General features: G+C 43.2%; 1 protein-coding gene across 1 annotated transcript; it reads right to left on the bottom strand.

The window, feature by feature from the left end:
* Positions 1–14281: 14281 nt before the first annotated feature.
* Positions 14282–71040, bottom strand: KIT (KIT proto-oncogene, receptor tyrosine kinase). Its single transcript, XM_087736256.1, has 21 exons — positions 70881–71040; positions 51919–52158; positions 48068–48346; positions 44486–44622; positions 41631–41790; positions 38582–38771; positions 37750–37865; positions 32232–32346; positions 30834–31027; positions 29639–29745; positions 29420–29546; positions 29056–29160; positions 28858–28968; positions 27144–27294; positions 25234–25322; positions 24758–24885; positions 21410–21532; positions 18579–18690; positions 18379–18478; positions 17614–17719; positions 14282–16462 (listed from the first exon to the last, which is right to left on the bottom strand). Exons 1-21 carry the CDS (start codon positions 70945–70947, stop codon positions 16337–16339), a joined length of 2883 nt encoding a protein of 960 aa, XP_087592382.1. The 5' UTR covers positions 70948–71040; the 3' UTR covers positions 14282–16336.
* Between the last annotated feature and the right edge of the window lie 1049 nt (positions 71041–72089).

The raw sequence follows: 72089 nt of genomic DNA, 5'->3' as shown, positions 1-72089 counted from the left end.
TGTAGGCTTGAGTGATTCATCCTGTCACAGGATAAGCACCCAAGACAGGTGAAACAGTCTTGCTGTCGACTGCAGAAATAAACTGGCATGGGGGGAGCTTGGCCAGGAGGCCTAACTTTCAGACAGCCAAAATTAACTGAAATTAATCCCACTTTAATAGCTTTTGAAGATGAGAGTTAGTTTACAAAGTCACTGCAGCCCAGAACATCCAAGGTCAGTGAGCACCTCACTTGGACTCTTTTCCCAGTTCTGAAAACGTTCTCTCTGCATCACGTGAAACTCTGGTGCTCGGTGAAGAATGCCTGCCTGGTTGTATATCTGAACTTGTGAATACAATATCCTGTATATAGCACAGTGCGCTATACTGTTTGCACTCATTAAATCCTTTTCCACTGGAAAATTGGCTCTCCAGCTTGGGATATGCATGACACATAGGAAGGATGTCTGTAACCACTTACACAAATGTCCGTATCCTTCTGTTCTTCCTGCTCCCTCCTTACTGTCTGTCATGCCCAACCAAACTGCATCTTAAACTGGGAAATGGCAAGCCATGAAGTATTTTCAATCAGTTAGAATTACGTTTGGGTCTTGAGTATCATAAAGGCAGAAAAACTGCATTTACTAAAACCTTTTTCTCTGAAAATGTATTAATAATGTATGATCATACTTCGTAGATAATGCAATAATTGCTTGCTTGATTATGTAGCCAAAATAATCATTTTCAGAGATGTTTGATTTTTGCCTGGTGACTACATTTTGTATCATTTTCAGGGCAACAGATGCTCATCTATTTGTTCTGGTTCAAAAAACAGCTCTAAATTGAAAATGGATTACTGTAAACCTTCCACAAGCATCTAATTTTATTTTAAAAATACATTCAGCCTAAATGGTCTTATACTCAGGAGGGGAAAATCCACACACAAAGTCTGTGTTCAGAGAACTCAGCACACTGCAATTAGCATCACACTCTGACAAAATGGACAAATTACGCACCCAGAGAATATGCATTCACACACACACGTGCGAAAACATGTGCTGTCTTTCAAATCTGGTTTTTAAATGTTGATTCTGCTTCTTTGCCCTGGCATGACAGTATTTTATGTAAGATTTTTAAGTACATGCCTATTTCACTAAATAAATAAAAGTATAAATAAGTAAATAAATGAATAAATAAATAAAGGTAAATAAATGAATACAAGTAAATAGATCTAAGTCATAAATATAAGTAAATAAATAACTAAATAAAAGTTAATAAACATAAGTTGTGATCTTGACTAGGCTGAATTGTATTTGAAAACCTATTTGGGCAATGATTTGAAAAGTAATGGGCTACACAAAACCTGACCTCCAAAATGAGACTGATCCAAACATACATCTAGGGATAAAAAAGTACTAAAAAAAAGAGAGAAAAATTTATTATTTTTCCCTAAAGAAAAGGGAAAAATCCAACAGTAGAAAGCAGGACAAGGCTGCAGCTGGTAAGCTTATCTGCTTCGATTTTTGGGTTGTTACAAAGATACCCTGCCTAAGGTTTTCAAAAGCCATCACCTTTGAACTGACTGTTTCCACCTACTTCAGCACCATCATGACCAAGGCTTGGTGAAGGCCCCAGTTTACAACCTTGTCCAGACCAGCTTTCTTTTTAAGTGTGTAAGTGTGTTTTTGCTGCTGAAAATCAAAGGTGAAGCTCTCTGCAGAAGAGGCTTTCCCACTCCTGGTCTGATGCCGTGCAGCAAGAGCATCAAGGAGAGCACGCTGCCGGTGGGCGAAGTCCAGCCAGCGAGGACATCCACCCTCACATCAAGCGCCAGCATGGCCGGTATATCACCTGGTGAAGCTGAGCCTCCCACTACCGGCATCGCTGCCCCAAGGAGGAGGCTGTTTGGAAATCAGATTGCACCATGGACTGCTGATTTTTTCTTGAATTCTGACAACTCCTGCTTGGTTTTGCCAGCTACTTTTTTTTAAACAATGGGCAAAGTGCTTTATTTTTTGCATAGATATGGGTACATTATTTTCTAATTGTCTTCTCCCTATTCAAGTGTATTTTCACCATGGCTGGGCCTGAGGTAGGAGGCAATTTAGGGCTTGGAAAGTTGTGACCAGATGTAGCCAGCAGTGTAAATGGGCTCCCTTCTACTCAACCCCACTTATTAGGTCCTCATTCAGGGTGCTGCAATTAGATGAAGTAATGTCTGAGACTAAAAGAGGAAGAATGATCTTCTTCTAGGATTTTTTTTTGTAAATAAAACATTGAAATGAAAACAAGGCAATGTTGCATTGGAGAGGAAAATGCAAGAAAGAAGTGGCCAGTCTGGTTAGTGAAAGGCTACTTAAAATCTGTTTCTAAACGGGAACTTGGGGTGGAAAAGGAGAAGAAAACAACCCAAAAGGTATGGTCGGTCATGGCATGCAGACTAAAGATAAGAGCATCCAAAAGAGAATCTGTGCAGGGCAGGTGGAAGAGGCCGTACATTTCAAGTGAGAGACGAGGAGGAGCTGCTCTCACCCCTGCTCCTGTGGACATCTCTCCCAGCCTGCCTGCACTGCGGTGCCTCCTCCTTGTGCTGCCTGAGACCCTGGGAAAGATTTCAATAAAAATGCTAAATCCTGGGAGACAAGATTAAAAAAAATTAAGAAAAAATAGAGGCAATCTATGCAGTTATTAACCACCTTATTTAAGAGGTGATTTTTGCAGTCATTATCCTCCTGGTTTCAAATCTTAGAATATAATGAAATATGGTTAAAAAAATTCCTGAAATGATCTGCCTCCAGTCGCAGCCACAGGTTGCTGTTCCCTGAACAACAGGCAAATGTAGGTTAGGAAACAAGGTGGGAGGCAAAAGCTTCTTGATTTCAGCTGGTTCTTCATACCAGGCAGGACAAAATCCTATCTGCTAAAGGACCAGATGTTAGTTTGTATCATGTCTAAGCATGAATTGAAACCTTCTTTAAACAAAATGTAACAGGAACTACCTCTGTTTCAATAAGGCCCTTAATGGAACAGCGTAGGCATCAGTATTAGGCCTGTTTTAATTTAATATATTTCATTATTCATGATCTAGAATTTTACAAAGGAGTCAATTAATTACAGTTGCAGAAAAAAAAAAAAAAAACCTGGAAGGTACATTACTACGCTGCTGCCAGTAGTTAAAGTCAACTGTTTCTTTGCCAGGAAGATTTTTTTTCCTTCCAGCCAAAATTAGCAGTGCAATTACCCCAAATTGCTCCGTCTCCTTGTCCCTGGAGCAACTCCTTCAGGTGGTGGAGCTGGGTGCCGTTGACCCCACCAGGTGCTTCCCAAGGGGGTTGTATGTTTGATGGCGATGCCTGTGCCAGGCTATCTCAGTAGCTGTGTGACACTGCTTCGAGCTTGCTTCTTCAGACTGCGCAGACAAAATAATACAGAATACACGCCTTTCGAGCCCCCAGCACATCTAGCTGATCTACTTTTATCCTTTCTATATACTTCTTCCCACATACTTCTGAGGCAGGCATGGAGAAGGGGAGCAGATGCTCAAGGGCTACAGGTGGGTGCTGGAAAGCACTGGTGGGGACGTAATGAAGAAGACGCTTTGGCAGGAGCCATCCTAGTAACAGCGAGCATCCTCAGAGGCAACCAGTTAGTTTAGCAAGTCGCATCTGTGGACAGTTGGTAAAACAGTTCTCTTGACGGACTTCTCAAAAATAATCACATCTTTTTTCACAACAAAAGGCCCCTGGACACTGGGATGAAAAATGTTGCACAAAGGCTAGGTGGAAGAATAATGTGAATTCTGAAGTATTTCTTCTTCTTGTAGAGTCTTCACAGTAAGTCTATCATGCATAGTCATGTCTTAATATGCATAATATGCATAAGTCATAACGCATAGACTTGTAGCTGGCTGTCATAACAGCCCTGTACAGCCCACTTTCTACACTTGGGTTAGAATGCTAAAATCTATTGCAAAAGGATTATATTGAGTGTGTCTGCTTGGAAGTGATAGACTTTCTGAAGCTGTACTGATGTTCAGGAATGATCTTTTCATTCAACAACTACTTAGCTGGGAGAGAAGATTTGGACATTATTAGTCAAAATGAACCGTATTCATATGGTGTTTATAAAATACATTTGGTTGTTATTTCCCATTGCAGCAGATGGTACCCAAAATAAGAAATGACCTGGAACCTCATTACCAACTGCATCAAGTCTGCACAAAACTGCTCAGGAAAGTAGGAAAGTATTTTACTCCTTTTCTTTTGAAGAAGGTTTTGCTTACTTTCAGTCTCTTAGAAAAGAAAGTTCATGGAAGATATTCATCACAAATACCCACCATGACACTGGGCACGATGGAACGTTACAAGAAATACCCAGCCTCGTGCTGCAGGGTACCAACCATCAGTCACTGCCCTGGGTTAAGAAGACACATCCCCACCATGAGGCAGCTGTTCCTGAGGTTCGTGTGATGGGCGACTTGTTTCCAACCTCCCCTGAAGGAGCTGATGGGGCTGTTGCCCAAGACCACAATGCTAAATGTCAGCATTCATTTTCCAGGGAAACAGCTGGAGTCTCAGATGTTGCTAGATAAGCATCCTGGTGTCATACGATGCTACCACCCCGCCTTCCCAGCCACAGGGGATGCAGATAAGGGTAATTATCCAAAGATCCAACACTCAAGAGGGTGCCCATCTCTAACACTTGCCTGTTTTTGGCAGCGTGTGCCATAGGTTGCTGGAGTCAGCAGCCAAATGCGCAATCTCCTGTTTCCATTAGTTTCTGCCACTGTCATGAGTTGAGCACAAAGCACAAAGCACAGGACAAGCATGGTGCCACGCCCAGTGCTAAGAGCAGTAGGATGCAGCCAGGGAAGGACCCTGAGCCCTTGCAGTGGCTTTTGAATCTGAAGCTCCTACTGACGATCTGCAGCTGTGTTTGGCCATATAAATGTCGAACGCAGCCTTGCGTGGTTTTGTTCATTTGCTTATGCTGGTTGACCCTTCAGCATGTCCACCCTGAAAGACAGTGGCTGCTGTCAGCAGGGGCTGAGCCAGCAGTGCCCAGGGCGTGGGAGCCCTGACTTTCTCCCAGACGCTGGGAAAGCCTTTTGCCTTCCCTCTGAGTTTGCTCCCCATCCTGTGCTCACTGTAACCTGTCTAGATAGATGATAAGCTTTGAGACTGGATCTCCCCATGTTTTGGGTCTTTGTTGGGTGTTGTGACACCACAGACCCCATTCTCAGTGCGGCTGTTACAACTCAGCCTTATTGCAGGGTTCTGTCACTCCTGCAAACTGCTGCTGTGGTGGCTTCCCCTTCCACATGAGTTTACAAAACATCTGCTCCCACTTCCCCACGGGTGGGAATGACCTTCAGCTGTATTTCACAGGAGGCACAACCGGTTGCCCCAGTACTGGCTGCTTGTGTGGCTGGCCAGCTGTCTGCCCCTTGCATAGGATCCCCAGTGCCCTCCTGGGGTGGCTCAGCCCAGCCCAGCTGCCGTGATTTAACCCCAGCCAGCAACTAAGCCCCACACTCACTCCCCCCTGGTGGGATGGGGGAGAGAATCGGAAGGGTAAAACTGAGAAAACTCGTGGGTTGAGATAAAGACAGTTTAATAGGTAAAGCAAAAGCCTCACACACAAGCAAAGCAAAACAAGGAATTCATTCACTGCTTCCCATCGGCAGGTGTTCAGCCATCTCCAGGAAAGCAGGGCTCCATCACGCCTAACGGTTACTTAGGAAGACAAATGCCATCACTCTGAACATCCCCTCTTCCTTCTTCTTCCCCCAGCTTTCTATGCTGAGTGTGATGTCATATGGTATGGAATATCCCTTTGGTCAGTTGGGGTCAGCTGTCACAGCTGTTTCCCCTCCCAACTTCTTGTGCACCCCCAGCCCACTCGCTGGTGGGGTGGTGTGAGAAGCAGAAAAGGCCTTGACTCTGTGTAAGCACTGCTCAGCAATAACAAAAACACCCCTGTGTTACCAACACTGTTTCCAGCACAAATCCAAAACACAGACCCATACTAGCTACTATGAAGAAAATTAACTCTATCCCAGCCAAAACCAGCACATTCTCCACCTCTTATTTCATACCATTTACGTCATGCTCAGGTCTCCCACTACCCAATACATTCTCATTACCCACCACCACCCTTCCCATCCTTTGATATAATACACAGATATCATTCCCTTAGTCTATGGACTACCCCTGTGAAATGTTTGTAAAATGTCCATAAATGACCACAAAATGTCCATTGAGTTCATTTAGTCCATGACTTGGGCTCCATCTGTGATGGTGGTCACTCAGGACAGGAGAGGTGGTGTGTTGCATGGAGTTATTGGGTACCAAAGCCAGCTCAGGTCAGGTCACTGCTGCACTTGCACTGCTTCTTGTGAGGCTTGTCCTCCATTGTTTCAGGTGCTTCCTGCTATAAGTAATTCCTATAACATGCAACTCAGATCCCGGGTTACAACAATTTAAAGGTATTTCCATTATAGTGTCTACCCCAGGTCCCTTTGGACCAGACCACAGCCTTTAACATTGCAATGAACTCCTCCCCTTGCCCCTTCTCTGTCTTGGACTTATCCACAGACTGCAGTCCCTTAGGGATGTACCGACTCCAAGCAGAGCCTTATCTATGAGCCATAGTCTCTCCAGGGGTATACCTGCTGCAGTATAGACTTATCCACAGCCACAGTCGCTTTGAGGTGCACCTACTCCAGCATGGCTTTCTCCATGGGCCACAATGCCTTCAGAGATATACCTGCTCCAGTGTGGCCTTACACACAGCCACAGTCCCTTCAGAAGTAAGCCTGCTCCAACATGACCTTACCCATGGCTGCAATCCCTCCAGGGGAGTACCTGCTCTGTCGTGGGTTTATCCATGGCTACATGCTTTGAGGTGCTCCAGCATGACCTGATGCACAGCCACTGATGCGTCAAGGTGTACCTGCTGCAGCACGGACTTATCCTTGGGCCACAATCCCTTCAGAGGTATACCTGCTGCAGCACAGATATAACCACGGCCACAGATGCTTTGAGATGTATGTGCTCTGGCATAGGCTTATCCACAGCCACAGATGCTTCAGGGTTTCCTGCTCCTGCATGGACTCATCCACAGGTCACAGTCCCTTCAACCTGAGTTCACACTGGAGCTCCAGTCTGTCCAGTACAGCAGCACAGAAATGGCAGCGACGCCCTGGCCATCTGCCAGCCCAGGCGCATCGCCATTGCTGTTATCAAAGTGTTCCCAGGCACAGCAGAATAAGATGATAAGCAGTTCAGCAGTACAGCAAGCAGCAAAAGCAAAAAGTGGCCACTAACACACCCTAGACTCTAATATACAGTAAAGCAAGCAAGCCCCATGGCATGCACAGAAGCCTGACAATTAATACTGTTTTCAGCACAAATCCAAAACTTAGCCTCATGCTAGCTACTTTGAAGAAAATTAACTCTATCCCAGCCAAAACCAGCACACCAGCCCAGCGAGTCAGCTCCAACGTTGCAAAGTTTGGCTTTTCTCCCACTTCTTGATGCGTTGCGCAATTTCATATTTTGATATGCATTCAAGCCTAGACAAATGTGGGCCAGTGTGCAATTCAAGTTTAATCTGTGACCAGAAAAATTACTCTTTTTAATTTAAAATAACCATCTATCTGATGGTTGAGCTCTTTAGTAGTTATAACTGGAGAAAGAGCCATCCCAGAGAATAATAACGCTTCAGTGTGGGGAAGCTGTTTTTAGCCTGTTTTCTAAAACTTCCACTGAGCCCCAGAGGCTGGTTTTTTGTCACGGAGAAGAAATAAAACAGTTTTTGTTCAAGTTCCTTGTGCAAAGGAGCAGAGACGTTTCCTTCTCCAGCTGATATGTTGTAGATCAGCTTTAACCATATTTGCAGGTATCGCTGTGGTTAGGCTTATACGTAACCACAGATTACAATTCGGGTGCCAAACAATCTAGAGAGCTCGTCATATGACTGTAACGATCTCACGGTGCATGCAAGTGGGGCCCACGGTTTTCTGTGCCATCTTCTTTGCTTTTGCACTGACCGCATGCAAATATAAAACTGCAACTTCTTTGTATCTGTTCTTCCACTGGAAGGAGAAGACTTGGGCGGGCAAGCAAGGTGCACTGATACTCATCCATAGTCCTAATTTGTGCATATCCGTGGGCTTGGGTGAAAATTAGGCTCTGCTCCAGAGAGGCTTTCTGTATCAGAAGAAGAAATCTTGAAAAGATGACAAATCCACACACGCTCTCTGGGCTGGTGACACCGGCTGTGTGTTGCTCTACAAAACTTGCAGGCATCAGGCCCAAAAATATCCTTGGTGATACTGTGATATTATTTCTGAAGATATTTCTCTTGTAATATAAGTGGCTTAAGATATTTCTCATGTAATATAAGTGGTTCCTTGGACTGTCCACACACTAAATGGTAAACGAAGGGGTTGAAATTCTTGCTTTCCAAGTGGTTAACAGGAATTTTCTTCATCATTTGTAATTACATTATTAACAGCCCTGCACTGTACAATGCAAAATAATTTGACCTTCTACCAGGACCCTCATTTTTCTGTCCCCAACTCTGAACTAAGGGTAGAGTATGAGAAAGCAGGTGTGATGTATTTAGGCCTAAATAATTTTCTGCCATGACAAAAAATGTTTTTCCTTCAGCCTTCCCCCTCCCTCCCCTCCTTCCCTTCAGGAACTGGTATTTTAAACACTCTTTGGTTTGAATAGATGACAAGAGCAGGTTCAAACCACCGTCACATGGTCATTCGCACAGGCATCGCTCGGGGCAGAGCCGACAGCGCCGGTCTGATCCCGAGGAGGTAGATCCATCTACTACTTGTGATTAGAAAAGGGCCGGGGTGGTGATCGGCACGCTTGACTATCACACGGCCTGGGGAGCCTGCATAATTGCAACAATAGCTTATGAAGATGGTTAAAGGGAGATTTGCCCCTAATGCCTTACCTTAACAAACACACACGCACATGCACACACACATGCACGCAACCAAAGGAGGGAGTCAGAGCATCCCCGCTGCTAGAGAGAGGCCTTGAGCACTTTGCCTAAAACCAGGATCTTCCCCAATGTTGTACTGCTAGGCCTTCATAGAAAAATCACAAATATTAAACACAGCAAGATCTGAGGCTGGTGAGGCAACTTTATTAAGCAACAATAAAAAAACAAATTAAAAAAGCAAAGAAGCATAGAAGCATAGAATCATAGAATCATAGAATCATAGAATGGCTTGGCCTGGCATTAAAGATCATAAATTTTTTTTCTTTCCCAGCTCTTTGGGACAGAGGCTGTAAGGAAGCCGGTAATAGGCTTCCTGCTGGGATTAACTGGCAGAGTAACTGAGGCTACCTGGGAGGCAAATCCTCTGGGTTAACTCCTATGCTCCTAGAGAAATTCCTGTCCCCTGTCACATGCTGGTGGTTTCTCTGCAAGGGGATGGTGAGATATAGTGCAGAAGTCCTCCTTGACCCTTGAAGTGCCATACGTGGCCCCAAAGAAAAGCTGACTGGGGAGACCAGGGCCAGCACTGCTGGAGATGCTGGTCCCCATGGGGGGTCCCAGCGCTCCTGCTGCCCCAGGTCCCGCCGATGCATCCCAGCAGAGTGCAGGCAGTGCAGTGCAACATGCAGTCACTGGAGGGATCTTGCAATAATATTTTTATGATAAAAAATCTTGTTTTGTTTTTCCACTTACGTGGCCAAAATCAGCTTGGCTCTTTTTGCTGCAACTTTACAAGTGAAACCCAAACAACTGCTGCCATTCAAAGGAGCCTGAGAGATCCCAGGAAATCTCTAACAAGCTGGCAGTTGATGGCCGGAGAGGATGCAGAAAGGCGTTGGTCAGCCGTAACCCAGGGCTCTACTTTTGCACGGTGGCTCCCCATCGCGAGGCTCAGGCACTCCCTAGTAATGCCCCAGGCCTCTCAAATCTCCAGTGGCTTAGCCATGAACTTTTGAAAAGTAATTATAATCCTGGGATTCTATTAATTTCCTTGGGGGGGGGGGGGGGGGTTACCAGTACTGCTCATATTTGTATACTTTCTCCATGCCCCGAAATGCCAGAAGCTCTAAAAGAAAAGAATAAAGCTTACAAAATGACTTATATAACTAATTGTAATGAAGCGATTTGATTTTATCCCACTTAATTAGTTTCATAAAGGTAGTCCAAAGGATGCTGACAAACATGCTCTACAAACATTTATTTCTATTATTAAAATAAAAGGTATTCTAAAACATACTTAATCCCCCCCCTCTTTAATGTCTTAGTTCTCTCAGATTTAATAGCGAAGATGTATTACACCAGTAATTTCCCTCCTGGGATGAGTGAGGACACCTTTGCAGGCCTGAACTGTGAGGGGATAAAGCCAGTGTTTCTTCCTCCACTGCTACTGGGCTTGGCCACATACTGGTATCCAGCACGAGAGGTTCGTCACGCTTCTGCTCTTAGCAATGCAGCAGATCCTTAGGCAAGCGGGGAGCTGTGCAACTACTTGCTGGTTTTGGTGGAGCAATTGCCATTTTTGATCTGTTGTTTCTAGTCCAAAGAGAAGTCTTTCTTTTGGTGCTTTGGTTCAGAGACATCCTGTCTACCAGAGTGAGTTGAAACCCAGAACATGTTGCACGAGAACTCTGGGAATTTCCAAATAACACTAATTTCTGGAACAACGTGACTAGCTAATGTTTGTTCCCAGAAAAAGAAGAAAAATGAAAAGAGCATTTGAATGAAAAGTGAGTGAAGGGGAAAATAGAAAAATGTTTTCATCTCATAAATGAGTTTGAATTGTTTTGCTCTTTTAACTCAAAAGAGGAAATGTCAAAAACGGCATTTGGGAGGTTGCTATTGCCCTTTTTAAATTTTCTTTCAATGTACTGAATGGGCTGGAGGCATGAGGAATGTCTTTGACTCCTTTCATCCCCAGCCCACCAGGCAGCTAGATCTGGGTCTGCTGCCCTGCTCAGCAGCCCTCCTCCCACCCTGAGCAGGCAAGTCAAATGTCACATGCTATTTCAGTCACCAAAAGTGTGTGCTCAGATGTACCACTAAGCCAACTTGTTTTTGAATGACCGCACCAAACCCCTGCACAACCACATAGTAAGAGCAAGGCCGCCTGCCTGGTAGCAATACTTAGATCAGCCAAAAGCACATGCAGTATAGTTCACAGAAGACATGCAGCCAGCCACTGGTGCTGGTGTTTCTCAAAATACACATATTTGGGGGAAGCCAGAGATTATTTTGCGCTTTCTGCAACTAGACAAAGTACGGGGGTAACTCGCACTACACACTGATATGTACTGATCTATAGGGGAAGCTACACGCTGTGCCTTCCCGTGTGGTGACCTGATGGTTGCATAGCGCTCAATCTGCCAAGTGAACCCCTTATCTGATGCTGCTGACATTGCTTAGCAAGGAGTGCAGGCTCAAAGCCCAACGGGCCCTTCAGGGTCAGCTGCTTTCTACTGCCTGTCACAATCTAGCTAAAATGATTTCCAGGGCACCAACAGAGAAATCAAGTCACTGGAGCTATCACTGCTAGTAAATAATCTCTGCTGCCTGGTTGGCAGCTGACAGATAACAATTCTCACCAAAAAGAGTGACTGATAATCAATTTATGAAATATGGACAATCTTTCAGAAAACATAGCCTCAGAGCAGTTTTTGGACATAAACTTCCTAGTTACAGTGTAACCTTTTAAGAAATTAGTGCTCAGGAAACATGGCAATTGAAGGTCATCTGTAACCCTTTTTCATAGTTACAGAAGTTTCTGGAAACCACAACAGAACTGCAGAGTAGGTTTTCGTATTTTTGTTATTGTTTCAGTTCTAAACCAGGGGCTAAAAAGTCTGTGCAACTGCTCCTCGTCCTGTGTTGAGACTCAGACCTCCCCACAGGAGAAGCAGGAAGTTTCCTAATCCACGTAGAGGAAGAGGGAAATGTTTCGCTCTCTCCGTTTCAGCCTACAACGCAGTAGAATTAAGGATGCTGTTGTCCAGCCTCTCCAGTGATCGCTGGGAACATTTCAGTCCAGGGTGTGACTGGTTGTCCCCTGGTGACTTGGCTGGGCGCATGGTGTCTCCATTTACAGATAACCTCCCCAAAGACCTATACAGCATACAGATGTGAAGGAGAACCAGAAACAAAAAAATCTGGTGGTGGTGATGTATATGATACTGGTCGCTAACTCCATGATACCGTAGTGTGTCCACAATCTTTCTTCTTCTGTCCCACAGAGCCTCCAATTTTCTTCTCTAGCTAGTAAAGAGAACAGAGGAAGAATCATTCTATAGTGTTCAGTACAAGGGTGGGATTTTCTTTTCTACTTCTGGCCAAGTGAATGTTACAGCTGAGATTCTCCAAAGTGCCCTTGCTGATTGCAGAATCACAGAAGGGTTGAGGTTGGAACCTCTGGAGGTCATCTGGTCCAATCCCCCTGCTCAAGCAGGTCCACCTAGAGCCAATTGTCCAGGACCGTGTCCAGATGGTTTCTGAGTATCTTCAAAGACGGAGACTCCACAACCTCTCTGGGCAACCTGTGCCAGAGCTCAGTCATCCTCACAGTAAAAAAAAGTGTTTCCTGACATTCAGAGGGAACCTCCTGTGTTTTACTTTGTGCCCACTGCCTCTGGTCCTGTCACTGGGCACCACTGAGAAGCGCCTGGCTCCATCCTATTTGCACCCTCCCTTCGGATATTTGGTCCATGATGCTCCATGGTCCTGATGGTCCATGTTGGTAACATGGTGCAGGTTTCTCTTTATATCTGGGTAGAATAATGCTTTGAAGGACAGATAAAATACATATTAAATGCCTTCCTGATGTGCTTTTCCATGTAAGCTATTGCTTAGAACCGGTACAAGAAAATAATTCAGGGGGAAATGGTCTGTGTGACCATGAAGAGGAAGAGAGGCGGTAATCATCGCAAGCTTTGTAATAAGAAAATAGGAGAAAGATTTTTTCAGAGAGCAGAGATGCTGTATTCTAGGTTGCTTCAGAAGGGGAAGCATTTCAGGAAAATAAAATTAATGACGTGCTAACCAAATAAATAGGTAAAATAGCTCCTTTGGCTATGCTAAATAAGAATTCACAAATTATTCGTACCAATTCAGCTACTGGGATGCCTCAGTATGAAGCCTACTTTGCTTGAATGGTGGGGTGGACAAGACAGGAGAAAAAAATGGTTCAAAATCAGCCATAATCTTGGTATCCTCTGAGGCATTATTAGAAAACAATGACAATGCTAATTCTGGCAAAGCTTGCACCTCCTGGCTCCTGACAAATTTAGTTTTTAATTTCCTTAATTAGTTTTAACAAATAGAGCCAAGACTTGGGTGGAAGCAAAAAAGGAAAAAAAAAAGGAAGCTGTTTTAAAAAGGAAACTCTGAAGGAGGGGAGCTCTTCAAGGAGGTCTGTTGACAGAACAGAAATGTTTAAGGACCAAAACAGTTGAGGTCTGTCTCTCATATGAGTTAGTAGGCGTTTTGGTAGGATAGTTCTAGAAAATTCTGCGTATATGCTCTGTACCTACTTTTAAACCACACACCAACCATGCTGATGCAAACCCTTATGCAGTAGAGGAACAAGTGTGAGCAGGTGAGTCAGATTCCAAACCTGGAGTAATTAAAGCAGAGGGTCTCCAACTAAGATGCAGCATACCTGCTCAGCAAGGGAAGCGTTACGTTTTCTCTTTATGACCCCCCCAACCCAAGCAGCACTGGGTATCTCATGCTGCCTCCCCCATGGCGTCGCATTCAGCCAGCCCAGCTCGCGCTCCAGTGCCAGCGTGCAAGAGGGGACCAGAGTGTGCGCGTGTACATTTGTTCGAGCGAAGGGGGAATATTCAGCATCGCTGCAGACTTTGAGTGGCTCCAGCAACCACACCTTTAATAACACTGAGATATTTTTGTTCAGTTTTAAATACTGACATATAGACTGCATCAACAGTCTACAGGATCAATCTTCTAGTTGTGAATTTTTCCAGAATAAAGCTGTATCCAAGTTTCCGAGTATTTGTCCCATATATTCACAGGTAAAGAACTTTCATAACAAATAAACATTACGGTTTTCTGGCACACATCTGCAAAAATGTTTCAGAATGCCAAACTTGACCTCTGTGTGGCCAGACACTGAGGTTTTGCTTCAACCCAAGAATTTATTGACTTACATGAAAATATTCCATCTCAACATAGTACACAGCAGTATTTGAATACATATTTACAGATTTATTTGAACTTTTCTGAACTGCAATTCTACAACCAAGCAACATATCCAGAAGTGTTTCATAAACTTTCAAACACTTACATATTTATACATATAGTTTTTGCATATATATATATATAAAAAAATATTTTTGAGACTCAAGGACTGAGGAGAGTCAAAAGGACATTATTGCTACATTTCCATATTTACAAAAAAAATGCATAAACCCATTCAAAACACCAAGCCATTGCAAAATAAGTTTCAAAAATCCCCAAATTATAAAAATATAAATTTCAAGAACAAAAAAAACCCAAACCTCTTTCAGCTAAGTGTCCGTAAAGTACCGAGACATCTATAATTATAACAACTAGTTTGTCTACAGTTGCTCTGAAAGCCAACACGTTACAAAAGAGCTTTTATAGCATTAAACTGAAAATGCTCAACAAGAAGTATGCATAAGAGTGCCTCCAAACAACTGGCTAACTTTGGAAAGGTGCAACAGCCTAAGTAAGTTCAGTGCAAATGGCTAACTTTTGACTTAACTCTGAAAGACAGATTCCTGTAAGAATAAACCAAATACACAGTCACAGAAGGAGCGTGGTATTCAACATAACCCAAAATATACTACCAGTGTGTGTATTTACAACTACCTTGCATTTGGGCAGTTAGTTACACATTTGAACTGCATGTAAACTCAACCAAAATCCTGATAAAGTATAAGTTATGGAGTGCTTAAGTGCATTGTAAATAAATAGGTACTTAACTAGTACTCTGCCTCTGACAAATGCTTCTCTCAATGCCTTTACTAATTTCTAGGGAACAGAAACAAAGGAAGAAAAGAACTAGCAGTGTTTCCAATGGGAAGAAAAGGGGTTAGAGGATACGTGAGCACAACCACAGATACTGACCCCAAAGCCTCACGTCTGTCAAATAAGACTAAAGGGATTCTTTCTTTTATCCAATTTATAAATTCAGCGCTTCCCAATTAGGGTCTTCTTCGTTATGATCTCTGGACTACTATAGAAAATGAAATGACACAGGGTGGGGGGAAATAGCCCTTTCCAGTTAGCACTATCCAAGCCTGCCTGTGGGAAAGATTCACCTGGGTAGGACAAGATAAAGAAAGGGCCCCCAGGAGAGAGTTTTTTGCCTCTGCTCTCGCTTAGATAAGATGACTCGTTAAACGGCCTCTCCTCCAGACACACAGTTTAGTGGAAGCAGCCCTCCTCCTCTATTTTGACCAACTTGGCAGGGCCCACCTATCTTTGGTGAACACTTTTGGACATGACTATTAGCAAAACAAGCATCAAGGCCCTTGGGCTCCCAAGGCAGGGGGGCGCAGGAGCAGTTCAGGCTCCGTGGTGGGGTGAGACCCAGTGATGGGCAGCTCTGTCCCTGGCGGGGAACAGGCCAGCGGGAAGTAGTGCATATACCCACAGAAACCTCACAACCTGTCTGCGAGGCTGACAGCGCAGGTGGGAAATAAAGATGAAGATCCACGCTCGTCTCCCCTCCTCTGGTTCAAGCCCCAGAGCTCCCAGGAGGGTTAGCTGCTGCGCAGACCAACTTTGGAAGGGGCTCAGTCCCTTCACCTCTCTTGCTCCGGTACATACAGCACCCTTGCTGGCCTCCAACCTACGACACCTGCCTGGGAAAGCTTCTCAGGCTTGACTGAATGTGAAAAGGGGTTTGCAAAGCCATTAGCTTCATATTCATTTATTTCTTAAATTCAGCAAAACAAGATCAACTAGAAAAATGACTGTATGCCTTCTAGGCACAGATCCAGAGAAGGATCACTGCAGATGTGGTCTGATCTGCAGTCATCTCATTCCACACCCTGGCTCAGGATTTCTTTTGTTGGTTGTTTTTTTTCTTCAGATCTGGCTCTCTACTGCAAATACACACAATATAGCAAAATATATACAGCTTCAGTTAACATTGCAATGATGCCTGTAACCGTGCTCAGCAGATTAAGCCTATGTGTAACAGTGTGTGGTAAAGGACAGTATTACAACAACGTTTCAGCTACACGGTGGTAGTAGTGAGTAAAAGTAAGAGAAATTATTGAAGTCATCCCTCTCTCACCCCCTGCACAATACAAACAGCTAATACATCTGGGCTCCTCTTCTTCCAGACGCCACTCAAACGTCTTCGCGTACCAGGAGAGGCTGAGTAGATGAAGCACTGCTACCCACCGAGTTAATCCTCACCGAGTGATCTGGAGCATTTCCTTGACTGGAAGGTGGAGTTGAGAAGTTTGCATAAACCTGCAGAAGCCAAAGACCGGTGTCAATACTCTGCAGACCGCTGCATTCAAGCATACTTGGAGACCTCTCCTTTCCTAGCCTTTTCTCACTGTGTAGCACACACTGCCGTGGAAGGATTCCAGCTCAGGTGTTTTTTTGCAAATCTAAAGAGAGTTTCAAAAGGTCTTGGGCTTAACTGCTCTTTTAAAGAGTCAAGAACCTCAATCTCAGTTACTAATAGGACTGCAGGTTCCAACTGCATGCCAAATTTCAACTGAGCTTGAAAAAACCGCAGCTCAGGTTATTGCTAAACTCCCCTAGAAACCTCACTAATATTTCCTTCGCATTCTTGCTTTTGTTTTAGTAATGCCTGCACCTGCCAAAAATACGCTACAGGATGCAATCGAACACCAGCAGCTTTCAGTTTCCTCTTTTCTCAAATTGTCAGGAAGCCATGTACTCTGTGCCAAAACAAGGCATCCAGAAGGCAAAAGGAAACTTTATTTTTAAACCAGGTTTTAAACTTACTTTTTTAAACCCCAATAACACACAATGTTATTGCGAGAGAAAATCCAAGTTTTCTGATGTGCCTCCAATTTTTCTTTGGACTGTTTTGCCCAGTTACCCTCCCAGAAAAAGCTTTTACTAGGGAATGGTCGAAAGAGCAGTGAATATAGTTTGTCACAACATACCTCCAAGGTTATATAAATAGAGCTACGGGAAGCAAGTGAGAAGAGACAGAAGAGCACCAAAAGCTCAACCCCTTCATCCAGAAAGCTTTTCTAATAAAATCTAAACATACTTCACTTCTGAGATGTTTCCCAGATTAATAAAACTTTTCATAGTTTAAGATAAGATGAATTTATGCAGTACCCTTGCATTTTGTAACATCAAAATTGTTGTGTCAGGTCTATTTTGAGTGAGAAACATCAAGCATGCAAGGAATCTTCTCCAGCTGGTACATTTTGGGTATGGGCTTAGACAGCTACTGTCTAATGGCACAACTAAGCAGAAGTGAGTAGCATTCCTACCACCCAAACTGACAGTGCAAAGCTACATAAATAATACTGGAAAATTAATGAAACATCCAGGCTCTTTGCTCCTCACAGCTCTCGCCTAACGTCTTGCTTGAAACTGCTTTGACTCCAGAAAACTGATGATCCATAACTTACCCGGGGGGCATTATCTGAAAGCTGCTGCTCTATCAGCTGTACAATTTGTTTAAATGTGGGTCTCTGTAAAGGATCAGCATCCCAGCAACTCTTCATTATGTCATACCTGCAAACATACTGAAATTAAGTACCGCTCATGAGGAAATCCTTAAAGCTCTTATGTCGCCTCCATTATTATTTGAAAGAAAAGTGTGACCCAATCCCCCAGTTTGCCTTCTTTAAATGACTTTTGAGAATAGAAATAGTGCTGCTAACACCTGTGCTTGTGACAACAAAGGACTCAATACTAAAGGGAGTTTCTGGACACAGTTTTCTTTGACAGCTTGCTAAGTGCCAATCCATTTAAAAAACAATGAATTAGGCATGGCATGGCTCATAAAGAAGATCAGTAGCCAGTCCTCTTGCTGTCAGGAAGTACAGCACAAATGCAGATGCTGTACAGTCTGGTGATACATCTCACTGACTACTTTATCTGAATTAAAAATGTTTAATTATGTTCTGTGATCTGTCAATAATTTATTGACACGGAGCAGATGCCATGACAAAGTGATCAGATGGTACAAGGCATGAGTGTATTTCATTGCTTGTAACAACACAGGCATGTGTTCCACTAGTTAAGAGTACATGAATTATTTAAAATGTGAAAAGAACTTAAAAAAAAAGACAACGGGTCAGCGCAATGAGCCTTAATGCAAGAATGAAAGCTTCCCTTCCTTTGCATCATTGCTGACGTTTGGTGATTAGAGGTGCTGGTTGCTCACTTACATTTCAGGCGGTGCACACTCAGGGCTGAACATCCTGTATCCCTCCTTGATCATTTTATAGAACTTGGAGTCCACGGGCATCCCTGGATAGGGGCTGCTTCCTGTTGAGAGAGCACATGAGCAACATGATTTCTGCATGTGCAGTAAAACCAAGATGAAACAGAAATCCCCTGTAGAAGTATAGATCTTGAAGGAGCTTACCTAAAGAAAAGAGCTCCCAAAGCAATATCCCGTAAGACCAGACATCACTCTCAAAGGTGTAGACGCAATTGAAAATACTTTCAGGTGCCATCCACTTCACAGGAAGACGAGCCTTTCCAGGGAAAAGGGAATAAATTAAGACAATGGATATAAGGCATACAAAATTTACAAGACAAAATTAACCTTTTTTACTTCTTATGTGCTTTAAATACTCATTAAATCAAGAAATAGAAGTACCCAATCAAAAATGGAAATCTCAGCATTTTAGAGTCTCTAAGTGCTGCATGGTTATTGATCCACCTTCCTGTGGGTCTACCAAACTCATGTAGTTACTTGCACTCTGATTTTCTGTATGCTGTGTGATTCCTTCTGTCTTGTTTATAAGGAATGGCAGGAAGTCAGAGCAAAATAGTATATATGACCATGGCATGGTTCCTTATGCAAACGTGCAAGTCTACTTCCATGGGCTAGCTACCATAGGCACACAGATGAGATTCACATAGTTGAGATGCTTCAAGGCTTTAATCAACAGTTAAGACATCTGCTTTAGCTCCTCAGTGTATCAGAAAAAAAAAAAAAAAGAAAATTCCCATGAAAGAAATATATATTGACATTTTTCGTTAAGTTTGTGTAGGGACAGACATCTCTCAGGACTGCTAACTGGAACAGAGGAAAGGGTACAGAAAGCCTTTGGATTTGCTTCCACCTTCCTCTCCCTACTTTGCCCTTTCCTTGTCTGACTGTAGGAGCCAGTCAGGCTTCTGTCCTAAGCACTTGCTCTGCTGTGGGAGAAACCAGACCTCTTCCTTTTAAGTGGTCTTGCAACAACATGTCCAAAGACCTATTTCAACCATACTATAGAGAAGAGCCTGGATGTCTTGTAGGAAAAGGACACCCAACAGAAAAGGAGGTAAATGGAAAGGAAAAGAAATGAGGTGGAGAAAAGGCAGTATTTGCCATGGGCTGGCTCACCAGAGAGGCAACCAGAGTTGTTTATTTCTTGAACAACACAGACAGCAAACACTCCTCCTGGTCAAGCCCCTAGCCGCTGTCAGCAGCACTGCCTCCCAGCAGTGTCCATGGCTAGCGATGCCCCAGCACTCCTGATCTGCTTTAAGATCAGGCCAGATGCAACCAGACGCCTCCCGCAGCCACTGCTTCCTCTCTCCCCAGGCAGCTACAGCCTATCCTCCTCTGACCCTTTCAGGCTACATAAAATCCTATTGTCAGGGAACTCAGGAAACTTAAAGGGTAGCCTAGACGTGTAGAACTTCATTACTTACTGTCCACTTCCCTCCTAAGCTGCTGGTCTGCACTTCCCACTCCCAGGAGCCAGCTCCTGTCCTGACCCTCAGCCTGAACGCAGCTTTCTTACATTAATGCCACTTAGTATTTTGCCAGGACAGCCATTCCTGAATTATTTCTGCTCCTGTTGTTCCCTAACCTCAACTTCTAGGCACTCAATGGCTGGTACCAAGACTGTTTTTGAAGACAAGCAATAAACCCTTCTGTCCCGCAGCCTAAAACAGGGGTGCTGTACTACATCAGTTCCCCATCAGGGCCTGCTGGGTGACAGCAAAGATCTCTCAGATACCTGAGGTGCCATGGACTGACTGAGGTTAACCAAGCATGGCAAAACACTTTGGTGAGAGATGCCCTGGTGTTGGATTTTCTCTCTTCATCAGCTTGCCCAAAGCCTGGATAGGCAACCTTTGGTTTGTGTCTTGTCAAGTCCCTAACTAACGACCAGCCTCTGACCATGCAGCACTCAGCAGGGCTGGGGAGGAGGGCTCCCTTGTTGAACGTAGATCTTCTCTCCTTTGAAAAATGGTGCAAGTGAAAACATGTGTGCTCTGAAGGCAGCGGATGGCTGCATGTACCTGACGCAGGCTTACAACATTAATCCAGGCAGCGCAAATCAGTTCGAGATGCAAAATATCTATACTCTGTATCACACTTCTCCAGTTTAACCACAGACAGACTCAATTTTCTTTTGTAGTAGGGCTCCTTTTACTGCACTAGCACTTTAAAGGGGACTTCCGAGTACTGCCAAGGTAATCCGCATCACTTCAAAGTGTCTTTGTATGCCTGCAGAGGTCTAGTACATACTAGTGTAATCGGTACTCTTCTACATAGGAGGTTTTAAACTTTTCTCATCAAAATATAGTGTCTTGTTCCAACCTTATTACAGGGTTTGAATTACAGCTGCAAGTTAAAGCTGTATGTTACACACACGAGGTTAAAATCTGTATATGGAATCAGATAAAACCAAGGCTTTTTTGCGTCCCATTATGCCCTAATAAATACACACTTCAGAACCCAGCTTATGTTGTCTGAGTGATGCTTTATAGCAACGAACAGGATGCAAACCCCTGATTATTCAGATATTTTAAAACTAAACTATTTCAGTAATGGACAAATGTAGCAATGCCCAGAGAAAAAGTTTCAAAACAATAATATTAAAGATTGGGCTACCAGAATATTCCAATAGCAAAACGTGCAATTACTCACAGAACTGTAATTTTTAGTACATTCAGATATAACAGAAAGACTGGGCGTTATACTGGTGCAGCAAAAACATCTCCTCCACTACAACACACATTCAGATACCAGCACGTTTTTTCCAGTATAACAACATGCATATACCAAGGGTTTTGTCAGCAAACACATCTATGTCAAGAATTGCCCCTCCTAACATTCCTGACCAGCATGGATATATACCAGAATTGGGAAATCTAGACTTCTGCCTAAGAAAGACTTCTCTTTGCAAGTCAAGACAACAGGAACTCCCCTAACTTAAAACAGTTGGATAAAGTATCATATATACTTACGTTTCCTTTGACCACATAATTTGAGTCATTCCTTATGTCTCTTGCCAGGCCAAAGTCACAGATTTTTGTTATCCGACCATGAGTTAGAAGAATATTTCTTGCGGCCAGATCCCGATGAATGCACTAAACAACAAACAGACAAACAAACAAAGCTATTTTATAATATCCTTAACAGGCTGTTGCTTGGTTACATGTTTACTTAGCTATATAACTTAATGCATTATGCATTTTATGGCAAGCTGAAAGTCATAATGAAGCCATTTATTAATAAGCTTACTCAGATGATTAAACATTCTGGTGCAGTATCTTTACTATCATGACATTGATCCACATGGTTAAGGTTGTTTATGCATTTATTTTAGAAAAGACCACTTGCAGTCACTTTGAATTTTCTTCCACATTTGCAGTTCAAGTTTAATGTACTTTTTCTCTGACTTTTTCTCAAAAAATCACTGGCTTGTTTCCTAACACAGGGCACATTAGAGGAAACTGTGGTTTTTTTCTAAAATAATTCCAACCTTTTATTAAGTAGCTATTGTGGTTGAGGGGAAAGTGCTGAAAAGCTGAAAATACGGAAAATTACGGTAACAACTTTAAAGTACACGAGTCAGGAAACTGAATCCCATTTCAAAAATACTCCTCTGGAAGACTTGAATTATTAAGTACCTAGGAGAGTTTTATAAGCAGGCCTGAGTATTTGAAAATACTGGAAATTTTCACATGCCAGTATCTTTCAATGAATAGTCATGCATTTAGTGACCTAGTTAGCTTATATTCCAGTTTTCACTTGAGAAGTGTGCATGTGTTTGTAACTGCAGCTCCAGGAGTGTGCCTGAGTTTCCCAGTGGTTGCGTTTTCTTTGTATGCAACTGTGGAGCCCACGTGCATTTGTTAAGAGAATGGAGGCAGTTCTCTAACCAAATGATCTATTTTTCCATCTGGAAAGGAGAGCGTTAAGTTCCCACTGTACTGACGGTATACAGTACACAGGCCACAGCTTTCCAAAAAATAGCTGAAGATGGTTCAATTTTTCTCTTCATTTTTTTCCTTGAAATACAAAACTTTAAGAGTTCCCTACAAAAAATTACTTAAAATATCAATAATTATGCAAATCAAACTCAGAAAATGGTAACTGCAGGTTGCATAAGCATAAGCAACTTAATCTCTGTCCCTTTTGCGTGCTTACATGAGGAACTATTATGACAACTACTGACTCTCCTTCACCTCCCAATCCAACATATTCTTCACTTTGCTTATGAAAATTACCACACTGAAGCAGTAAAGTGAAGGAATGGCCAAGCATCCAGCATGTCTCTGCCTTGTTCCTCCAGAATCAGTGCCGTTTGCACTGAATAAAGACTTTGTCCATTGGAGGAAGCCCTGTCTTGTGATTAAGGCACCATGTGCTTAATAAGGGAATTATCCCCCCAGGACAGGCTCCTACCCCAACTCCTGCACAGAGGCACTTTTATGCCTCTGAGCCTTGATACACAAACAAGTTGCAGAAGAGCAGCTGGGTACTCAGCACTGTTGGTCTGCATGGACCCTCCTTCCCCAAGGGTGTGAGGCAATCTGAAGCATCTTATCCATCAGTCCAGACTACTCTGCATTTACTAGCTGGAGCTAAGTGCATGTGTGTACACAATGACCAAAGAAGACCAAGCACAGTAATGTGTTAGCACAGTGCAACTTAATTCTGTGATAAAGCCGCTAATTCTGCACTGCCAAAGCGATACTGCACATTGCTTCCCCATCTCACAGCCAGGTGGTGTTACATTCATTGTTGCCTTTGCTACTCAATGCCACAGTGTCTGTTTGTATCAAGGGAAAGACTATACAGAAAATAGTCACCGGGAATGATGCATAGTGAATCCTGGGGCTATTCTACAGGAAAATAAGAAGAAATAAAGAATACGTGTCCTAAGCACTGGATGTTCTGAATAGTGAAGGATGCAGGAGCCTGGTGAAAACCATTAAAATCTGCAATATAATGTGTTTGCCTGTCAGACCTGTTTTGAAGCTGTTGATAGATGCAAAATAAACTAAAGGGTTTGGAAGGAGGAACAGTGGGGGAAAAAAACAAGTGCAAGAGCAAGTTTTAACGTGGATTTCCTTTGGAGCAGAATTAGAGTGACATTTCCCACTACTAACACAGGATGCCAGGATTACCTTATTTTCCCTAAATTGCCTAAGTTTGGTTTTGCACTTTATCCAAGGTGCACCTGTACTATCCTCTGTCTATACTAGTTACAATTTTTACATGTTAAATGGCATTATTCCAATAAAACATAAGAATAACCATAGGAAGATCATAATTATGCTGTGCTTAAGGCTTCTATTCTTTATAAATCCCTTTCTGTTATGCAATATCTATCCTATGAAACCCAGAGAAATGTCTATTATGCTCAGGGTAGGCCGTGAAGATTCTTTGTGGGTCTCTAGGCTGATTTTACCTTTCCAGAAAATTAAAAACCAAGACATATCCTGTGCATTAAGCCATACTACTAAAAAAAAAAAAAGCACACAATGTGATAGCTCCCCTGTTTAAGGCAGTATTCTGCATAAGAGAAGTAGCCAGTGCAGCATTGTTTAAAACTCATGAAAATAGATAGCTTTGCAGCTGTCTTCATACTGTTCTTTAGTTTGTAAACTTTCCAGCAGTGCCACAGAGAATAAACCTTAAACTCTTGAGATTTAATTGTTTTTGAAGGCATCCACATGTCGGGTTTCTGGTTCTTTCCTGAATTCCATTTCATTCCCATTACTAACTCCTCGGGGTTCCTGTGGGTTTCACTGCCTCCGAAGCCATCAGGAGTTCTCATGAAACTACCTGTGTGCTCCAGGAAGCAAAGGAAGGGATGAAGACCAAACCCGTAAGAGGCAGCACCCAAGCCAGGCAGGGTTCAGCTGTGCCTGCCGTCTCCCAGCACATGACATTGTTAATCCGTGGAGCCTCGGGGTGCAGCACACCTACTCTGCTGCAGTTCCTCTCTGTCTCTTCTCTTGACATTTCTATGACTCGTTTCTGTTCATGAGCAAGGCCACCAATTCTATCAGCCTGAACTGCAGATACGCAACAGCACTGCTTCTTGTTGACTACTGTGCACCCTGTATTCTGTTTTATGGGATATAAAGGACCACTTTTGGCCAATGAGCACAGTACGGAACTCCAACATTAGTCAAAGCTTTAGGTACGAGAAAGAGCATATCAATTTGCAGTGCTTGTTGAAAAGAACACAGAAATATTCAGCTTTTAAACATGTGGATCACACCAAAACACTGAAAATGATGCTAAAGGAAATCAGAAATCTGCTGATTCTGTCCAGCTCTGACAAATTCTTAGCTTACGTTTTTGGAGGCAAGGAAGCTCATGCCCTTTGCCACCTGGTAAGAAAAGCTTAGTAGATCTTCGACATCTAGAGCAAGTTCATCATCTTCCAACATAGAAAGGGTAACATCCTGATCGGTGTAGGATCCTACACAATATAAACAACAACAGCTTTTGAGTGGAGCAAGCGTAATCATTTAGAAACAGAGTTGTCTTAACGTTAAACAAAACAGTGATCTGAATAAGTACCAGACTAGAGTCATATAAATAGCCCACTGCCAAAAAGGAAAAAATAATCCTGATACTCCATTTAAGTGTGGAGAAATATAAGACACTGTAATTTAGCACACTGTTCTTTCTCAAGCCTTCTCATACCAATTAATGAGTTTTAATCATCCCATCCATGAGAGGAAAGTATGATAAAACTGAAAAAATTCCTGAAGCCCCTCTCTCTGCAATGCCACCAGCAAACAGAATTCCGTGTCACTGTACTCACCAGACTTCACTGGTCGTTTTTTATCAGCTTTTGGTGGGACTGCATATGACACTCCTGGTTTCATGTCCATGTACTCACTGGCAACATCGCTGTTGAGGCAGCAGATGAAATGAAACATAGTTTAGTGAAAAAGGTCTCAAAAGTAATCCAAACAAAAAGCCAAGGTTATGCCAACCTTCTAAATATAAAGGTATAATATAAATAATGCTTTAAAAATGAACAGTAGATTAGAAACTCATGGGTGTGTAAAAAAGATGAGGAAAGGCCTGTACAAAAAGAGAGGTTTGTCAGTACAGCTAACGATATATCTCAAAGTTTGGAGTTTGGCTCAGGTGAGCAAACAAAACTTTTCATACGTATACTGTTTATACAGACTTCACTCTATAAATTAACATCCAGATGTTTCACAGGATCTGCTAGTGCTTCCTCCTTCTGTTTAGGCCAACTTCTACCAGAATATTTCAGCAACTCAAGTGGCAATTGAAATGCAGAAGACAAATGGTAAAAAATGTTAAATTCAGAGTTTCCCAAGTTCCAAAGGGGATTCGTATGTATTTTGAAGAATCAGCCAAGGCTTGGGACAACCATCTGCTACATTTTTTAAGTTTAAGTTTTCTTATTGCTATATATAATTCAAATGTACAGATTTTCATACTATATGGTTTATAAATATACAGTTAGGCACCTTTAGAAATGATAGATGTACTTTGGCGTTTTTCACTTCATTGCCATTAGAACTCATATACATAGCCCTCCCTTAGACTGAAATATCTGTTTAGTTTATGAACAATAAATGCAGCCACACAGCTAACATGGAAAGGAGTAATGAGATCACCAATAGTTTTAGTCACCACCACAAACACATCTGACGCATTTAGCAGCTGCAACTTTACAGTAAATACTAATATGAGAATTTGGTAAATACTCCACCGTTAATACCTCAATTTACAAAATGTGCTAAAGCAGTGAGATTCCTGCACTGAAAAAAGGGCACAGCTCCAATGGCAAATCACAGATTTGTGTTCATCACCTCAGTGGTCCCAACCTCTCTGGGTTATCACCAGCTACCCATATATTGCCACAGCACAAACAGCTTCACCAGTACTATGTCTTGCTGCGACAAAGAACTTTACCACCTCCTAAGGGTCTGCCTGATTCTTTTGTGTCTGCTAACACAATTACTTTATTGCCCCATTGGGGCAATACCAGACTAAAAATAAAAATGGACAGGTATTGTAACAATTCCTACATTCTGCTAAGTTATGTCTCCCTCGCTTTGCAAAGGGAAGGAGCGAGCACAAAATCTGCTTGGAAACGTACTTGGAAAGAGCTCTGGGCTGGTATCTGAAACAGAGTGGTTAAAAATATACAGATGAAGTAACTGAAAAAAGCCAAAGTACAAGAGCAATCTCAGAATCGTGACACGGGTCGTGTCATCACAAAATCTAGCGAGCTACTGCTGGCAGCTTGCCTCTGATACCGTAAGGTGCTGGTTTGATTTTGTAAGAAGTCATTTCTGAAGGCAGGAACTTGGGAGAGCTCAGAGTATTAACACCCCAACACTGGGGGAATTGTCATTCAAGCTGCTAAATGAGCACTGCCAATGTTTAACAGGAACGATAAACACAAATACGTACAAAGACTGGAGCCAAGGGGTTGCATGAAATAACTACAGGAAATTTGATAAAGAAGTAAAACAGAGAGTGTATACAATCAATTGTGCTGTGTTAGAATAAACCACCCACTGTACAAATCGTCTCTTTACTTAAATTGTTTCCTTGCACAGCAAAGAATCTTCAGAGCCTGCTGCATGAAAGGTGTCTCCACATTTCTTATCCCTAATAAACTTTGATATCTCCTCCTTCCCAATCTTCTAAAAACACAAGTACATTTCAGCAAGTCATACTTACGCCGCAGGCTCTGCCTGATGCAAAAGGTTCTCGTAAACTGCTGTTTCTGCATGTTCTTCATGTTTTGGACAGATAAATGAATCTCGTTTCCGTCTCAGAAAATTTAAAAGATCACCATAGCAGCAATATTCTGTAATGACCAGAGTGGGCCCTGTAGATGTATGTGAGATTCAGAAAGCAGGTGAGTATCATTTTCATAGCAGAAAACCTTACATAAAGATAGCATTCAGCCAAGCACACAGGCTGGGCTATTAAAAATCACACTGCCTAGCACTGTCTAGACTTGAAAAGTTATAGAAAAGTAACCCGGCATCCTCCCTTTCACAGATCAGCACCTATTGTCCAGCTAAAGCTGTGTCGCTCCCAATTAATTTCCCCACCACCACCTCAATAGCATTGCATTGTACAAAAATTAAACAAATAAGTCCTTTTTCTCTTTCTTCATGTGATAATGTTTCTGGCCAGACACATCTGTTTGATTTTGCTCACTTCCTGAAGGAAGTTATTTGTTCCAAACGTTAGAGTAATTCAAGCTTCAAACATTAATCCTTTTGATTCACTTCTGTTTACAGTAGAGCTTCACACTCCTTCAGTAATGTTTTGGAAATGATGTAGAGTGTTATATTCTGCAGTATAATAGGAAAAATTATTCAAACAGAACAGCCTACTGCGACAGAAAACTACATTGCACAAGGTCTTAGAATATTAAAATGAAATCGGAAAGGAGAATCAAGTCATCTCCAGCACGGATGTTTATAGATCAAATATATGTTTTCTGAGTGAATGACTCCAGCTATGGCCCTTGAATATGTAATTGCACTGAGTGTTATTTCATCTGTAAGGTTATTCTCTACCATCGTTTCCTAACCTCACTAGTTTATTTCCATTTTTCTGCAGTTAAAAATTGCAGCTTTCGTAACAGCAAAAGCAGTGTTTGTGGTGGGATTTTCTTACAGATGCCACATTTTTTCAGCTGAGACACACATGCACTCAGGCCAGTGAGTCTACCTTGTCGACTGCTTAAACAAAATTGTTTCATCCTATTTTTAAATCACTACATGTGACATCTTTCATATTAAAATGCATATATATTAAAAATATAGGCCTGTATCACTCTGTATTGACACTTCAGCTGTTTTGTAGCTTTTACTATGTATGAAAACAGTTATTAAGTTAATATTAAATGTGAAACATTTGGGTTGTGCAATAGTTTATCTGGAAAATTCTTCTTCCCAACTTTCTGCGCTTAGAATTTGTAACTTCAGTGGTGCCTTAACAGATAGATTTACAGTTTAAACAGAAGGCTGGAAGACTATACAAGACAGGCCTGTTGACTTCACCTTGGATACCAACAAGGAACCAGTTCACGTATCTTTTCTCATTTGTGAGAAACACTGTGGTTGAGGAAAAATCTTATGCTGTGCAGTCTGTCATCTCTCAAGAAGAAAGCGCACAATGGCTCACATGAAAGAAAATAACAGCAACCTTCCTTTTTAGCTGCAGCTACAGTGGTCTCATTACTGCTTTTAGGATGAGGCTAAAAATCTAGATTCAGTAATTCGCAGGCGATAGTCACGATGATCTGCAACCTGCCTAAGCAAGAAATGTATTTAAGATTTCTATACTTAGTGGCACTGTATTCTTCTTCACAAGGTTCCTCCTTCTGGCAATAAAAAAGGAACAGAAATAATCAATAATCTGTTGATAACCCCACCTCCAATAGTGCAAGCTCCAAGCAGATTCACGATATTAATGTGGTTTCCAAGGTAACTCAGCACTTTAAGCTCTGACATCAAGGCTTCTCTTTCTGTTAAATGGGCACTTGCTGCAAGGCAAAGGACAATGTTCAGTACGTAACACACTGACCAGAAGGAAGTGAGAAAAAACTGTACAGTGTATTACAGTAACTTACGTTTCAACATCTTTACTGCTACTGTCATAGCAGCATCAGATTTAAATAAACCATAAGCAGTGGCTTCAACAACTTTTCCAAAAGCTCCAGCACCAAGGGTTTTACCTAATAACGCAAAACAAAATACACTGTAATGACGTGGAGCACTTCTTCCTGAAGGGTTCAATATTTTATTTTACGATATCAAGGAAACTATTGTAGATACGCTTGCTTGCTTTTTGTCCCAAGGTAAGTATAAGCAATTACCACTATTTGCATTATTGCACAACGTTTTTTTGACAAAACCTTGCTGTGTTTGACCAAAATCTCATATGAGACCTGAAGGTTTCACCTTGCAGATGAAGTTAAATAAATCTAAACTAACCAAAACTCAACCGGTTTCTAGGAAATTCCCATTTGTGATCATAAGGAAGTTGCGTTGGGTCTATGTAAACATAGTTGTTTCCATTTATTTCTTCAACAACTTTCCACTGAACTTCGTATTTGGGTTTCTGGAAAGGAAAGAGAATGGCTGTCACTACCGAAGCCTCCACAGGCAGCTCACGCACTTTCCTAACTCAAGCAGAGGGGCTTCTGATTTTACCTGCAAATATATGTACACCAGGATCATGACTACGATGCACATCAGTCCTGCAGCAACTCCAAATGCGATTAGTAAAGGGGTGAAAAGGGTATGGGTACGGATTTGTTCTGGAAAGGAACAGAGAAAATTCTGCTTAAATACTGAACAAGAAAAACTATATTAGAAGATGCAGGTGAAAACCTTTCCTTGGTTCTTCCTTGTGAAACATGGTTTGGGGTTTTGACTTTCCCAGATGTGCTCCAGGTATATCAGAATGGCTTTCCTGAGTGAGCTGCTGGGGACAGAGCTGGCACAGAAACTGTCCAGTTTGTTGGCTTGGGAGTCTCAGCTTCATCATTCAGGAGACGTGACACCAAGATCAATTAATGCAAGGTGTTTGCATGATCTCAGTCAAGTTAGGTTAAAGAAAGAAGCTTTTTTCTGAAGTCCTAATTTCTCCTCTTTTCTTCTCCCCAAGTATGATCTCTAGAGCACAGGCTTTACAAGTAGAGGTTGTGCCAAGTAGCGAAGGAATACCATTCCAGTAAAACCCATCTGCCCCAGATCTGGCTTATTTGTTTATATGTTATATCTGGGTGTAACAGAGAAAAAAGAAGCAGCAGAACATTTGATTTTGCAAAGAAGAGCACAGATTTACGAACACATTTCAAGTCATCTATGTTCTAGTGCTTTTTTTCTCCCACAAACCCACAAATACTGCTACAAAACTCATAAGCCCTTTTGCAGTATGTTGTTCCTTCTTTTACAACAGCAGGGCCCTTAGGCTCCAGTCAAGTTCGGGTCCGCATTTTCCTGAGACATTGTAAAAACATTAAAAAAATGCAGTTTTTCCTTGAAAAAAAAAAATGATGGCCTAAATAGTCAAAACAGAGAAAGATAGGAAAAGAAAAAGGGAGAGAAAGAAGGAAAGCCAGTGTAATGCTGTAGGTGGTTTGCTCCTGTGCTGCACAGACAGAAGAAAACCAGCTAACTACTGTGCTGCAGATCTGGAGCTGTAAAAAGATGATACCACAATATTCACTAAAAAATTAAAGCAATGCTTTGACAGGCAGAACATGTAACGTAATATATTATCATAAGCTCAGCCACAGTACAATAAACTTTATTATGGCAAAGGTAACCCACTTAAAATCCTCTTAGGGAAAGAGCTGAATAGCACCCACATTTTATGGTCTTTATTCACTCCAGCCATTACCTTTAATAGCAAAGTTGAAGAAAGCAGAGCTCCTGTCCCCATTGCTGGAGGCCTCGCAGCACACGGTGCCGGTGCTCCTGAACATGCTTGCGTTAATGGTGCTTTCAACCAGGATTCGTTCAAATGACGGCACTGATGAATTTGTGTAACTGATTTTGACATCCATGGGGGATATTGTTGGTGAATCAAAACACCTGGGAGAAACAATACTGACAGTTATCTGCCATGGATTGCTACCTGGAATGGATGACAGGTCCTGCTGTTAAGGCAGATAGCCACTGCCAGACCATCAGATAACTAAACAACACTGCTCTACAAAGGGGTTCAGCTGAAGATCTTATCCTCAAAATTTAGTCTACTCAACAATGTCTCATTGTCTTCTATGTAGTGGGTGAAATGGATACATACACCAAGCCTGACCCAACTGGACACCATGAGGTCTTTGCGTTTGCTTTTGCCTAGAGATACCTACAGGTCTGTAAGTCCACCACGGGTTTTGTACTGTTCAACCTGTATCTCCAACTTCAGCTTCAAGCAGTTGTGGTCCATTACCCACTCTTGAAAACTTTCCCCAAGCATAATTTTATTACGGCACAAAAAAAAATCCATGATGTACATACAACACCATCAAGCTTATATGCAGCCAGAAAATAACCAGTTCTGTTGTCTCAAGATGCTGCCTCTCCTTCATATGTCACATATTTACTGCATGAACACACAGCTAAGATAAAAAAAAAGTGCTATTTAAAAAAAATTAGGGAAATAACAATTATTAAGGCATAAAACAAATTACGCAGGTGGGAGACCCATGACTTGCTAGTACGAGATCAAAACCTTAAAACATGCTCCACAAATGTTCACTTCACAGTGAAACTCTACAATCTTTTTAGCAACATGGTAAGTAGACATCAGGTTTTATTCATAATAACTCCAGACTTGTTTACTTGTCGTATGCTTCACATGAATAGAAATCTAATTACTTTATGTCTTGGAAAATTATACCCTTACACAATAAACCAAAAGATAACAGCCATATTCACAAGTGACTCTGTGATTGTCATTCTGTGAAACTGCATACAGAACGTGTGTCATTTGGGGCCAAACTGATAAAAACCTTAGCTAGCTTGCAGCAGAGAGAAAGTTTGGCTTTTACTTTTCTGCAGCAGAAAACATTGGTTATTTCCCTTTCAAGGACAGAATGCAAAGGGGAATAATGAAACATACCCCTGCCTTCCCCTCAAACCACTGCAAATAATGCAATGCCAAAAATTATGGAAACAGTGATGCAACATTTGAACATAACTGTTACTGAGTCATTTTATGTTCTTATTTTTTAATTATAAATTGGGTGTGTTGCATGTAGAATAACCTTTGGAGACTCTGGTTTACTTAACTCACCTCTGCTCCGTTCCCGGGGAAAAATACCAGTATATGGTAGGGGCTGGGAATCCAGCTGCTACGCACTGGAGAATACCATTGCTAAGTATATCCAGAGTGAGAATCTCTGGTTTCGCTGCAATAAACAAAAACGAGAGTCACACATTAGGGGAACACAGAATCTTCATTGCCACTTGCTCTTCATCCCAGCAACTTGTGTGCACCATCATCTGTGGAATTACTCAGGTGAACAGAGCTTCACATGTTCAAGGGTGTCAGGGTCTGAATTGGTGTCCTGCAAGCACTGACCATCTGTGAAAATATCAGTTCTTACACTGAATGCTTGGGCTGGATTTCAGAACACCTTACCTCCACTGAGTATCTGGTTTGATGAAAGATCCTAAACCAGCAAAGCCCACAGCTTAAACAACCCAAAGAAGCGTGTGCTTGGAAAAACAGTGCAGTTCCCGTTCCTAACCAGTATGACTTTACCTGCCTGTAAAAAGGACAGTTTCTTCACAGTTATAAGTGTACTAAATCTGTCAAACCACATCTCTCTTACATCTGTCCTTTGTATTAAATATTACCACCACAGCCAGAAAAGGAACTACAGTGCAAGGCAACCAGTACAGAGAGAGTTCCCACAGAGGACATACGTGCCTCTAAGATACCACTACCAAAACTCCCGACTGCCTGACTCTCTGAAACACTGCATGCAGAGGAAGCTAATATTTGGCTGAATGTATTAGCTTTCCAAATGATAATTCATGATTGCTTTGGTAGTTTAGAAAGCAATCCGGCCAGACAATGCCTCCTGCCATGTCCTGCACCAGAGCTGGTGCTGCACTCGGTTCAGGAGCTGCTGTTTTGAGCACGGCAGGAAACCAGAGCGATCAGGTGGACTTTACAGTCATTAGTTCAATGTCATAGGCTTCAGCCAAGGGCACCACCAACACAGCAAGATGTTTTTCTTGGAGAAACTTGCATTAGAGGCCTTATTTCCCATAACTACCTTAGCTTCCTTGCAAAATCACCCCAAAAAAAGTTAATGGGAAAAAAAACAGACTATATTCCAATGATGCTGCTCACCTGACAGGTACAAGTTAAGAGTCCATTATCAGTTAATATAACTTTACAGAAATGTAAGATGAACTTCTAATATCCTAGGAAGTTGTGGAGCTGTATAGAGTACAGTGAGAAAACACAGATTTATTTCAGATAAAATCCATGTACAAAGACTGCACGGTGTTAGTTTTTAATGAATATTCTACTTGCTGATTAAATTAGAGGCAATAAAGCACATGTATATTCTCAATCACATAGCATCTCCTCATGACTCATGTTACAGGAACCGAATGTTCTTTCATTTCTAAATCCGCATGTTGTGTTTTATGGAAACACCAAGAACCAAACATTGTTGCAAAATGTTGAGAAGGATTTTCAGCATTACTCATTTGGTGAGGAACTTTTTGATAGTGCACAGCATCTCACCCAGCCTCAGTGCTCATGGAATACACACAATTCACGTTTCCGAAACTCCTATCAAAATGGTTGGATTGTGAAATTGTAATTAGCTCATTTACTACCCGTGTGCAAGCAATATGTTTAGGTATATGCTATGTTTTAGGCAACGTTACAATACAATGTAACTCAAGAAATGAGAGAAATGAAAAGTCAAGTATAAGAGGAAAACGAACATTAAGCCCCCGAAAAACTATTGTGTCAGATTTGGGCTGCATCTAACACTCTGAGTGAGGGAAATGAAAATGGCCATGTCAGTCAGGCTTTTTCTGCCATAGAAAACCAGTGCAATACAAGCCTGCCTACACAGCCGTAAGTCCATGTGGACTCATCCTGCAGCCCAGCAGCGAGGGCTCCAGCCCTGCTGCCACGGGAAGCCGAGCTGCAGCAGCTTTGGGAGAACAGCTGACCTGAGAGCAGCTCTACCCGTGATGTCCCTGGTGAAGCACTTCGATGTGTCAGTTAGTGCGATCAGCCTCTCTCCACTAGCACAGACCGCTCCCAAGCCTCCCTGGCTCAGAGGAATTAAGGGATGCGTTTCACTTGCAGCAGCAAAGAGACCCCCACAGCTCCATACCCAAGGGGATCAAGGTGGCTGCTACCACCGTCACCCCGGGCTGTGTGTCAGCACCTGCACCCCTTTCTGGCAGCCAGAGCTTCTTCTTCATCCACCAGCATGGGTGCTCCAGGGGATGCTGGAGCAAAGATGGGCTGGCTTTGGCAAACAGATGCCAAGCTGCCACTGAGCATCTTCTTTAAAAGACATTTTACTGTGCTAGATTTTATGACTTTCACTGCCTAATTACCCCTTCTATCAGACAGGCTCTTAATGACTAGACTTTGCTTACTGTTTTGACTTTAACCCTTTAAATATTTAATGTTTCATTACATTGGTTGGCATATATGCATATAGCCTTCCATAATCAGTCATTAGATGTCTTAAACTTCTAATTTCGCTGAGTTTATTAACTGCTTTTCAGCTTTTATTAATGTTGATTTTGAGTGTAGCGAAGAGGATCTATCCTACTTAATAGGAGGCCGCTCCTATTTTGTCACAATGCTCTGTATAATGTTGTGCATTTAATTGCTTTCTATTACTGATTTCCTTTTCCTCATTGTTAACAAAGTAAATGTCTAACAAGTAACACTTAATATGTATTGTCTGTCATTGCAGTCAAAGAGAGAGGGCTTTCCTCCTGAAGCCACATTTTCTGGATCAGAATGAATCTTTTTATAATACCACGGTGACTCCTCATTTGTTCACTGCATATTCCAATGACAGAAAAACGGCTGAGCTTGATCTATAATACCACGACCAGTTTTCTCTTTGCAGCATGAGCCCCGACTGCACAGGTAGTATTTTTTTGACTACAGTTAAGCCCAGATATTATTTTGCACTAAACTAATTGCTAGATGGACTCTACCTTGCCACTCTGGTGATTTCTACAATTTCTTAATTGTAACTCAATTCAGTATGCTGCTTGTCAAGTTGTAATTTTCTTTTTGGCTCCTAATTTCAGAGCTCCTTCCTTACTCACTTTATGTCACATTTACTATGACTGACTACATTACTTTTTTAAGCAATTTAGTATTGTTTCAGATTAACATATGGAATTACTAAAAGTGTTTAAATCCAAGGCAAGTATTTGGAAAAATACTGCACAGATTAACATATGGAATTACTAAAAGTGTTTAAATCCAAGGCAAGTATTTGGAAAAATACTGCACAGGGATTTTCATGTCTTTCAGCAAGTGCTTCAGCATCGATTTTTGTTTATGTACGTGAAGACATTCTCCTGATTATGAATCCTGTTTTACCTGTTTGATTACTTTCTGCTGATTACTCGCCCAAGCCAGACGTGTAAACATCACGAGCTACATCACAGCAATTTATGTAAAATCCCCACTGACAACAATGCCAGGTCAGGACGCACCATGCGATCAGGATCTGACCCACCCACACGTGATTCACCTGTGGCAGTTACTCTGCGATGTCAAATAACATGGTATGTTGTCGTGCAGTTTGTGTTTCATACCTAAATGATGAGCATTTTACTAGCCACTGAAAACAGGTTCTTTTTCTTAAAAACAAATGCCTAGAAGAATCAATCTATTTCATCATCTCTTTTCAAAACAAAAAAATATTTGCAGGAGCTTAGTCAAAGTGCCAGAAGAAACTCTTTTTGAGTCAACTGTGTCAAATCCATTTGCTTCAGCAATGTCTGCAGTCCACCCAGAGCTGCTGTGCATGGTAACCTGGGCTCTACTGAGACAGCTTAAATGTCTTCATTGCATCCCAAGGCTGATCTTACTACTTACATAACCAGTAGCTGAAGCAAGAGGGGAGAAGACTGAATGCTGCTGGTTGCCCAGACAAGCCATTCAGAAGAACTAAGCCGTCCACGCTCCCTCCTGCCTTGGCCATACTGCTTCACCATGCTGTTCTAAGTCTGGTTTCCTAACCATGACCCACAGGGGTTTTCAGCTTTTATCAAGCAGCAGATTCCTCAAAAGTGGCATGACAGAGCTCTGCACAGAGAACTGACACCTGATGATGACAAAACTGTGGGTTGGGTTTTTTTCAGTTCTTGTGCCCAGACTGCTTCCAAGCAGCCTGCAGAGCCTGGGAGAGCCAGGGCCCCATGAACAGCCCCTTGCTCCAAACACGTGTATGATGCTGCAAGTCGGAGAACACCATCCAGCCTCGTGTGAACTGATAATTCCACAGGCAACCTGCAATTTCTCCCATTCCTTCCCAGAAATGAAAATTCTGGCTCAACAATTTGCTCCGCTAATCTGTAAAATAGTAGAATTATCCCTCGTGACTGTAACCCACACTCATCCATGGTGGAAAAGGACATCAGAGGTCACAGTGCTCTTGTCTCAGAAATCATAGCTAAGAAATGGAAAAGGCACAAGAACACAAATTACAACATTCACAGATGAAGGAAGAAATGCCATGTTCTGAAAGGAGCCCAAGTGATATTTCTAGACCCAAACTATGGCATTGCTAATAGTGATGCTAGAAATGTTGACCTTCAGTGATAAATGAGAAGAATTCAGAAATTAATATCTAGGATTTTGTGCATTTGTGCAAATCTCAACAGTCCTCTGCATAAGCCTATGTCCAGAGAAGGACACATTGCTGCTGAAGCATAGCAGCACCACAGAACTGTATTTGCAGCACATTCACTCACTTTCTATACAGTTCCTCCTGCTGGGCTTGAAGGCATCATTCTCTACCTCGCCTTAGTTTCTCCAGTTTGCCTGCAGTCCCCTCCTTGTTTAATTTTCCTTAAGCCTGGCCTTTAGCATCTGTCAATATTTGTTAGCTGAGAGCATGAAATGCTCTAACAGGATGGCTCTGCTAAGAAGGACAGGGTTTCCTGAAGGTTTCATTGAATTACTTTTGAAATTTCTATTCTGTCTTGAAGAACACTGTTTGGAACTGAGAGCAATGCTCTTTTTTTACAAGCATGTCCCAAAGATGACAGCACACGTATTTGTAAAGCTATGCGAGTATCTCTAAAACAATGGTGATCTGTATTACTATACGGAAGTATTTAGATGCCAAACTCTGCATCAAATATACTACATCAACTTTTTGATGTACAAAAGTTAAAGACAATTAATAGCTTAACTTGGCTGCCAAAAATGCATATTATAGTCCCTGCATATCTTGCTCCATCTTAACTTATCAAATGTTTATGGTACACACTTACTTTTGAGATCATCTTTCCAGGTGCTACAGTTTTTTCGTATATAAACTATCTATCTGCTCTCCAGTAACCTCTGGAATACATTCACTAGAATGGAAGGTCATGCTGGATAGTACGTGGATTTGTGTAAGTACTCTGCACTTTTATATCTTGACATTTAAATAGCTTTCCAGCATGTGCTTCACTTCAGAAAGCCTCTCATATGCTGAACTACACTGTGACATCTTGTGCATACATTATGTTGTATAAAATACAATGAGTGTGATAATGAAATATTTCAGACTGTTCACTTTACTTACTTTTCACATAGACATTAAATGTTACAGAGGAGCTGGCATCAGAATTGGACACAAAAAATGTGTAAATGCCTCCTTCTGTTCCTTTTAATCGGGTAAGGTGAAGTTCACTTGTATAACTGTAAAGAAAAAAACTAATCATTACTGATGCTTACAACTTGCAGTGAACAGGCAATTGCTACACAGAAGCTAAGGAGTAAATTATTAGTGCGCCGTCTTCTTCTGCAGACACTGTCCACGTTGACACTCTTATCTTCCATTACGACTGCCTTTGCACTACAGCATCCAAAAGTTTTGCCACTTCTAACACCCAGATGTGTGCCAGGGTGACAGCTCAGCACCAGGCTTGGACCCTGTGCATGCACCACCGCCTGCTCCTTTTCTCGCTGAGGGGGGAACCCAGATACACAACCCAGGCCATGTGTGCTAGGTGCTACACTGGATTTTTGGAGGACCAGGGCTCAGGAGAGAACAGTGCACAGCAGAAATAAAAGCATAAGCTTTTGTCCAGAGCACTGGGCTCTGCTGTGGTGGTGGAGGGAGTCTCTGCACACAAACAGCTTTACATTCTTATTTTTGCTTATTGGGCAGGAATGGCATCATGTAGGTGAGTTGTGAGTTTGTGGCCCACTGGTCCTCAGATGGTGCGGTTAGCTCAATGCTATTCCAAATTTAGGTTAGTAGACTTTGCACCAGTTACTGTGGTAAGCCACACGGACTACGAGATCTTTTATAATTACAATTTTCTCACCGTCTCCACTTTCGTCTTTCCAGAGCAGACTCTAGTTTGCCGTTCCAAATTGAAATCAACAGCACTTACAATCATTCATCTTACCTGTTATTGCCCACAGTCTTGAACTTGACGTAATGGTCTGATGAATTCTGCAATGTTTCGTTCATGTACATCCAGACTTCTTCCTTCGGTTTTGGATATGCCTCATATTCAACTGTTAAATTTCCATTTTGTCCTGCATTTATATCTATTGTGGTATTCATTGTTGCAAACAAACGGACAAATCCTTTAGCTGATGGCCATAAGAGGAGAAGAAAAACAATTTCAATTTCAGGACCATTTAGAAGATTGTCAGTACTCTAACCACATTTAGACTACTTCAAGATCTAGTGATCAAACATCCAGCTGTGAAACAGGAAACCTTATCTACAAAGCAGAACTTGAACCCTCACCTGCCAAAACCAAGGCCACTAGCTATATATAGCAGTGAGGCACAGGACTTAAAGCAGCCTTGAGTGCCTTAACAGAAATAATTCCATCTTCTGGTGATAAATAGCCTCTGTTTGCTTTTGGAAAAATGGAAGCATGTGCTTACTTCTACTCAAGTATTTACATTTTTCCAAAAATCAGAGTTGCTAAAGGTATGGTACAGAAGAAACACTAATTAAAAAAAAAACCAAGATAAATTGATCATTTATGACAATATACTAGAGTATTTAAGGTTTCTTTGTCAAGTGTAATGAAGAACAACATTACAAATGAAGCTATTAAAACCTGTAATTAGAGAAAAATGTGCTAAGTCCACAGGCCTGGATACCAATTGTCTTAAACTACGGCATTCCTGTCCATCTGCTGCTGGGTCTTAATCTTTTATTTGGCAGATATCATTTATCATTGTGCAGTTCCATTCCAAAATATCATGTGGAGCAGCATCCTTACTGCAGTGGTTTTAATTTCATTAATAAACTCATCAGCTTCGGGATTATTCACTTTGAAAAGACATATTTTTCAGTCCTATTACACAAATTCATATGGGAATTATCAGTTTGACAGGCAGATTGCAATTACAAGGAAACACATTTACTGAGAGAGCTTGAATTTAGACCGAAAGTCAATCTCGGATCTCTGCTTCTTCCCACTTTCTAGTAATCAAACTGCTGTGGCCAGCTGGGCACCTGAGCTCGGGAAAACCAGAGCCAGCGGGGCTTGGTGAAAGCATATGGAGCTGCCAGAGCACTTGACAGACACTTCAGAGAAGAGAGGATGAAGTAAACTCACAGCAGGCAGGTATGCTTTAAAATGCTCTCCATCATTAGAAAAGAGAAATAGGTTTTAAATCTGGAAGCTGAAGATTTTTAGTTCCTTCGCAGAGCTTTTTTCCATTTTCTGTATAAACACAGGATCCCCTATGCAACCTAGATTCAAAATTTGACACAAGAGCCTGCAAATAAAATTTTAGGATCGTGCTATCAGTCCCCGAAACAGTTCTAGAAACTGTTGTTTCTAGATAAATCAATTGTTAAAAAAAGTAATTAGGAAATTTACCAAAAATACCCGTTATTTCTTGTAAACTTTTCGGTTAATGTTAAAGCCACAGTGATTTAGAAACTGATACAATTCCAGAATCTCTCCAGTGCAGGCCATACACCACTTCCCAGGACACTGGGAGCTGGCACAGTTCAGATAAATATAGTGAGTTTGACAATGAATGGTGAAAGGCATCCAGGATACAGAGTTTATTTTATTTTAAGTCAAATGGGAGGGGGTGGGGAGAGAAAACTATCTCAAAAAGGAAAGATTCCAACTTTTCTCTGGTATTTTTTATTAAATGAAACTTTGCATTTTACTAACTACAAACTTGTTACTTTATTTTCTACTTTTTATAATGCAGTGCTTTATTTTAGTCCCCAGACCTTCCAAAGTCAACCCTTTTTAAAGCCACATTTGCATACGTAGTAGTCCTAAGAATTTCTGTAGTTAAGAACTTTCCTCCTCTTATAATAAAAGCTTTCATATTGTTCCCCTTGGGTAAAAGACTTGCTTTCATATTTCACACTGTTTCACTCTTTTACATATTTAGTCTCTCCTGTAGAAAAATGAGGCAAAGACCACCGTCGTTACGAGCCCTACCCCCTCAAACGACAGAGCAAGGTTAAGGGCACTCAAACCTCTGCCACTCTGATGAAGATCTGACCCACATAGGTCAAATACTTCTGTTTTCTTTAAGTTACCGGGGACCTCAAAAAAAGAAATGTTGCAGGAGTATCTGTGCAACAGAAAAACAGATTTGAAAAGGAAAAAGGATCCAAGGCTACACTTCCTTCAGTTACTACACCCTTGAATGGTGAGGAAATTAAATGATTTTAGCCAACTACACGGACTTCTTTAGAATGATCTTATTAAGTATACGAACATGTCCTTAATTGGTTTATCAAATTAGCAAGTTTCAGCAGCTTTAAAATTCAAAAGGCACTGTGTGTCACCCAAGTTAATATACAGCAGACTCTAAACGAGTCTGTTATTAAACAAGAAGAGGGAGGGAGTTCGCCCTCTGTTAAGGGACACGATCTAAAACCTGGGGAAGTGATGGATAGTGGGTTTACCACGGGGGTGAACTCTGGAACAATTTCATGCTGTCTATGCACACTGCAACGCTCCTCACGGCATTATTTTAAATAGAGGTACATATATAGCTTCTACGTAAAAAACATTGACACGCTGATGTCAGCGAAATTTCCTGTGCTGGGAAGGCAAGTATTAAAGATATGCTTTGTGCTTGTGCTGACAAATTACTTAAGCGTAAGGATAGTATCAGGCAAAGGTAAATTGCTTGCTTCATTAAGACCGGATTAAATTTAAACTTAAACCAGGAAGGATGAGACAAACCAGAGATGGAAACACTGCTGGATGGTTGTTCTAACACCACATTCCAATAACATGCAAAGGGTTATAGAAATTAAAGTAGTCATACACACCACAACACTTCCTCAGCCATTCCATATGGTACCAGTCAGCAATAACCTTTTAATAAAGCAACTTTACTCACTGAAGCTTGGGAGAAAGGAGAGAAATGGAAGGCAAGGCTCCCCCATGTTCTCACTTTCCACCTCCTGCTCTTAGAAATGTTAAAATTTCTAAAAGAACCATTTACCTAGTGCTTTCAAGGTTACTGTGGCATTGGTTTTTCCAAAAGGGTTTTCTGCTTGGCATGTGAATTCTCCAGAATCATTAACTCCCACTGAACGGATGTTCAATGTTAATTTCCTTTCGTATCCATAATCACCCAAATTTCTGCTTTTGCTTGTAACAATCTGTCGGTAAAAAACAATTAACATCTAAAACACTGTGTATGCAGCATCTTTCCTAGATAAATTAAAAATAGAAGTAATTATAACTTTGCTATATTAATATTCATAACTTTAAACCGGAATAATAAGCCAGCATGACAAACCTGTCACTAGAATCTCTCCATGCAAAACAAGTGTGTGATCAGCTGTCTTTGGGAGATAATGTCCTCTTGTAAGTCCTATCCCCTCCCCTTATTCTTTATTTTTTTCCTCCTCAAGCTCCACTGGTGGGTGGGTGTGGGTGGGTGGGTGTGGGTGTGTGTTTTCACCTGCCCTGAGGGAGCCCAGTGGGAGAGATCAGCCCTAGCCACAAAGCTGAAACTCTAATTTCTTCAAATATTTCAATCATATGGAGAAAAGGGTGTTGTGCCCAAGGTCAGACCCAGCTCACTCTGGCTAAATTTCTAATGCTGATGAAGGTGAGGAACCAACAGAAGGTTTTATTTGCAGTAACAATGCTTCTAGCTGTAGGGCTTGATGCAAGATGAACACTGGGTCTTGACTTTCCTAATGCCCAGAAGCTGCAACTGTTGTAAAAAGTCATTGCAACTCTGAAGTGTGGTTCACCACTCAAGGGGTGCCTAAAAATCACTGAACTCTCTAATGGTTGCAATGCTTCCCAGTGAATGACAAGAGAGAATTTAAGGTGCTGGAGCTTCATTTTAAACTGGGTCACTCTATGCCCCGAGTCCATGGCATCTCCTCACTGCAGACATACTGCAGAGAGACCTGCTCATGGCACACTTTGCATGGCATCCTTGCTCTGGAACCCGCTCTGCTTCTTGGTCCATAGCAATCCAGATTTATTAATCTTACAGGCAACTGGAAAATTCATTTTCTTTCCAAAGCACTGAGTATATCATGACTCTATGCCCATGTATGCATGCTGGAACTAAAGAAAAAACAAATGCTTTGAGGTGTTGACTTTAGTTTCTGTGAAAATGCTCGGTGTGGTTGGAAAGACTGATAAATTTACATCGATTAATCCAAATGCAGACCTGGACTTGTGATTTTCTAGTAGAATGATTTCAATTTTTGGAGGTGCCAAGAGGTTCTAGATAAATTTAATCTTCTCAATGCATTGTTGGCTCCTCCTGAATTATAATAATCACAAACAGCAGTTTGGTTCGTATGGATGTGATTGCTTATAACAAGTCTCCTAATTTTCAAAAGCCGTGATAACTTCAGTCATACAAGGGAAGTGGTTTTGGTTTTTTTTTTTCCTTCAACCTGTTCAGGGCAAAACGTAATTCTGCATCTATATAAACATGAATTTTATGTATTCTGTCTCAGTACAAAATTTAATTTGATAGTCATTATTTAAAAGATAGCATCCCATGCTATTTACCAGGAAGGACAGAAAGGTCAAACTTATTTGGTCAAAAATATTTTCATCGTGGCTTTTACTTGTAAAATGAAAAGTGATAAAGCACAAAGACTTAAGGGAAGACCCTGATTTCATCATACTGTAACAAACAAAAGGAGGGGGATGATAGAAGAGATGAAGTTCTCAGATGAACGACTTGTAGTTGACGTCAGCACAGGAGACCAAAAGCCTTATCTGCATGTCCCATGCCTCCTTCATGTCATTTAGACGTCCTGAACCCTCAGAGCTGCGAGGTGGGATTTCTTGAGCAGCGAGCACTTAGTGGAAGCAGCTCTGCCAGAGCCAGCATATTAGCTAAGCATGGCATACCCAGCCTCCTGTTCACTATCTGCCCGAGGAGATGTGATTTATCCAAATATCACAGCATCACAAAAGCCTTTTTTCCATACATACGTGGACTGCGAATTACGTATTCTGATCACTACCATTAGCAGTAAAAGACCAGCCAATTAGCATGGGAATATATAAGGCAGGAGTTACTAACAGGTCTTCACAAGGGCTTTTAATTCATTTAAATTTCAGGGTATACCCAGAAGACCAAGAAGTGTCCTTAAAAACAACCCAGTGCCTGCTGCTCGTTTCAAAGGCAGAGCTGGCCACACACTGGCTGACCAGGGGAGAGGATCTCTCTGCTCCTCATCTGCAGAATAGCTGCGCTGCCAGTAACGAACTCTCCTGGAGCATTTAACCTGCCAATAATTTAATTTGGTGATGCCAGGCAGTAACTTCATCTATCACCATAGACAGAAGCCAGTTCACTGGTTCATTTTTCAGAAGTTTCCCAGTTAGTGAGGCACACCATGTAATTTAAATGAATTAATCATTCCTGTGAATGCTTACTACTATTCCTGTCACGTACAATCCCATGCTAATTAGCAGGTATTTTACTGTTAATGATAACGACTAGAATATGTAATTTGCAGTCCATGTGTTGATACTTGCAGCTCCCATTGATTGCAACGTGATGTGTAGGCACTCTGTGCTTCCGTATTTAGGCAGCCCAACAGAGGTCACCTAAACTTCACATTGAAGAGCCTAACTTTAATTTCTGTTTGGGAAGAGAAGCCTGTGCGGATGCTTTTCCTCCCAGCCGTCTACATGCGCACAGGACAGGTGTTGCTGGCCCCTCACCAGTCTGTAGGATGCAGGACCTTTGGAAATGCAACAAATCCAAACCGATACAGCATCAGGTATCCAAGACAAGCAAGCGAAAGTCTACAGAGGGTTTGTGTACTGTGCTGAGGCATACATGATACAATTAAAGAAACTCACCCCACTTTTCTGAGAAATCCAACTAGCTTGTACGCTGCTATCCACATCCGTGATTATGCATGTAACTTCAAATTCTTCCCCTTCTTTGAGAAGCTCATAGCTTTTGGATAAGGTGATGACAGGAAGAGTTTTGTGAACTGGAAAACAATTTAGAAGTGCATTACTTTTCATTAGCTTCAGAGCTTCAAAGGGGGGATAAAAATCAACAGTCATTAACTTTGCAATAAAATGTCAGGCCTCCAAGAAGTATTCAAATTTTTTCAATGTATTACACAGTCATTCCTTTACAACAAGCATATTTCTGCTTCAGTCTCCCTTCAAATCACACTGGAAGTCAGATAATATTTGTTAGAGCTTAGCAACTTGCATGAAGAAACTTGAACGATGTTGAACTGTCGATGAGATGATTCATTCTACGACAGCAATTAAAAAGTTGCACTCTATAACTGAAAACAGAGAGGATCAGCCATTGAAGAACCGCAGCCTCGCATTAACTGCAACTTTTAATTACATATTACTACAGCTGATGCAAAGTACTGTCTGATAGATCCCTGAAAAGCCCCTGAGGACAGCCTAGGAAGGACAGGTACAGCTCAAGGACTTCAGCACACCCACCTCTGAAAGCACCACAACCTCTGCTCACGGTGAGGGTTCACAGAGGTGGCTGGAGCCAAGACTGTGGACAAGTTTGCCACCCAAGAGATAGGTGGTTGCAAGCAGCCATGGGCTAGCTGTACCACTGTTCTGCTTTGGGGTGTCTTTTGTCAACAGTCAAGTGTATTTGAGGACTATGTGTCTCTTATCTCCACAAAGCTCTTCAGCTCTTCCTCTGTTCCCTCCACAGTTTGTTTTTCTGTTTTCTTCATCCTTTCTTCAGATTTTCCTCATTTATGAGACTCCAGTGAACTTCCCACTAGGGTTTTTATGCAGGAAGACTCACTTTCAAACCATGAATGCAACATGTATCAGATAAGGCCTTCCAGACTCTCTTCCTGCCTCTGACACAGGCTTTGTAGTTGTGTTAGGCAAATTATATGAAACTTAGGAAAATGCCATGCTTTGCAGCCATTCATACTTTAACAATAATGTTTTCCTCATGTTCTACAGAAGAGAACAAAGAAACACATTTGGTCTCTTCAGATATAAAGGCTCACATAAAAATCCCGCCCCAGCATTCAGCAGCACCCAAGAGACGAGGAGGAAGCCGGTGCAGAAGGCGTGCTGTGTTCTCACCTGCCAGCAACATCTACGGACAACCAAAAAAAATCCTTAAGGCCATAAAGCCCCTCATTGTTTGGAGAAGGGCTGAACATAAACACCGCTGTCATAGCAGGGCTGGTGTATGTCTGAGTATGCCTGCACAGCTCCCTGTTTCATGGATGCCTCTTCTGTCTTTCTGCACCAGAAGCTCAAGCCTAGGGGTCTGCACGCCAGTTGTGATTAAAACAACAGTGCCCACCAAAGGGTCTCCAACACAAACTTAAGTCTTCAGCCAAGGAGAAGGTAGGAGTTTTACCTGGTGAACTTCACAAGGATTGAACACTACAGAACAGTAATTACAACACTGAGGATGACAATGCTGCTTTACTGCTGACGGCCTTCAGCAGATGCTTCCACTTACTGCACGCTTTCCCCCAGACAAAGAATGTAGGCAGAGCACCCAGGTCCCGCAGGCCACCTATGGCTACCCACCATCAGTGGGCCGCCGGTGATAGAGGCCAAGTCAGCACCCTCCCATCAGAAGTCACCACTGTACTGAGCAAGTACAAATTTTTATCCTGTAAAAAAATGAAATAGTCCAATTCTACAACTTGCACTCTCTTATGTCAGAGAAATGCCAGCTATGTCAAACAACTGCTTGCTTTCTTTGGCCATCACTGAAAAAACAGTTGAAAAAAAAACCTTGTTACAGAACGAGCAACAGAGACAGCAAGAACAGACTTCATTTTTGTTGTCAAAGGAGAATGCCAGAGATGCCTGTACCGATTAAACTTTTGTTCTCTTCTCATTAATTGAAATTTAGTATTCATTAAATTTTGCCACAGCAAACTGCACACTTGAGATGGCCTCCGCTGCCCACCCCATGCCCCACCACCGAGGAGCATGGCACCAGGCAGGTCACACAGCCCCAGCCGTGGAGCAAACACCAAGGTGTCCCCTCATCACACCACAGGGCAGCCCTCCTTCACCAGCACTAGGGGGGATGCTGGTGCGGGCCCGGCCTCAGCTCCTAACGCCTGGCACAAAACGGGCAGTGGGGGGGAAGCACACCAGCCTGCTGGCCTGAGCTGTGCACCCCCTCCTCCAGCAGCAGCCTCGGCAGCACCGACGGCACGGCATCGCTGATGGACGGATGCCTCTGAAAGCACAAAGACAACCAACGCAGCCCCAGCCACCGTTCTCCTTTCAACAACAAAAAAACCCAACGGGACACCTCGGCCGCGTGAGCAGAAATGCACTTGCAGCCAACAGAAGCTCCCGGTGCACAGCCTACACGTGTGCACAAACAGGGGATGCTCCCTCCCCAGACCTGGCTGCAGCCTTTGCACTGCACACACGCCTTAGCGGAGACACACTCTCAGCTGCAGCAAGGGGTTACTTCATTCAAAGAGCCTCAGAGCGGAGAATAAACTCATTTACTTGCCCCTGAGGAAACACTGAGCCAGCTTGGCTTGCTGAACCACTCCCTCCCCTTCTCTCCTGGGTATTTACACTGTGGATTAATGACACACACGGTAACCGTAGGCTCTGAACTGCCGCGACAAAAGCAGTCTGTAATGTACTGCAGAGCCAAGCATTGGGCTTCTCCTCCTTTCTAAACCCACTTAACCACCCAACCCTAGGGCACAAAGGCACATGAAGGCCAAAGGTAGGGCGTCATCAACAGGTCTGCAAAGCTTAGTGGTGTATCTGGCAGCTCAGCCACAACGCACTCATCATGATCTGGGCTTATGGTTGCTGTTGTGACCATCCTCACTCTTGAAGACAGAGACAAACAAAGGCCCTCTGCTCCCCCAAGTTCTGCCTCTCCACTGAATCCCTCTTCTTCAATGCCATCAATCAATTCCTCCTGCTGTCACTTGTGGGTCTCAGACTTGTGAATCAGGCGCTCAAATCTCCACCTTGCCTGCATAAACCTGTCCAAACCTTAGGGCACTGGTTTGTCCTCAAAGTTTAACAGCACAACCCACATTTAGAATGGTGAAAAAACACCTGGAAATCACCAGGAACAGAAAATAAAAGTGATCATGGCCAAACCTGCTCAGCACAGCCACAAGCCAAATGTCACAAGATCAACCTGTGCCCCCACACAACTTGCCCAGAACAAGCTTTCTAAGCCCACCACCTTCCTCTGGACTGCCTGCAGCAGTCACAGGCGCCACAGAGCAATCTCCTGGTGCACAAGCACATCTGGCTTTGAGTAGGAGAAGACTCCGAAAGCCTCCAGAGGAGACCGCCACCTCCAGCCTCCCCATGGCAAGATCAAGACAGAAGGTGAGGCTTCACAGCACTTCCCACCAGCTCCTGGGAGATAAAGGTGAAAATCAGGTGCTCTACAAGAAGGTGAAAATCCTGTGTTACCTGGCCTCACATTCAGGAAAATGTGCTCCGATATTTTCTCAACTCCGTTGTGCTTGGCCAAGCACTGGTAGCACCCCTTAAATGACCTCTGTACGTTCTTTATAATGATGCCTTTCTGGGGATTGGGAATGAATGTCATATTTTTGGGGAGAGGTTTGCCATCGCATTTTCTCAGTGTGAAATTTGAAACATCTGGATCTGTTAGTGGGCACACTAGCAGGATGTCACTGTCTTCTTTTCCATAGATGAGAGAATCAACAAGGAAGAGCACGTTTGGATCTGTGAAGAAATGCAAAGACCTGTCAGAGAAGCTGACATTGCACAGGGAACTTCTGATGATCCTAACTCTGCAACTGGGCACTAACATCAAAGAAAGTTTTACATTCAGCCAGTAAAACCAAGTATTACCCAATTCATGTTTACCAAGAGACATTAAGTTTTGTCTTAAAAGAGCCACACAACAGGAGATATGCAGAGCATTAAATACCAGATACACTAAAGAATCATGTGCACTAAAAATAATCTTACTTTTTATTTGGAGAAGGATATCTTTTTTTGCCTTGTTTAGCTCCAAAACCTCCACCCTCCACCCTCAACAACAGTAAACAGATTTTCACAGACCATTAAAAGTAATTTGCTTTTAGCTAGTGGCAGGGCTGTAAGCTTTCATGCCCACAGGAGGATTCTGAAGAAATTTATGAGCAAATGGAAGTTGAAAAGCACCTAAATTATGGTTTTCACTTCTGTAAAATACATAATCTAGATGAACACACATTGCTACCAGAGGAAGCACCAAACAACTTCCCTCTCTCTCTCCTCTCCCTGAACACAGGGGTTATTTTTAGCCTCCTTAGAAAAAAATGGGCATAGGTAACTTTTCTAAAGTATTTCATCTCACAGCACACAAACATACAGTACTTTAAACACTTTTACAACCAAAGTTGAAGCCCATGATAGCTGATGACCTTGAAGACTAAGAACCTCACCATTAATAGTGAACACAAAAATAAAGGATGGTGTGGTGACACTCCATAAAAGCTTATTTCAGCTCCCATGTGCCCTCCCTACAGAGCAGCATGAATCAGAAATATAGAAACAGAGGGAAAAGTTTTCTTTCTTTTTTGCAAACTGGCTTCGTACAACTTGAATGATTAGAGATCAACAAACCATGACTTAACAAGGAAGACTGAGAGAATTTGGTTAAGATGATAGACAATGTGAATTTGGTTTAAGACAAGTACCAGGCTTAAAATGAAGCACGGGACATTTACATAAGCAATTAGGAAATGCTAAGTTGAAGGCTGCTCATTACTGAACAGAGAAGCTACTGGCTGGTTTCTAGCTTAGAGTGAGGGTGTAGTTTTAACCCCATTTGATATTGCTGTCCAAGAAGTCCCCACAAACTAAAAGCTTTGAAGCATCAATCTAGAACTATAGGATGGAGACTACTAACAAATGAAAAAGTAAAGGATGTCTGAACAGAAGCAAAGTGTGATGTTTTGCACATGGAGATACTTAGAGAAATCCTATGAATAACTGTCACTGATGAGCTGGAAGAGCATGGACTAGAAGAGCTCATCTAGATGTCCCTGCTGACAGAGACTTAACTAATTGGTTTCCTCTCAATCCATTTTTCTCCAATATGGACAGAGACAAGGTATCTTCACTATACAGAAAGTATGGCTCCCCAGGAAAAAAAGGACGTTTTTGAAAACAGAAGAGAAGAACAAAGACCTGTTTCACTAACAGCTGAAATTGCAGGGAAGGCCTTGACTGGGGTAAGCAGAATTGCTGAGATGCTCCCCTCCCATCTTCCATCCCCCTCTGGAAGGGAGACATCATGGTGAGAAGACATGAAAGGATTTGCTGTAGGGAATCCAGGCACAAACAAGGCTGCTCATGGTCATGTTCTTCCCTTCACAGCTTTCCACCCCAGGTACAACTTGGGTAGCACTTGCTTTCTGGGCATACCTCAGGTTTCCAACACATGATGAGGTGGTGCTTATCATTGCTTGCATCTGAAAAGACTTGAGATCAAAATCAAGAGATTTTTCTCTTACGTACGTGCCTGAACTAGCTTGATCTTCACTAAACTTCCTTGGATAGGGACACAAACTGCTTCTGTAGACCCAACACAGGCACTTTCTGCCAAAGCAGAAAGGTGAAAGAGGTAAGCGCCTACAGCCAGTCAACACTGTGTCATCCTTGGTCACAGAAGCATAGAAAATTTGGTTTTAGTAGATCCAGATGGATGTAAGAGACAAACAGCTGCCACCATTTTATGTGCCACTTGGGACTGGGCAGGATCGAGGTTCTTGGTCCTGTTCTCTCTTCATTCCCAGCTTTACAAGCAGTAAGTGCATGGGGTGCTTGTGGCAACCCCACAAGCAGCTGAGTTCATGCTAGCATCTTCAAGGTGATGTAAGATGTCATTAAATCACAGCCTATTGCAAAATGATGGCCAACCTCACAAATAATACTTATTTTACTGCCAGGAACTTGTCAAAGTGAAGCTTGCACATTTTTCACACAATTAAGACAAAGAAATTAACAACATGTTGCATGAGGGCCACACAACTTCTCTGACGCTTTGATAATCATGCTCCGTGGGAAGGTTGCCTGCTATCCTGAGGTGAAGCAGTCACTCGCATAATGGAAGGCACAAACATCTCTATGATCACAGCTGTCTGGGATAATTACCACGACCTCCAGGAAAACAGTCATGGTAGATAAAGTCAACAATGTTTGTCACATATAGATAAAATACATGCCAGATTTCCTTTAGTCATATTCTCAGAGAAACACAAGTCAAGAAAACTCATCCATGGTAGCTGTACGGCTATTTGGACAACTCAGGAGCAGTTAAAGGAGCACTCTTTAAATTGCGTGGCCACTATGTCAGATATCTTCCCTTGGGAAAAGACTCTCTGCTATGATGTGCTGCTATCTCCTTGTCTTGGAGAACAACCTTGCAGTAATTCTCAAAGGATTAGCAGGGTTCAGAGGAGGGTCTTTGAGGCAACCCCTGTTGGACAAGGAATGCTGTCTCCAACAAAGTGGATGCTGTAGGACTTTTTTCCATCACAGGGAAGAAAGACCACCAGAACTATGTGAAGGAGAAGCAAAATAACTGTCTTCCTTGGAAAGGAAAAGGGAATGCCATGCATGGTAAACTGTCAGCTTGAGGGCAGCTGATGAAGCCACAGATCAGGAGCCAACAAAAGAAGAGAAGAAATCTGAAGAAAACACTGGACAAAGAAGAAAAGTAATAAAGGATTTGGAAATGTGTCAGAGCAGAGGCACTTTTTTCCCATCTGAGACATTTCTGATCAGCCACAATGTAGATCAGAAGCTGGAGGCAGAGCAATCATTGGTGCCTGCTGGCTTAAGCCTGAGAGCACGGCCTCAAAAAGCCAAATCCTTTAGCTAACTGCCTCAATAAATCAAGAGCTTGGGGCCAAACCTTACATGACTCCATACTGATGGATGGCATGGAATTAAAAAGACATTTCTACATACTGCTTGCTTCCTCACAGTACAACTGACTCATACAACTGATTCAGGTCACTTGACTAGCTTCTAGAAAGAGAGCTCAGGTATATTTCACCACAAAACAACAGGGATGTAAAGAGAAAGTCATCCAGAACTTTGCTCTGGTGACAAAGGCCATTACAAGCAAAGCTGAGAGTGAGTTTTCTTTCTACTGGACAGGGAAGACGATTTCTTCTATCAGACTGTGTTCTCCCTCTGTACCTCAAATTCATTCCCTCCCCCAGCATTTACTGTCCTATTATTTTGTGAGTGGGAAGGTGGGGGAGGAAAGCAAAAATAATGCCTTCATTGATATTTACCTTTAACAAAAACATAAAAAGAGGTGACAATACTCCCTTTGCTTTTGCATATGTATCTGCCTATGTCTCTGACTGTTGCATTTTTGGTGTACCACTCTTTCTCATTGGAACTCCTTGCTTTTGCTGATGGGTCCGAATTCTGGAAATTCCAAGTCACGGGTCCATCCTTGTTGCACTTCAGCCTTAATTCCTCCCCTTTATTCACAACCAGTGAAGATTCTTCATGGGGCAGTGAACGACCTGGAAAAAATAAGCACAAGATACAATGCCTGTCAATACAACGCTCTCTTTTTTTGCTGCAGCAAAATTGTTATTTATAGTTGTATATGTGCAGTTAATATTTCAGGAGTTATTTCTTAAAAATACTAAGCTGCAATGGCACTGTGGAATTCTACAGACACCTTTTGGCTTATAAGACCTTTGGCACACAGAGCAAATAACCACTGCAGGTGGAAACTGGCCTTTAAAAAAACATTTGAAACTAGTTTCAGATGCACCAGTTTCTGCGATGGTTCGGCTTTTGAATGGGAACAGACCCAAGCTATTTAAAAATTAAATTCAAGAACATATGAGCCTGATTTTACATGGCAGCACTTTTAATCGTTCTTTGTCATTTACTCAGTATGTTGCCAAGAACTGAAGTTTCCTTGCTCAACAGTTATCTTTTTTTAACTGCTCTCTCATGCATTCAGAAGCTCCACTCACACTCTTACATTTTAAGTGTCCAGTTTAATGAAGGCATCAGTAGATGTTTTCCATACTTATTTCTTTAGCTGAAGTGCTAATTCATCGTCTCTTACCTCCACAAAAATTTTATGCAAAATACTCTTCAAGCTTCCCAACACGACCAGATTATTTTTACTGAGGTACCAATCTCCTAGTCACCAAAGCTGCTCTAAATGACCTCTTAGCTTCTCTTTCACTGAACGTGCCGTAACACAACTTTTAAAGAGTTCTCAGAAAATAAAGCTATGTAAAATTAGCAGCCTCAGTTCATAATTCCCAATTACCTTCCACCTTAAACTGTGTATTGGAGAAAGAAGCACACTGAGGCTTCTCTGGCTCCACTGTTAAGATAAGTCAAGTAGGGGGTTGCTGAGTTAGCACACCCCTGATGTGAAAGTCTTAGTGAACCTACAAAAGGGGAGTTCATAAATGAAAATGCATATAAATTCTCACTACTGTGGACCTACTTGAACATCAGAAGAACATATTCAAATATTGAGGTGGTCTTGCAGGAACAAACCCTTCCCCTTTCAGAGTAGTTCTTTAGTCCTACAAGTAATCCTTAGCTTACAATAACTGTGCTGCTAGTTAATGTCCCTCTCATGTGAAGCACAGTTGTACAAGATTGTACAACATCCATATGTAGTAGCAGAGTCATGCCACTGAAAATACTACTTGCATGCAAAAACACACTCTGTGGCTTCTTTCAGAGCCGAATTTCCCTGCCCACACAGATAACAACAGACGTTCAAGCAAAACAATCGGATAATCAGTTGGAATGAGATTATATACTCCAGACTTAATTCACTCATCTCACAGCTTTAGTTGTTCTTAAGGTATATACTGGATTAAGACCAGGTCAGGTAACTGCTCCTCTTCCTGACAAATCCACCACAGAGTAGGAAGCAAAGGATGGTCAGACCACCTGCAGAGTCTAATTACTTGGTTTGTGGGCTGGGTTTTGGAGGGAGCACTTGTTCTCCCCGCATCTCCCTCGGATTAAAATTTATTTATCAGTGCTAAACCCAACTGGAAGTCATTTTTCCAGCACCCCCAGAAATTTTCCACATGAAGTCCAGTAACCCTGCAGATACGCTTCTGTGACTGAATGCATAAACAGCCATCCTAGAAATAATAATTGCCAGAAAAAGGCAGGAAAAAACCCACTTTTAATTTCAAATCTGCTACCTCAAAGTGCAGGTGTGAGCCCGAGCCGTGACACAGCAGCTCGACCGAGGAGAGCAAGGTCTCAGGAGCACAGGTCCCAGCCAGCAGTGGCTCTGCAGACAGGAGAGCTGGAAAAACCCTTTGCCAGGGACAGAGGGGGGCCTGACAGCGGCGTAAAGAGAGGCAAGGAGACCTCTGATTTGCAAACCCCTCAGATCAGAGAAAGCAACTTCCAGCACCTAAGAAGGCAGAGGGCAAAGACCTCTGAGAAAGTCTCCTGAAAGACCATGCAGATCCTTCACGGGGATGTCTTTGGAAGACTTCTCTGCTGCCTCCCACAGGCCACAGGGTGCTTCAAGCAACAAACGACACGAGCTGCACAAAACAGCAAACGTGGAATGCTCTACCCCCACTATGGCGCGAGGTCCTCAGATGAGTCAGGGAAGGCTGGGAAAGGAGATCGGGACATCCTTCACTGGCATCACTCCCGGCCTGCAGCCAACAAGGTCTTAGCCTGGGCCCTGCCAGGGGAGGTGCGCATGTGGCCGGGCTGGGACAGCCCCTGCTGCCCCACCACTGAGGAGCATGGCATGGGGCAGGTCATACGGCACCGGGCAGGTCACACGGCACCGGGCAGGTCACACAGCCCCAGCCGTGGAGCAAACACCAAGGTGTCCCCTCATCACACCACAGGGCAGCCCTCCTTCACCAGCACTAGGGGGGATGCTGGTGCGGGCCCGGCCTCAGCTCCTAACGCCTGGCACAAAACGGGCAGTGGGGGGGAAGCACACCAGCCTGCTGGCCTGAGCTGTGCACCCCCTCCTCCAGCAGCAGCCTCGGCAGCACCGACGGCACGGCATCGCTGATGGACGGATGCCTCTGAAAGCACAAAGACAACCAACGCAGCCCCAGCCACCGTTCTCCTTTCAACAACAAAAAAACCCAACGGGACACCTCGGCCGCGTGAGCAGAAATGCACTTGCAGCCAACAGAAGCTCCCGGTGCACAGCCTACACGTGTGCACAAACAGGGGATGCTCCCTCCCCAGACCTGGCTGCAGCCTTTGCACTGCACACACGCCTTAGCGGAGACACACTCTCAGCTGCAGCAAGGGGTTACTTCATTCAAAGAGCCTCAGAGCGGAGAATAAACTCATTTACTTGCCCCTGAGGAAACACTGAGCCAGCTTGGCTTGCTGAACCACTCCCTCCCCTTCTCTCCTGGGTATTTACACTGTGGATTAATGACACACACGGTAACCGTAGGCTCTGAACTGCCCCGACAAAAGCAGTCTGTAATGTACTGCAGAGCCAAGCATTGGGCTTCTCCTCCTTTCTAAACCCACTTAACCACCCAACCCTAGGGCACAAAGGCACATGAAGGCCAAAGGTAGGGCGTCATCTACAGGTCTGCAGAGGAAAGGAACAGATCGGAGGTAGCAGTGCATAGATTAATGTCATAACTGACCTACTACATGGGTGCGGATCTGTCAAACCATACACATCGCTGCGGTATGTGCAAATCCTGATGGGTGCTGCAGCAACAAACCCTTCCTCTGTTGACGACTGGCTCTTTAGTCCTACAAATAACCATTGCCCAATGGCCCTCTAATTCACAGCACAGTATTACGCAGTTGGACTGGATGTATAATAGCCATTCCTGAGCCGGGGGGGAACATTTCTCAAAAACCAACACCACTTGCATGCAAAAACACACTCTGCGCTTTCTTTCAGAGGCTGAATTTCCCTACCCACACAGATAACAACAAACCTTCAAGCGAAACAATCAGATAATTAGTTGGAATGAGGTTATATACTCTAGACTTAATTCTCTCATCTCACAGCTTTAGTTGTTCTTAAGGTATATACTGGATTAAGACCAGGTCAGGTATCTGCTCCTCTTCCTGATAAATCCATCAGAGTAGGAAGCAAAGGATGGTCAGACCACCTGCAGAGTCTAATTACTTGGTTTGTGGGCTGGGTTTTGGAGGGAGCCCTCGTTCTCTCCCCATCTCCCTCGGATTAAAATTTATTTATCAGTGTCAAACCCAACAGGCAGTCCACCAGCGCCTGTTTTTCCAGTGCCACTAGAAATTTTCCACATGAGTTCCACTAATCCTCTACACAAACTCACGTCATTGAACATATAAACAAGCAATCTAGCAATAATAATTGCCAGAAAGATTAAGAAAAACATAATTTCTATTTTTATGCAAAGTTTGTGAGTTTTACCTACTCTTTCCCCTAGGACTCATCATACCCATTCAGGTTAGGAGTTCAAAATTTTGTTAACACTTCTTATCAGAACTATCTCGCAAGTTGGTGGAAAGTTTTTAAAGGTGGTAAACAAGACAGCAGAGCATGACTCCATCCAGAGGCACAAGAAATACGTTACGTACCGGAGCTGGGGAAAGAAAGGCGTAGAGGGAACAAGCACACTGTGGCACTCCACAACAAAAGCCACGATATTCCAGTTGAAACCACCACTCATATTTCAAGACAATCTTATTATGGTTCCTTTACACAGCCTACAAATTATCAGCAAAACAGTTTACAAATTGGGTTAATGTCTTGCGCAAAGGATTCCCACAATCTGAAGTTTTTTTCTGCTGCCTTCTGAAAACAACATGTCTTCAAGAAAAGTATGGCAGTGTAAGAACAGGTTGTAAATGCAAGAACTATCAGATATGCTTAGTGTTAAGCACCCAAATATCGCCTGTCTTTAAAAGATAAGAATTAAAATGGTGCTTAGAAAGATGGGAATGACTTTGTATCTCCTTTTTGGAGGAATAATTAAGTAACAGAAATCTGAGAGTTTAACCAACAACTTGTAATCCAGTGTACTAATCCCCACAGCATGCGTCCATCTGCTATCTCTTGATCTTTTCTCAGATTGCTAACGCCGCACATCCGAGACTGCTCCATTTGTACCACACCTGAGGCAGGACCGGTCTCCTCCCAGCCCTACACTCAAGTAACACAAACCACGAGCATAACTGTGACAGTAATACTAATAATTTGGGAATCAGTTGTGTTGGCAGGATATATGCCAGGGATGGTAAGAAATCTCCAAATGCTGAACCCCAAGGGATATGGAGTCTCTTTCCAGGGCTCCATGTCCACGCCAGGCAGGACCATGACTTTACCAGTCACCAGTGGGACTGTAAACTCTCTGAGCAACAGGATGGAGAACCCATGGCTATATCTCCACTGAAGATTTCCAGGTGTAGGTGTGCATCCTTATCTGACCCACACCTGGGCATGCCTCCACCCTCTCTCTACCTCCTTACACCTTGGAAAAGGAGGTGGACCACTACCTCATTTTTCAGCTGAGCATCACCACCTTCGTGAAGCCCACTTGACCACAGAGACCCCACAGGACAAGGGGAAGAGAGGAAACCCGTCCTCTGCTCCCATGGCTACTGCAGGCTAGTGCAGGCAGATGATCCTGCTGTTGGTCAAAGGCTGTGGATCCCACTGCAAAACATCCAACACCTTCCATACACTGTGTAGCCAGAGTACCACACTGGGGTTCTGGATTATCCTCTAGAGTTGTTATCAAGGGCAACTAGCAGGTAATAATTTATCCTAACAAAATATGTTGATATTGGCAAATATTTAATAATTAATGTTAAAGAATTAAAATAGATATATAAAATGAATTGCAAAGCTCAGAGTTGGACAGCCCAAGACCCATTCTGGATGTTCTAAATTTGTGTCCCACGGCTGAAAAGAGTCACTTCCACTATCCTAGCTTCTCCTTGTAATATAACAAATCTAAGCTAAAAACTACAATGCTGGGATCACTTGTGAACAAGGCTGTGTAACTGAAAAAAGAAGCAGAATATATGAATATATTATAAGCGGCTTCCTAAGCCCTAAAAATGAAAGGAGAGAGAGGAAAGAGGGGGAGTACAGCAGTTGTTACTTCTGTATGCGGAAGGAACATCTGGAAAACAGGGCTAGAGGAATTAGAACACGAAACGGCTCTAGATAATACCGATAGGAAATGCAGGTCAAATTGCAGGGATATGATTAAGGACAGCAGAATGTTCCTGTAACAATTAAGGGATGTGCAAACAAAGAAAGCTTTGGCTAAGGAGTGCACCATCCTGGAAAAAAAAAAAAGTTTTATGCAGGAGCTTTTCAGCCTCAGCCACAACACTGCTGTAGCACAGAAAAGCACGTCAGGTGCAAGTCCACATCACGCTCACAAACAAGTGGAGACCATCTCCAGCTGCCAAGCAAAGAAAGGAAGTGGGACTGCCATGGAATAAGATGCAGAGTCAAGTGGTGTGGTTTTTATTCCCAGCTCTGCCACAGATTTCCTGCACAAGCTTAGGCCAACAGGTTAGTCCTTCTGTGGCCATTTCCTCTTTCAACTCTCATCCAAACATTAAAAGGAACAAGAAGTTTGTGGCAGCTCTATAGCACAACAGATTGCTTTCAGAAAAAAAACAAAGCAAAAAAACCCTGTGCCTTATCCCACCCCCTTCCACATTAAACTTCTCTCAAACATCTCCCAAAACAAGGCCACAACACAGCTTCACAGTACAGCCACTACCTGCTCACATCCAGTACCAGCCTTTCTGTCAAGCCTAAGGGACTGGCAGCAACCTGCCAGCGGGTTCATTGCTACCCAGCAAGAGCAGACCCCTCTCCCTGCCAGGGCTGGGACACACTGTAAGGGCACGGCAGGCTCTTCTCAGCTTCTGCCTCTTCCCCTTGTGGTTGTCCATAACCTTCACAGTCATCAGCAGTCCCCATGTAAGCTGCACAAACACTGCACAATGAAAACAATGACCTGACCGTGACCTGATCCTGACCATGATTTCTAAACCAGTTAACGTTTTTCTATGACAAATTCACCGAGGAGCTAAACTTCAAGGGACAAAATGTCCACAACTTTCGTGTAAGATTGTGGTGACGGAATACAGTTAGAGAAACTACTTTCTTTTCAGTGCCTGTTCATTCTGGGCACTGGGTTCATTTCAAGGGCTATCACACAGACCTTACTCACCACATTTTTCAGTTTCTCATCTACAACAACATAAGAGAGCAGAAACAAGAGATATGCTTTATCAGTTCAAGTAGTGGCACTGTTGTAGATGCAATGGCCTGGGGATATCAGCAAAACATGGCTTGCAGGGAGGTAATATCCTCTTTCAGCATACCCAGCACTGCTGGAAAAATGAACGTTTTCAGACACACAAGTCTCCTGCAGGTCTGAAAGAAAAGCAGAAGCATAAACGTCTCTTTTACACAAGTGCAGAAGTCCTAGCCAGAAGCCTGCCCGGTCCTCTTTACAGTATTAGTTGGTCTAATTGAAGAGTATCGCCTTTTCAACTCTTGTCTCTCATTTGTTAAACCCACTATGACACTTGACATATGCTATGATGGAGATGAATTTAAGACTTTTTCAATTATATTTTCTTTGTCCTGCCATTTCATGCCCAAGGAAACAAAGTGTCAAACTCGCATGTTAATCACACTGAAACAACTTTCATTTATCTGATGTCTAAAATCTCCCAGATTTTTCAAAGGAGAGATGCTATCATATGCTTACTTGTTTTGTTCCACTTCACTAAACAGACACTCTCCCTTATGTTAGATGAAAAGTTTAGCAATGGCAAATGTCAATTTTGAAAGATTTCATCTGAAAGCTACATCAGATCCCATTTCAACTATGCTGCGGGGGAAAATAAGGCTAGCAGTATAGCCTCTTACTTCTCAAAAGAAACCATCCATGCCAAAACCCGTGCTAGTGGCTTCCTCAAACACATAGACCAAAGAAGACCAAAGATGCGATTGTCCCTTGTCCCCTGCAAGTATCACGGACTCTCGGCATATATGAATGCCACAAATCCTTGCTGACAGAAACGCTGACGAGCTCCTCTGCCCCAGCTTCATCTTAGAGACTGAAAAATAACTTAACTGTCACCCGGCAGGTATTACAGGGTCTAGACTGATTAGGCTTCCCCACAGAACTAAGTGGTTTGTTTCTAACCCACCTAACAGAGTCAGTGCCATCTGCTGACCAACAGACTCTTCAACACCTCGTGTTTCCCAAGCAGAAATGCAGAGCTCCTGTGCTTACACTTGCTCTGAAGTTTTGGATCTTCAGAGGCTGTAGTTACTACGCAGAAAACCAGGGGAGAAGATTAGGGCTTTGACATTTACCCAGCTGCATGAGGGCAACCACTGTCTTCTCACCCAGCCTTCCCTTCTCACTCCCCTTCCCTTCACCCTGAACGGGAAGGGGGCAGGAGAAGGGCACTGTGGAGGGCAGAAGGCAGGAGCTCGCCAGCCCAGCACTCAAAGGCGCAGCCAAACCAACTCCATCTGCAGGCAGCATAAAGGAGAAACGGGTATCCCCTGACACAAAGAGCAAGTGTGGAGCCAGCCAGCTGATTCCCACCCATGGTAAACCCAAGAGAGGAAGTGGAAGGAGGCTGGAACAAAGGTTGTCTTTATCATCTGTGGAGGCATGAGCGCAGGGAACCACAGAGGCAGCTGGACCATCACTATGGCTGTGAGACACCCCCCTTTGCAGTGACACCCCACGGGAAGCTTCAGCATTGCTACTACATGGACCTGCCTCACTAAACACCTCACACCCTGGGAGGGCACTCCACAGGACAAGTAAAAGGCACTTGGTGTTTACCTCTTGCAGAGAAAACAGCTCAGGCAACTGAGGAGACACCCAGCTACACGTGAAGAGAGGTTATGCACCCCTCCGAACAAGATGTGGTTAATCAGAAACAGCCAGCATCAGAGCCAGGTGGCAAGAAGACAAATCCAGCCAGCTCTCTAGCTCCCGCACATCCCACTCTCCAAGAAAGACATTCACAGGATCTTCAGGCAGGACAAGCATGAGCACCTGGGCTGATCCCCTGCTTGTGGGTGGAAGCCAGCAAATCCTCCTGCAGAGGGTCTTGTCGCAGCAATTAGCAATGTAGCTAATCATACTTTGCTTCCTTATTTCAGAAGCAAGCTTAGCAGAGCAGGTTCTGCACATGACCTCCAAAACAAACATGTGAGAGCTGCCCTATTCCTGCAAGTGCAACACTCACGCCCTCAAGGCAGGGGGCTCGGGGAAGCAACTGCACCTTCCAGAGACAGAAACGCACCGTCCTCTTCACCCAGCCGCTTGGTTTTCCCTTGCTGGGGTGAGGAAACTCCAGCCATGCAAACAGGCCACTTTTCCTGCCTACCAAGCAGCTTTCCCTTTCTGATTGGCATGCGTCACTCTGCTAATACAGCTAATAGAGGCATGTGTCAAAGGCAGACATGTAGCTGAATATAATCCTAGTTTAGCACATATACTAAATAGCCACCACAGGATCAAACGCCATGCTTCTTTCCATGGCTAGGTATGGTACCTTTCTGAATCCTCTTTTTCTGCAAAGTCGTGGCTTTGGGGCTTTTTCTGTTGTTTTGGGGTTTGGGGGTTTGTTTTCTGAAGGAGCACCATATGCACTATCGCAGTCCAGTCACTCATTTTGAAGCACCATGAGCAACAACCTATTCTAGGTGATTAATTCATTTTATTACAGCATGTTGACGCACTATGGTCTCTTACACCCCAACTTCCCACCACAGAAGGAATTTAGGCAATGTGCTAATGAACAAAACCAAACCCAAAGCATGACTGACCTATCAGGTTTTTTTAAACTAGAATGGTCTAAGCCTAAAACAACTACCTGCTAATTCTTATTCAAAGAAAAATACAGACAGATAAATATGTATGTATGTACACACACATAAGTAGGATTTGCAAAAAAAGAGCAACTGTTTGCCACAACACTTGTCAGCGCTGAGATTTATAAATTTAAACTGCTCCCTACTCCTACTGAATTATTGCCTTCTTCCCTCTAATTTCCAAAATTACTTATTAACCAGCTGTTCCACAGTTAGTTTTATCAGCTGTTAGACAGATAAATAAACAAATTATAAAGTAAGTATGGAGAACGATTAGAAGGAATGAAAAAGCGCACTAATGCATAGCATATTCAAATGCAGCTGTCATTCATCCAGTCTATTCCTTTAATGGCTTTTTCTTCTCACTTCTCTTCGCTGACATTTACATTAAAAGGTGCAGCATCTTTCAACTTCCATTTTGAAAGAATGTTCCTTGTGATGAGCAACATGGGCTTGAAAGCGTGTTTTCTGAAATGCAGTGAAAAAGGTAGTTTTAATGAAGAGAAATGAGAAAACTGGAGAACAGTGAATCATTTTGCAATCTGAATTAATGCCTATTTGGAAAAGGCTCAACTGAGGAAGGAGATGTTAGACTTTTGGCAATGCAAATTCTAATTATTTCAAGCCTTGGCAGTAATTTTATCAAATAGTAGCAATTTCATTAAAAGGGGCACTGGTAATCATCTACATAAGGCCTCCAGAGGGGAAAATATACCAATAACTGCATAATTATGTTATCATTGCTCTTATGATGGACCACATTAAATACCACAAAGAGGAGCACTGCTTTTTACTTTCTCTAGATATTTGGTTCAGTACTTTTTCCTAGAAGATTACAGCAATAAACAAGACTTTCAGATTAATAAACATGTTCACCAAATTTTGCAGAAACGACGTAGCTATCTTTTATTTCCCTATTACTTTGTATTCTCTTTTCTTTTACTGAAGGAACTGACAGATTCATGAGAAAAATGCTGGGTTTAGTAATAAGATAGCTAAAGTATTTATATAGCTCTATTAGTGAAATACAAGTCATTGCATCACATCATGCATCCACATGGCACACAGATCCATTTAAGAAGCAGGTTTTGAAGTATTTCCATATTTCTCCATATAAATTAACTTTACCTATTCAGTGATTTTTAATAAGCCTGCAGTAAGTTAGATTCCCTTGTCTAACTAGTGCATAAACTTTGCCGCTCCTTAGGATGTTGTTAAAAAATTCTTGTAAAAGAACAGTCTGACAGAGAATACCAAATCTAATAAACATATTTTTAATGTGTTGGTATTAGAGAAGTATCTTTGCACATGTCTTCTGAAACTGTGACTAGGACTACTTCTGGAGGATTCATCGGCACGTTCTTCATAACCTCCTAGGGTGAACAAATCTCACTAACACCCAGCAAGATCTGTCTCGATGTTGTCTTGGAAGTACCCTGAATACAGAGACTTAGATATTTTTCTGACAATCCAGTTTTCATTTCCCCAGTCGTCTTCTGGCAAGGAGAATAACTCGGCCATTGAACTTATCTCCAGTGTCAGCAGAAGTCCCACTTATGTATTTTGCTTGCTAATTGTCCTGTATTTCCTAGTTTACTAATATGCCCTATCATAAATTCCATATACGTGGCATATATAATAGGTAGCTGCTTATTGAAAAAGTGGTTCTCCTTCCTACCCCAGGAGAGATACCTAAGAGGGCATCGTGCTGTGGGCACAGCCTGAGTACCCGCCTAAGCAGGGAATCCCATTTCAGCATCACTTCTGATGGTATCTAGTTTATGGGAGGAGACCAGAAATACAGGGTTTACTTCTGCTCCTTCCATTTAACCTTTTTTACTATGCTGCATACCTCAAATCCTAGGTATGATGATATTAGCATTACTGCAAAGTCAGCAATTTTATGTATAATACCTGGAAGTCAGACGTGCTATGGAATAGGAAACTTCAACAGTTTGTGTTACAATGAACACTACCGGGAGGAAGCTTTTATTTTGTTGAAGATAACATAATTTCTTTTCAAAGTTAAAAAGTTATGCTCATCCAGCCATAGAGAGCACTTCCATGCCGCATAAAATAGCAAAGTTAGGCAGCAAAAGCAAAGCAAAGAATCAGGCAGTCACTGAGCAGCAGAAACTGAATGCCTCAGTACCAGGTCCTAGTGCAGAAGAGCATCTAAGGCATACAAAAAGAACCACTTCAGGTAAAAATACCATATTAAACTGCATATTTAATTTAATATTATGTTAAAAGTAAAAATGCAGCATTTTTATAATGCCTATTTTCCCTTTAAAATGTAAAAATATTCAACATGGATTTTGAAAATACAACAACATAAATTAAAATTTACACCTCCTCTAATTATTAAAAAAAGTTAAAGGCAAAAAAAATTATGCAAGCTGTACGTTTGCTGCCAACACGTTAAAGATAATCACACTACTGGATTCGTGGAAGTCAGTAGCTGAGCACCTCTAGGCAGGTTGTGCCGCAGCAATAAACCAGCCTTTGGCATCTGGAGTTTCCTAGCAGGTGCAGAGAAAATATTTTCTTTATTTCAGTTCATTCAGTACAACTCAATTAAGCAACTAGTCCATTCAAAGAGGAGCTACTGATCAGGAGTTGAAAGAAAAAAACCATGAATGTTTCCTTCCATTGCCATTCTAAGAATAAAAAGCGGATGAGATGGACTAGTTCTAAAATTTTTACAGCACAGAGATTAGAAACCCCAGTTTTGACTACAGATAGGCCTTTCAGACATTAATTCTTTATTTCAAAACATTTCTCAATGAGTTTTTTCTTCTGAATTGGCCGGCTTCTATGTGGTGCTATTTATCTAACGGAAGAACATTTCAGAATTCTCGTTTCCTTCATTGTAATCGATGCAAATCATCAGTAAAAAATCAATTATCTAATACAAGAAATGTCAACACTTTCTATTTTCATACTAAAACATACACATGAAGAATCAGAATAAGTGTATATATAACAAGCTACATAATTGCTTAAATACAGGCACAGTGATTAATCAAAGTAAGTATAACATTAAGTACAAAGGCTATATTTAATTAAAACTATCTCAATGGTAATAAAGGAGGTTAAACCTTTCTTTGCAAAATGATTAAGTACAAATGCAAAACAGTTAAAATGAGGCTTACTGTTGGCTGATTTAAATCATGATTAAAATCAGATTTACAATGCTTTGAATCAAATTGAAGCACACAGTACATGGGGAGGTAACTATTTTGTTAAACCTTAAAGCTCTACATTTCTTATCTGGAGTCAGACGTCAATTTTACATACCATATCTTGAGGAAATGCAAACAAGTTGGAGAGGGCTGAGAGGAAAAAGAGGGGGAGGAGGTACAAAAGATGCACCAAAAGAAAAGGCCGAAGAAGTTATATTTGTTCATCATAGAAGTCAAAGGCGTGATATTGTCAATGTGTAAAATACTATTATAAAGAGGATGGTGATCAGCAGGTCATTATATCCACCAGCGCAGGGAGAAAAATAGATGGAATTAAGCGGCCAGCAAGGGAGATTTGGTTAGGTATCAGGAGAAGCTCTTGAACTTTAACAACTAGTTATGCACTAGAAAAAATGGGTGGTAGACTCTGCACCGCAAGTCTGCCTTGGAGCAGGTTAGACAAAAGTCCACCTGGGAAGATCTGCTCCATCTGACCTGGGGGAGAGCAGGGGACAGACCAGATGACCTCTGCAGGACTCCTCCAGCCCTACTCGTACAGTTCTGTAGGAGCTTCCTAGGACTTGCTGCGTCTCTTAGAAACCCAGCCACGGGAGGCAGGTGAATGCATGAGAAAGTCAGAATTTATTCAGCAAAGAATGAAGCTTCCAGTCCTAAGACCTGCGGACAAAAACCTCCACGTGTGACATCAGTGAAGCCATTAACTACTGAACAAAAAGAAGATTATGAGAGCCAAGTGCAAGTTTTTAATCTCATGATACCCTTCAGCAGGAACCTAGTTAGTTCTGCGTGGCCTAGGTATGTGAATACCCAAAACATTTCTATTACACGGCTCATTCGGACCTTTCACCTCCTCTGAAACATGCAGGCTCTGAATGACAGGTTATAACCAACAAGTTTGATTTCTTTTTCCAGGGTGGCTTTTGCACAAAACTTTTATTTAAAAGAAGTCCACTCCATGTCATGAGGAGCACGTTCACCCACCATGAGCTAAGAGTGCTCCTCTGCTCAAGACAATTACTGATGGGAAAAGAAAGGAGATGTAGGACTAAACTGGCATTTGCCAGGCTTCCGAAGAACCTGTAAGAGATGCATCTCTCTGACTTTGAAATTTCCCTGCCACGGTTTTCATCTCTTCTTAACTTAAATCAGCCCACGCATCCTTTTTATCACTTAGATTTACAACCGTCAGTGCCTAGTTGACCAGCAAATTCTTCTCCGTATCAGATATTTAATGATTATGTTACATGATTACGGACTCGGCTGTCAGATGACATTTAAAATCATAGACATTTAATGCTGTCAGCCCCTCCAATGGCAAAACCCTCTGTAGCTGATAATTTTCCTAAATGACGCCTCTTTTTAGTTACAATTTCAAGGAATGACCCATATAGAGCAGCCCAGGAGTTGCATAGCATGGCAGCAACATTAGAAACTTTTCTGTTATTTACATGCCTGTAAGAGATAATATAAAGATAATATAACCAAGTGCCTTACGTGGTGCACAAAAAAAATTCCATTGTGACACAAAAAAGACCATTAAAAATCCATTTAAAGGTATATCTGAAAACCTGTTTTCAGAATAAATCAATATAATCCCGAAGAGTAAGTCCGCTGAGAGATTAACATTTACCGTGCTTTCTAATTGGTATACCCTAGAAAACAGGAGTCGCAGTCTCCCTTCAAACACAGATGTTTACACTCCCCTTACGCTTTTATCACTAACGGCAGCAATCTTGGCTGGTGGACAAACAATACACTTCGGTTGCCATTAGGTTTGGCAACCGGCCAAGGAGACTACTCACATGCGTAAAATTGCGTTCATTTATGACTGTTTGCAGGATTCATTGTCAAAAAGGCTCCTTTCAGAAAAAGCCCTTTTAGTTTCCTAAAAGTCACTGAAAAAGCCAAGCTCAATACTTCTGCCGTAAAACAATACAGAAGAATAATAATAATTTTAAAATCCCTTTTATGTCAAGTCCTAGTAATTTGTACATGCATACGCATTTTCTTCAATAAATGTCCAAAAGATGTAACACGCTGAAATCTGGATCACCATTTTCATTAGATGCCTTTAGCACCATCTCTCCCCTTTCACCTAAGGTTACAATGAACACCTTAAGCTCTATTAAGCCTGAAGAGACTCATCGGGGGGACCTGAGTTTCTGAAGGGCAGAAACAACTGCAAGTTGTTTCTTGTGTAGGGGAATATTCAGAAGGAGATTCAGAAATTACAAAAAGGCCAAGTTTTATACTTAAAGTGAGAGGGTACTGACAGTAAATGCAATGCATTAGGATATTAGACCTCATTTCCTCTAGCCATCCCCTGAACAGCTGAAAGAGACTTAAGGAAATGAGTCAAAATCCTGGAAGATGTTTATACCAGATGAAAAAGAAAACAACATCTGTAAAATCATGTGTCACACACACAGAGCAAAACAATGTGCAACGCTTGATCTCTGCAATGGCATTCATCTTCATGGACAGACAGAAAAAGCTGGCAAGTGGCTTAACCTTGAGCAATTACTGCCTCTCGTCTACAAGACTGATATGAGATTAGATCAGTTGTCGTGTATTGTAGATAAACATATATGTTGTTGAAGCTCCTTGATGCTGTGCCGTTCTTGTTTCATCCAGAATTTGTTACTCCTTACCTTCAGATTACACCAGTGTTGACTGAAACTTCAGGCTAGAAAGCAGCTTTCCTTCAAACTACAAACGCGTAATATTTGGTATTTAGTTTGACAGCTCCAGATATGCCTTAAAAATCCTACGAATAGCTTGCACTAACAAAGAATTATAGTTCAGACAGAAATCCAAAGAATACAGAGGTATCATTAGAGTCTCTCACAATAGATCAGAGAGAGAAAAGGACAAGTTTCACTACAAGAAACTCCTACCGATTGGAACATGACTCAGATGTTCCTCCTGAGACCTGTCCTAGATCGTGTTTATGTGTGCTAAAGACATATCCTTTCCAATTCCACCTGTGTCCTGGTGCAGTATGTCCCTTCTGGAAGTGACACAGGATCCTTTGATCAACCCAGGCACCTGCAAAGCAGCGTTACTGTTTGGACAATCAACAACAGGTTTCTGGGAGGGCTGAAGCGAGGTGGAAGCCCACAGAGAGCCAGTATAACCCAACGGTACTACAGCTGCAGTCATCTGCTGACGAGAGGATCTCTCTTGCAAAATGAGCACATGGAAATGCCTCCAGTCTCTATGAATGGTACTTAAACGGGATGCAAATGGGAGTCTCACTTCTTGACAAATTTATCACATTCTTTATTATAAAGCCTGAAGAAAATCACTTATGCATTTGCTGGGAGAGGGTTCCCAGTTGTAACGGAAGGAAAAAGAGTCAAATATTGAGTAATCTTTGACATCTCCATTCTGCTCCTGACAGTGGCCTTGGGCCACATTTCTGTGCAGGAGAATTTGCACTGCCACAGGGGAGGGAGAAAAAGCAGGAGAGAGCAGAGATGGAAACAGAGATGGAAGCGGGGAGCAGGGAGGACAGGGTACTTGGAGGGTTTGCTGGAGTCAAGGCAGTGACTGAGTGACAGCAATTAGCATCCTTATCAGGTTCAATCTTCCTCCTCCAAGCCTCCTCCCTCCTGGCTGACAGGTAGCAGGAAGCATTATGAAAACAGACATTCTTCCCTCTGGGCACAGGGAGAGCCTCCCGTAACTCCGCAGCCAACTGAAAAAAAAAAAGCTCTATTCATGGATGCTGAAAGGAACCATGCCGTCTTCCATGACCAAAGGATGCGAATGCCACAGAGACTCTGGCAGAGTACTGGGGGGTGGGGGACAGGGGGAGCCTTGGGGGAGGACAGGAGAAGCACAGAGAAAAGATCGTTCCAGAATTCTGCATAAAAGGAGGACTAGGCAATCCCCAAATGCAGGGAAAAGTGGAAGATTATGTTAGGATGCAAGAAAAACAAAAAGTAGGAAGGAGCTGTTGACAGAGGAGATTAATGGTTTACCCTCCAAGAAGCTACATTAAGCTCTGTTTTCTACACCCTCCTTCCCTAGTTGCAACCAAAGGAAGAAACTCTTGAATAAGGGCCAAAGAAAGATACTTAATATAAATTTGTATACCGACAAGCAACAGGATAGGTCTCAACAGGGACTGTGGGAGATCACCCAGTCCAAGAGTCTGCACTGAGGCAAACGCAAAAGTAACTCAGGGTCACGCTAGCTCCAGAGCAATCCAGCACAGCAGATCAGCTCTGTCCTATCTGACACTTGTGATGTCCCCTGCGCCCCTGCCGGGACACAAGCCATCACCCTGATACCTCCTCCAGCACAAAACTAGCCCTGAACATTCCCACATCCATGTGATACACAGATGATGCACAAACGTACCCAAAGACAGTTGTCTTTTGCAACAGCAAGTCATTTATGCTTACTACAGAGTGGATTTTTGTCTACACGAGTTTGTCTGATGTGCCCCTGAGGTGAAATGTCTCCCACAAGTAAGTGTTTGAACCCAGAACCAGAGGAAGGATGACGGGAAAGGTTCCCTCCTTGCCTCTCCGGTACTCTGGAGCCTGCATCTCATGACTTCCAGGAGATGCTGCCAGTCTGACCTGTTTCTCAAGCTTTCCTTAAGGACAGCCTAACCGTATGATGAAGGATAACCTCCAAGCGCAGGCAAAAAATACATGAAGTAAAGGAAGTTGGTGGGTATTAATCATTTCGACTTTTTTTTTTTTATTTATTTCGAGGAATAACACATTGGTTGGAGACTTTCCCATCCCTGTGGCCACAGCACTAGCATTTTGCAGACGTACATGGGTATTTCTAACCAGGAAAGTCCACACTGTCAGATATCACACTCTAGTTCAGATTATCAATAAACAAAAGGGAGAAAACTCAAAAAGTTACCCAAACAAATCTATTAACAAAAATGTTCATAAATCAACTGCTGCCCCCTCTCACATCCCAAAGTGCTCGCAATGAAGAAGCGTGAATCGTCACTACTGTTGGCTCCTGGTGTTTTAGTTCTGTTTGCTCCCAGCAGCACGGGCAGAGCCTTGGGGAGCCCTCCCCGGCTGCTCCCAGGCAGGGTGCTCTGCAAGGCTCCTCTCTGGTGGTGGCAGCAGATGTTAAACACCTAGCGCTGTGCATCACTTCCCTGGATCCTCAGCTTGCTCCTAGAGAAGTAGCAAAATCACCGTCCACGTTATCCGCTTTCAGACTTCGGTGCCTAGGGCCAAATTCCTCCCTGGGTGCAACTCCTCAAACACTAGCAGCGACCTCCTCACGGCACCTTCCTCCGCAGACCTCCAAACGCCTCTTCAGCCTACAAACCGCGCAACCAGCTGCACGGCAACTCCGAAAGCCATGTGCGAAGTCGCCCAGCCCTGCAGCCAGATGCTCTATTTAAAATCCGCCCCCCTGCGCGCTAGGGCTGTGAGGTTAGGCAAGGAAACCCCCTTTTATCAAGGAAGGGGAAGGGAACCTTGCAATGTATACCCGACGCAGCAAAGTTTTAGCACTGACCGACCTCCCGAAGGCCTGAGCGGCACCGCTCGCCCTCCTCGCCAACGCGGACGACCGGCAGTGCCGGAGCAGACCGGCTCCGATGCCTCGTCCCGCGGTGAGCCGCCTGCCCGGCCCCTCCCCGGACCGCGGGGCACCCACACCGCGGCACCGACCCCCCGCCGGCGGGGCGCAGCGGGGCACCGACCCGAGCAGCGCCCCCCGCCCCGGGGGGGCTTCACCTCTGCTGGGGAGCGCTGGACACCTGACGGCGGCGGCTCGTTCCCTGCCTATTGTTCAAGGAGCACTGAACCGCGGGGACATTTCGTACCGATTACCGGAGAGTTTATTGTCAAAACAGCCCGGCCCGGGGAGATGGCGGGGGGGCTCCCCGCCGGCCCCTCTCCCAGCCCCGGATAACCGCGCACTGCAAACAAAGGGCGGGTTTTTTTTTCTTTCCCCCGGCGGGGCGTCCCGCAAAGGCAGCGCGGGGCGATGCCGGGGCCGACGGCGGGCTGCCGCCGGGGCGATGCCCGGGCCGACGGCGGGCTGCCGCCGCCGCGACCCCCGGCACGGCGCTGCCCCCGCCGCCGAAGTTTTCCCCGCAGCCTCCCGCGCCTGCTCCGGCCCCGCCGCCCCGCGGGGCTCCGCGCCCGCCCAAGCCCGCGGCTCCCACCTGCGGGGAAGAGGCTCAGCAGCAGCACGGCGTGCGCCAGCTCCCAGGCGAGGTACGCGCCCTCCATGCCGCCGCCACCCCCGAGCCCGGCGCGGCGCGGCTGCCGCTCGCACCACCCGGCGCGCAGAGATGCCCGAGCCCCCGCGGGAGGGCTGCGGAGTACAGCCGGCCCCGCCGCGCCGCCGCCGGCTCCGCCTCCGCCGCCCGCCCTGCGCCGCGCTGCGCGGCCCCCCGCGGCGCCCTCCGCGCCCCCGCCCCGCCGCCGCGGGGACGGGCGCAGGTGAGACGCTCCCCCGCCCCCCGGGGAAGGGGAGCGTCCTAGTTTGCCTCGGTGGGGCTTACCGTCAAGACCCCAAATACCCCCCCCCACCCCCCCCAGATGAGATTATTTAAAAAAGAAAAACCCCAGCGGGCGAATATGCAGACAGCGCTGTCACGGGGGAGAGATCGCCCTCCTGCTGCCCTGCCGGGCACCGACCGGCGCTGCCAGGAGGGGACGGGGCTGTGGGGCTGGGTACGCCCGGGGGGCAGCGTGGTCCGGGGCGGGGAGGCAGCCAGGCTGGGCAGCGGACCTGGAAACTCAGGGAGCATCCCTCAAAGGGCAGGTACAAAGCCTGCCAGCTCTAAAATCCTCAGTCATAGCTCCTGGACGTGTCACGGGAGATTCTCTGTGCACCAAAGGTAACGCTTCTGCCCTGGCTGAGATCTCGACCTGAGCCTGCTCTGGGCTGTTACCTATTAAGGGTGAGCCAGAGCACTAGAAGCGAGACTTAAAAGTATATGCCATGACACAAAAGAAAGGACTGAAAGAACTGGCTGGTTTGGTATGGAAAAGAGAAAGCTGACAGGGAGCTTAAACATGGAAAAGGTTCCTACAAAGAGGATTGTGAGCAATTGTTTTTCATGTCCCTCAAGGGCAAGATAAAAAGTAATCCATTTAGTTCTCAGCCGAAAAAAGACACAGCTTAAATGTTAGGAAAGCACTTGCAAAGAGGAGAATTTAGTCTACAAATGTATTGCAGAGAAGAGGTTGTGGAATCCCACAGAGGGAGTTTTTTAAGCACCAATGAGACGATTGAGAAGGAGGATCTGGGAGCACATGCTTCCGTAGCTGCAGCAGTGGCGGGGAGCTGCTCTTTGGGCAGAAATAATACAAACTACAGAAACGTCTGTCTTTAACGCTGCTTTGTCAGTCAGAGTGACACACTG

Source organism: Nipponia nippon, unplaced genomic scaffold, assembly GCF_047370975.1.
Source record: "Nipponia nippon isolate SJK-2023a ecotype South Korea unplaced genomic scaffold, ASM4737097v1 scaffold_6, whole genome shotgun sequence".
NCBI lineage: Eukaryota > Metazoa > Chordata > Aves > Pelecaniformes > Threskiornithidae > Nipponia > Nipponia nippon.
The sequence above is the reverse complement of the archived record's forward strand: the minus strand, read 5'-3'. Positions and strand labels throughout refer to the sequence as shown.

Excerpts from the sequence above, each read along its gene's own strand:
- KIT (XM_087736256.1), bottom strand. The coding sequence starts at position 70,947 with ATGGAGGGCGCGTACCTCGCCTGGGAGCTGGCGCACGCCGTGCTGCTG. Across the intron at positions 29,161-29,419 it reads TAGAAACCGGTTGAGTTTTG|GTAAAACCCTTGGTGCTGGA; the intron begins GTTAGTTTAGAT and ends TTGCGTTATTAG. Across the intron at positions 24,886-25,233 it reads AAAACGACCAGTGAAGTCTG|GATCCTACACCGATCAGGAT; the intron begins GTGAGTACAGTG and ends TATATTGTGTAG.